The sequence below is a fragment of the Hermetia illucens genome, chromosome 4, assembly GCF_905115235.1.
Source record: "Hermetia illucens chromosome 4, iHerIll2.2.curated.20191125, whole genome shotgun sequence".
NCBI lineage: Eukaryota > Metazoa > Arthropoda > Insecta > Diptera > Stratiomyidae > Hermetia > Hermetia illucens.
This window is the reverse complement of record NC_051852.1, coordinates 53737859-53798806: the sequence shown is the minus strand read 5'-3', so window position 1 is coordinate 53798806 and position 60948 is coordinate 53737859. Positions and strand designations below refer to the sequence as shown.

At 42.9% G+C, this 60948-nt stretch overlaps 3 protein-coding genes and 1 long non-coding RNA gene across 4 annotated transcripts; all 4 read right to left on the bottom strand.

Annotated features, from left to right (window-relative positions):
- Positions 1–347: 347 nt before the first annotated feature.
- LOC119655615 lies at positions 348–2175 on the bottom strand. The gene is made up of 4 exons (XR_005249931.1): positions 1842–2175; positions 1644–1781; positions 1413–1551; positions 348–1343 (listed from the first exon to the last, which is right to left on the bottom strand). It is a non-coding gene; the product is annotated as an uncharacterized LOC119655615 (long non-coding RNA).
- A 23898-nt stretch (positions 2176–26073) lies between these two features.
- Positions 26074–35498, bottom strand: LOC119655952. The gene is made up of 3 exons (XM_038062155.1): positions 35404–35498; positions 26907–27242; positions 26074–26847 (listed from the first exon to the last, which is right to left on the bottom strand). The coding sequence occupies exons 2-3, from the start codon at positions 26946–26948 to the stop codon at positions 26101–26103; spliced, it is 789 nt and encodes a 262-aa protein (XP_037918083.1). The 5' UTR covers positions 26949–27242; positions 35404–35498; the 3' UTR covers positions 26074–26100.
- A 14478-nt stretch (positions 35499–49976) lies between these two features.
- LOC119654548 lies at positions 49977–50912 on the bottom strand. The gene is made up of 4 exons (XM_038059993.1): positions 50752–50912; positions 50470–50685; positions 50280–50402; positions 49977–50222 (listed from the first exon to the last, which is right to left on the bottom strand). Exons 1-4 carry the CDS (start codon positions 50794–50796, stop codon positions 50037–50039), a joined length of 570 nt encoding a protein of 189 aa, XP_037915921.1. The 5' UTR covers positions 50797–50912; the 3' UTR covers positions 49977–50036.
- Positions 50913–59090: 8178 nt separating this feature from the next.
- LOC119655339 lies at positions 59091–60557 on the bottom strand. The gene is made up of 4 exons (XM_038061185.1): positions 60360–60557; positions 60107–60289; positions 59721–59839; positions 59091–59659 (listed from the first exon to the last, which is right to left on the bottom strand). The coding sequence occupies exons 1-4, from the start codon at positions 60420–60422 to the stop codon at positions 59161–59163; spliced, it is 864 nt and encodes a 287-aa protein (XP_037917113.1). The 5' UTR covers positions 60423–60557; the 3' UTR covers positions 59091–59160.
- Between the last annotated feature and the right edge of the window lie 391 nt (positions 60558–60948).

The window sequence follows — 60948 nt, the reverse complement described above, 5'->3', positions numbered from 1 at the left end:
AAATCCCTTTGCCCACATATTCTCCACTATATATAGATACAATTCATGCAAAAAAAAAAAAAATCGATTTCTCCAACCCGACACACGGGATGACCCCCTTAATGTAGAAAGCGGAGGCCACAGGGTCATCTGGGCCGATTATCAAATATGTAGGGTGACCATTAACGGTACCAAATCACAGTCAATCAGGGAAGTACATTTAATTATAACCAAAACGCAACATAAGGAATTATATTCAACAAAAGGCTTTATTACTATATATAAAATACACTTTACATAACCACTAGTCATTGCCAACGCGCTCTCTTTCTGACCGTCTGACTTAAAAATGGCATTTCCACATCATCTCTCTTCCTCTTAACGGTCTGCCAAACAGCTATATCCGTGTGGAAAGCTGGCATATAAGCCATCTGCCTATGCGATTTATAAACAATTTGGGTCTCATGGTGTCGCCGTCTACGTTGCACTTGGCGCGGTTTCCTATATGGGCGGCGAGTCCCATCATCCCTTTTTGGAGGCTCTCCCCTACACGCAGGTTTACATTAATTTGACCGAACAGCCATTCTAATCAAGTTCCAATCTACGGTCAAAGTGTTTGGCACCGGCCGAACTGGTTTGTGCATTGCTTTGAATTCGTCCGAATTGAGAATATTCTGTACTAAATCATTGTTGATGATGCATACCACAGGCCTTGCCGCAACAATGTGTTCCACCTTTTCTGGCTGAGGTGTATTTTTCAACAAATATACGTTCAGTTTAGACTTATCTGCGGTTATACCCATGGCGCCATTCGTCGTGTCGTTAATAATTTTATTTACATGACCGTCTTGATTGCCATTGGTGTCGCTGTCATTGATCCTTTTCTTACCGCTCTTATTTTCTCGGACAGTATTTTCGTCCTCCATTGTGCTTATCTTTTCCTTTTTATCATCAGTTCTTCTTCAGCAAGTCTTTCAAAAATTTCACAAGTTGTTGCTCCACTTGACTTGATTTTCAGGATTCAGGATTAAATTTTAGAAATATTATGGTTTAAGCACATTTGCTAACTGATAAAATAAATATCTTGTGTTTGTTCCGGTTTTTATATCCTATCCTATCTATAAAGAACAAAGTAACATACAAAGTGATCCTCTTATTTAGAACTTTAAACTCAATAAGTAAAGGACAGTGATATAGGCTTTGTGGTGACCAAAAATTGCTGTTTACGAAATACTCGCAGAGACTAGTCTTCGGGATTAAGAAACGGCCAATATAGGTGTTGGTTTCGACTGAGTGGCTCTCAACCCATGCCGCCTTCTGGCCGTCCGACTGACACGCCTCCGCTCCGTGCCTGGGGATATCTCCTAAAATATAAATACACACGACGTTAATGATGATTATGCCAAAAAATTTTTGTAATACAAATTACTCACCATAGTGAAATATCCCCCCGGGATGCTCATCTCTACTACTCCGTCGTACTTAGATAAATGGATGGCGACATAGAATGTGTCCTCTTCTGCAGGGTGTTGGTCCTCCTTGGTCCACTCCCACGGAGCACACAGACATCATCTAAAGTGAACAACAATACATTACATTAAAGATGCCAATTTACAATTTTCAATTTACAATTTATGACCGGTGAAAAACAGTAGAGTACTTACCCAAAAATGCACTCGATGCTGGTGCATGTCCGGATGTCGAACTGGTACGGTTGTCGGAGCCGTGACGCACGGAGTGGGTGCCGCTCGGTAGGGCGTCGTACATCCCTGCCCCACTCCTACCCAGCACATAGACATCATCTAGAACAAACAATACAACACATTAATGATGTCAATTTCTAAATGATGCAGAATACTTACCCTAAAATGTACTCGGTGCTAGTACAAAAAGTCGACGTCCAACCGGTACGATTATTGGAGCCGTGGTAGGTGTGGAGATGGCAGACTTGGAGAATGACGCCGAGATGTGGATCATCCTGGGTTCATGCTGAAACACTTTCACATTTTGAAAGAAATTAAATGCTTATCATTTACCTAGATGTTAATTTAAGAAACCTCAATATTACTTACAATCATTTCCCACATAACCCACCGTTGGTCTGACTAAGCATCCTCACATGATGAGGGGATGAAAGTGACGGAGAAGCAAGGAAGTGATCACATAGGGACCGCACGATGGTTACCGCAGTTTGACTAAATAAAGATGGGGATCTGGAAAGATTTACAATGAAAGCAAGTTTGACAGAGACGGGAACGAATTGAGGGATGGGGTCGGGTACTTTGGACAGGCTGCCGGGCAGATCCCCAATATGGGCTAGACACCTGGAGGATGCTAAGCGCTGTTAGCAACCAACAATCCGCACTCAGTTAAAATTACCTCCTTAAATAGAAAGTACCACTATATGGTTGATTTCAATGACACTGGTGAGAGTTACATCGACCAACCAGCCAGCTCGAGTAACTCGCCACCAATAGCACATGACACACTAACGGGAAAAAAGAAGGATTGTGGGCGGAACAGAGTTACAAGTCAACCTACAATTGTAATCGCTCACAATTGAACACACTAAAGATGAATTGCAACAGGTTGCAATCTCCATAATTATTAAAGTGCTAGAAATGGCACATTTAAACACAGAAGGGACAAAAAAGGGGCGTTTTATACAATTGAAAAGCAGAGTTACAAGTAAAACTATTAGTGCACACTGAAATGCCCACAACAAAATCTCTGAAACACAATAAGAATAAACACAGAATAAATGAATGTAACAACGGAGGATGGTTAAGATCCACCGAATGGCCAAAGTGCACCGGCAAACAATTGGTGTGCCTCTCCCAATCGCCATAACACATCGAAGAACTGATCATAGTGCATAACAGGCAGTGGAAACTATCATGGGCTGCGATAAAGCGCACAGCCAACCACTGCCGTGGAACACACCACCATAAAAAGTGCACTATGCACAACCCAAATGCACAACACCAAATCCACGAGGCAACTCATGAAGTGCAGTGCACCATCATTAACAACACAAGGCATCACATATCAGTGCACGCCCCAAGCACAAACCTCAGTGCAAAAATCTTACGCAAAAGCGCACCTAATCCATTAAAAAGTACACCAATTACTAGCAATAATGCACAAAATCCACACAAGAATGCACCAATTGCATGAAAAAATGCACAAAACCCTCACAAAAGTGAGTGAGTTATAGAAAACATCAAATACCGCCAAGTGCACCAAACAGCGAAGTGCACTAAAACCAACCAAGTGCACCTAAAACAACCAAGTGCACCAAAACTAATTAAGTGCACCAAAACTAATTAAGTGCGCCTAAAACAATTAAGTGTACCAAGCAGACGAGTGCACCAAAACCTACAAAGGGCACCAAAACAACAAAAAGTGCACCAAGAGCCAATTGCACCTAATAGCACCAAGTGCACCACTGTTCATCACACACTTATAGCGCACAAAATCCCTGTAATGCCACAACAATTCCACATTATTAACATATCCAATCACCAACAAACCCACTGATGCTACCTGAAAAACCTCCTGAAGGAAACGCATTAACAATAAATGCATCTCACTCAAAACACAAATGCGTAATTTCGCACAACAAAAAGAAACGCACTTTCCTTATCAGCTCATACTAGCACGTAATAAGCCCAATAAAACTCATGTGGAGAAAAGAATCGCCACCGGGATAACCAAGATGATAAACATCCGAACATGTTTACCATAAGGCGGTAATAGCTAACACAAAGGATACATTGCGGTGTATCCATTAGCACGGGGTCAAGCAGTGCACTGTAGGATAGACTGAAGCGGAACATAGCTCCCTGAGGCCAACTTATCTCTCTCTAATGATGAGCTGTCTCTCCTCTGAGACGGTGTGTGCCTTTTCAGGGGCCAAGCCTCTCGTCTACCAAGACCGTTAGTGAGTGGTGATAGCCACACCCTGTACGAGGTGACCCTACTATTAACAAAACGCTGCGGATCTAGACTGGGGAGTCGAAAAACACCTCCCCCAATCCAGGATGTCATGCGAACCGGGCCCATTGGATAGTTTGCCGTCGGGGGTAACTGACTGTATTCGAACGGAGCCTCACTGATACCTGGTCGCCTCAGTGAGTAAGTTAGACCTTACCGTGCTACGGGGGGCTATGGCACGGCGGACCTCTTAACCCCCATACTCGTGGGAATCAAATGAGTACAAAACAAGAAAAGAAAACGAAAACCAAAAAAGCGGGGTCCCGTACCGCACCAAAACTGGTTAATCAGGCGGAGGCACGTCACCGAATTACTGAGAGCCAGGTGACTACACCAAAGAAGGGAGAAGTTGGGACGTCAAGCAGTGGATCCAAGCTGAGCATTGGTATACTGCGTGGACTACAGTCAACGAACACCACTGCTCAAAGAGCAGGGACCAGCAAAAGCACGTCTGAGATAAATATAACAGACGTCAGGAAGGAGACAGGTCTCAGTGGTGCCGGGGTTAAATGGTACCTGCCCTATCTGAAGGAAGGCCTGAAACCAGAAGAGGCCCTTAACAAGGCTCAGCACAGACCTAAGCCATCTCTACCGGAGCCGAGAAAGTGCATGAAGGGGATGCTCCCAAAATATCCAGACCTGAACCCAAGGGAGGAGAAAACCTGGGCAGGTCAGGAGTGAAGGCAAGACCCAGGAAGCCCGCCATTAGCTGTGCTAGTGCGGTCAAGGGCATTCGCCTGGCCATACTGCCAAAAAGGTTTCCCGAGAAAATAATCACTCGGGAGGAACAGGAAATCATTGAGGAACTTGTCGTCAAGCAGATGATCAAGGGTTGGACGTCGAAACTGGTGTTCACCAGGATACGCTTTCGACCAGGCCTTATACTGGTGGACTGCGCGACGGAAGGAACCGCAGAATGGGTTAGAACCATAGTTCCTAGATTGCCAGGCTGGGAAGGGGTGGAACTGTCAACATGTGCTGGGGATGATATACCAGGAGCCCACATGGTGACAGTTTTTCTGCCAAAGGCCGCGGCAATAGAAACGGAAGACCTTATGAGACTCCTAATTGCTCAGAATGAAGATCATCATTCTCGACTATGGAGAGTCTTCAGAAGCAAGGCGGAGGGCAAGGGTAAACTCCTCACGATCGGGGGCATCTACTATCTCCCTGGAGGCAATTAAACGTCGGAGTTGTCATATCAACTACCGATTTGGCAACATACACGTGCATGTGCACAAGGAAAAGCCGAGGAAAGAGACCTCGGAGGAGGCATCGGGTGAAAAACTTACCGAGGTTCGTGAAGAAGTCGCGGAAGCTATAGAGGCGGAAAGAACTGGATTAACCAGGGAAATAGACCTGCTGCCCAGTGTAGAGCAGAAGCTGGACGACCTAGACCTAGGACTCCTAGGGCTCAGGGTGGACAGCGACGCGCAGGAAAGCGCCATGTCGGAGGAGGAGGGTGACACTCCGACAGTGGAGAAGAGCTCCAAACAATAACGGAGACAATGGCCAGCACTAAGATAGCGGGAGCTGCATCTGCAGTGATTGCAAGGGCAAATTCCAAGGAGAACATTGGAATAGTGCTGGCTCAGGAGCCCTGGGTGTACCGGGGGCAAATTCGCGGCCTGCAAGGAGGAGGCATGCTGGTAATTTGGGACTCCTCTTGTGAAAAACCAAGAGCTTGCATAATTCTCAAACGTAATTTAAAATACATATGTCTTTCAGTGTTCTTAACCGGAGACCTTGTGGCTATCCAAGTCTCATTGGAAGCCGGGAGGAGCACTCGAGAGGCAGTTGTAGCATCGGGATACTTCCCAGGAGATGAGAGCCGAGCTCCACCGGAACAAGTCGCAAAGCTGACGAAGTATTGCAAGGAGAGGGCGTTACCACTTCTTCTCGGGTGCGATGCCAACGCCCACCACGAAGACTGGGGAAGCAGCGACACTAATCGTAGAGGTGAGTACCTTCTTGAATTTATTCTTAGCAATAAGTTAGAAATATACAAAGTAGGGAACACTCCAACATTTGTGACCAGCACTAGACTGGATGTACTAGACATAACTCTAGGAAATACTCTAATGAACGGAATGATCAGGAATTGGAGGGTGTCGGAACCCTCTATGTCTGATCACAGGATAATCAGATTCTACATTGTGGGTAACCCCGAAATAGAAAGAACAATAAGGAATCCCAGGAGAACGGATTGGGAATCCTACACAACGCACTTGAGCAACAACATTGCCCACCTTCAAGGGGGCGGTGACATCAGGAGCGAACTGGAACTAGAAACAGTGGTGGAAAACCTAAACACAGTCGTGATTGACGCATATGAGGCCAGCTGTCCGGCTAAGACAGTTAAGTCATCAAGGGATGTACCATGGTGGAACAGGAACTTGACCAGAATGAGAACAGGGGCACGAAACTCTTCAACCCTGGCAAAACAAACCGGGGACTGGCTGAGGTACAAAAATGCACTGACTGCGTACGATCAAGAAAGCGAAACAGATCACAGAAGCAACCAGACCGTACAAGGCTGTAGCCAAAGACGGGGGAATATCCTCTGTCTGTTTGAAGAAGGAAGATGGGACATTTACCGAGAATGAGGAGGACAGGGTACACCTGCTTCTCAGAACTCATTTCCCCGGGTCCTACCCCTCGGTGGCGGGCGACAACAATCTGCCTGACACCCCAACAACGAATAAAAGGGGAATCAAAGAGAGCTGGAAACTAGCAAAAGAGAAGCTAGGCTAAGATGAGCAGTGGGAACTTTTAAACCAATGAAATCTCCCGGAGTAGATGGCATTTTCCCAGCACTTATCCAGAGAGGCCTAGGAATTATCTTAGAGTCTCTTCTGAGGGTGGTAAGGGGGAGCATAGCACTGGGTTACATACCAAGGACATGGAGACGGGCAAAAGTGGTCTTTATTCCGAAAGCGGGTAAAAAGGATCCTTTTCACCCTAAATCTTTCAGACCAATCTGCCTAACACCGTTCGTACTCAAAACGATGGAGAAGGTCATAGACAACTATATTAGAACTACCGTTCTAGAGCGTAATCCCCTACATCACTGTCAACACGCTTACCGGGCAGGACGATCAACTGAAACTGCTCTGTATCAGCTGACAGAGGTACTACGGGACGCCATAGAAACAAAAGAAATTGCCCTGTGCGCGTTTTTGGATATCGAAGGAGCATTCGACAACATCGCACACAGAGATACAGGATGCCCTGAGCCGCAAAGGAGTGGGAAACACCCTGGCACTCTGGATGGGTAAAATGCTAGAAAGCAGACAAATAGAGGTACAAACAGGTACAAATTCTATTATCATGAACACCACTCAAGGCTGTCCACAGGGTGGAGTACTATCGCCGCTGATGTGGAGTATGGTAGTGGATGAACTCCTGGACGTGTTAACTAATACTTCAATACAAGTCCAAGGCTACGCGGACGACATTGTTTTAATCTGTAGGGGCAAATATGAAGATACCCTATGTGATAGAATCCAAACTGGATTAAGGGTTACTAGTGCCTGGTGCAGGAAGGTGGGACTGCGGATCAACCCAACCAAAACCACCATAGTACCATTCACTAGGAGGCGTAAGTTGGATCACCTGAAAGCCATAACATTACATGATATGGAGGTGAAACGAGAAGCAAAGGTCAAATATTTGGGAGTCACGCTAGACCAAAAATTACTCTGGAAGGCACATGTTGGAAACACTTGTCGGAAAGCCACGAGGGCTCTGATGACTTGCAGATCCATAGCAGGAAAAAAATGGTGTTGCAGCCCGAAGATACTACTTTGGATATATACTGCAATAGTAAGGCCAATGATTACTTATGGAGCGGTAATCTGGGCAGAAAGAGCCCAACTCAGCACACAAGCCAGGGAATTACATAAGCTCCAAAGGCTGGCTTGCGTGTGTATCAGTGGGGCAATGAGGACATGCCCAACGGCATTCCTGGAGGTCCTTCTGGGATTAACCCCTCTCCATCTGCACATACAGATGCAGGCAAGGAGATCAATATTCAGGATGGCCGGTAGTATGAGTGAGGTGGGGAGCTGCCTAAATCGAAGGAAGATTGATATTCTTTCCAGGCGTATCCCGAATTACTGATACCAAGGGATAACAAGACAACGAGGTTTCACTTCGATAAGAAGTTTGAAACACGTTGGAGTAACAAGGCAAACTGGGAGAGCGTGGCTGCGACATACGGCGAAACCAGCAACTGATTACTTGGTACACTGACGGATCCCTCACAGTAGAGGGAGCGGGTGCCGGTGTCATTGGTCCAAGGAAAATGTACTTTGAGCCAATGGGCAGGTACACTAGAATATTCCAGGCGGAAATATACGCCATAGACAAATGTGCCTCCTTTAATCTGCAAAGGAACTATAGGGGACAGAACGTAGCTATTCTCACCGATAGCCAGGTGAACTCTAAACTGGTATGGGAATGCCTTGAGAGACTGAATACATTCGGCTCGTCCATCAAGGCCTGGATACTTTGGGTTCCAGGCCATGCTGGGTTGGAAGGCAACGAGGTAGCGGACGAACTAGCCCAGAAGGGAGTAGGGACGCCTTTACACGGGCCAGAACCCTTCTGTGGAATCGGAAACGGTTTCATGGCTATGACTCTAAAAAACGAAGAGGAACGGTTGAAGGAACTATATTGGGCGGGCCTACCAGGGATGGAGCAGTCCAGGGTGCTTATTGGGGGATACGAGCCCATGCGTACAAAGGATTACTTAAACCTCACCAAAAAGAACCTCCGATTCATAGTGGGAATACTCACTGGCCATTGTCGGCTGAACTATCACCTAGGGAAGCTAGGGATATCTACGGACACTGCCTGCAGGTTTTGTGGGGAGGAGGACGAAACCTCTATACACGTCCTGGGACAGTGTCCGGCACTTGTGCAAAGTAGGTCGAGACATCTGGGAGAACACTTAATACCAGATGCAAAGCTGAAACATCTGGAAGTGGGGAACATACTAAAGTTCCTGATGGTTATAGGCCTGCTTGAGATACTATGATCAATAAGTACACTATAACCAGTAAAAGGTACACAATAGTTCTTCAAGGACGCGGTGCGACTTTCCCTTAACAGAATAATAATCCATTATTACAAATCACGAAAGGATAAATTCACCAAAAACCAATTGAAATCACGAGGTGAACACAAGTTAATTAATTCAGTAACGTAATGCGCAACGCGACATGACCAAAGATTTCTCACAAGTGCCACTGCTAATTAAAACTCACGAAATTTCTAATCAATTAAAGGTGCATCGCGATTAACACCACCAACAATGACTTTGAGGCCCCGACAAAACAGAAGAACATTAACCAAACATGCAACTAGACAACAACACAAACTTGTTAAATCATACACTAAGAGGCGGTGTAAACCGAGATGCACATTTGGTGAAATTTGTAAGCGGCGAGAAACTCTAGGAGCGCACTAATGCACAAAATCTTCAAAATAAATCGAGTACGCGAACACAATTAAACGTAACAAAAGTGGCACTCGCACGAAATCGCTAAACTTAAAACACCAAAAACGGAATAGAACACGCGCTAGAAAAAATATATATGAAATAAATCATAGAATTAGAAACACTTACCCCTGGAAAAAATCTCAAAATGAAAATATCTATTGAACGACGTATCACTAATTGATTTAAATACAATGATTGGCCATTGCGCGACCAATCTTTTCTAGGATCTAACTTGCAATGAACAAGTTTAGCAGACCCAGCGAAAATCATACGTCGGGACGCGCACGAAAGTACCGCTAGACCTTGGATACAAAACCCGAGAAAGGAGAAAGTACCGTTAGCACCTAGAGATGCTAGCGATGAAGGAAAATTCCCAAGGCTAAGCAATCGACTCGATCGCGAGACTCGACGGCGATACACGAGTTTTGGTTACGGAAACCATAAACGAAAAAAAAGAATTATTTTTGCTTAATACTTTCTTTATTAGAAAAACTCTGATTGTTCACTTATAATAATATTAAAATCCAAGTACGTGATCTTACTCTTACGCAATTTCACTAGACTGTTCGATTTTTCATTTCATTTTATTTATTTCTAACTAGCTGACCCCGCGAACTTTGCTCCGCCTTAAAGGCTAAAACTAAACAGATTTTTGATTTTATTAAGTTAATTTTTTTATTTATCAAGTATTTCAATGATGTTTTAATAGGTTGCACTCTTTAGTTAAGCACCTTGTGATACACGACATTTTTTGTTTTATAATCAGGCGCAAGAACAAACAACGCATGAACATGCCGCGTATAATTGACCATGTGAAAAACATTGATTTTCCAGATTCAGACCACAAACTTTCAAGGATTTACCTTGTGATTTGTTAGTGGTCATGGCGAATGTAAGACGGATCAGAAATTGAAGTCTTTTAAACTCAAACGGCATATCGGTTGAGATCATCGGGATCCTCGGAATGAGAACTTCCTCACCTTCGAATTTTTCTTTGAGTATCGTCGCGTAAATCACATTGTTTGACAATTTACTCACCACCAAACGCGTACCATTGCAAAGTTTTGGCGGGTTTATGTTTCGAATCATGATTACTACGGAGCCAACCTTTAGGCGTAAATTGTGCGAAGGCAAGCTAGGCACATCCAAGGAGTTTAAAAATTCAATTGGAGTTTGTGGCTTCATCTTTATTTGTTACACAGTCAATGGATTTGAATGAATGCATTGCTCCAATGATATCATTCTGAAATATATAGTTAAGGTTATCTACATCTTTATTCTTAGCCACTAAAATTGCTCGCTAACTCAACGATTCATTATTTTTGTAGTTAGTAATGATGTTTGGGAATACTTTGTTAATAAGTTCCTCTTTCGATGTGACAAAGTTACAGAAATTCTGAGGAAATAAAGTCAAACCGCTCGATTCGTTGACAGGTACCCGACCATTACAGATAATCAGAAATTGCTCAGAGAAATCTTCAGCAGATGTATCATTAAGCAATACAACTCTCATGTTTGTTGTCAGCTGGAGTTTCTTCACATAGCGCCATAGATTCGATGATTTGAGGCAAGTGTTTATTTCGTCGACAACCGTTGATCCTAGAACTACTGGGCGTGTTTAACGGAAATCGCCAGACACTGAAATCATTGCGCCTCCAAAACATCTCGAGCCATTGCGTAGATCTTTCAATGTTGGGTTAAGTGGCTTCTAATGCACGTTTATGCGCCATTGTGCATTCGTCCCAGATGTTGTTTTTCGATGCTGATAAAACTTTGGCCATTGCGGATTTTTTTTTAAATATTACATTTTGGTTCTTCAATAGTTTGAAGATTTAACGGCAATTTTAATGCTGAATGAACGGTACGGCATCCTTCTATCAATGTGGCTGCTATTCCAGAAGAAGCAACCGCAAGCGCAATGTTGGATCTCGCACGAACAGTCGCTAAAACTACTGACATAAGGAATGTCTTGCCAGTTCCACCAGGAGCATCCAGGAAATATAAACTACCATTTCCATCATCAATTGCCTTCATTAATCTATCATAAACTTCCTTTTGTTGGGAATTCAACAGTGGTACATTCGTTTGAACTACTAAATCTAATTTCTGGTGATCATATTCACGTTCCCGTTCCAATTCTCGATTAAATGCGTCATTCATTTGGCGATTTGTCGCTGGCATTCCTAACCTGACTAATAAATTACCACACATAAGGTAACACATGTCTTCGATGAAGAGTAAAACCCGATTATCTATCTCCTCATTCATCTCAAGATCGGGATTTCTGAAACTGACACGTATTTAATGTCAAATATTTTCTGGCATATTATCCTTGTATTTATGCCACAGGTTAGATGGGTTCGATGGAAAGCATATCTAAATGATGATTGTAAATAATGTGCGTATCTGACTTGAAGATGCAGAGATAATGGGTTCAACGATTGTCGTACCCCAATGGGCAGCGTTTTCTAGTAAATTGAATTCTTCACTTGCAGCACGATATATTGGGAATATTCTACCATTAACAGTCCGTAGCCACTCAAATGACGTTGGCCCACGCACATTTACCAGTAACAACTGTAAATAGAAGCATTCATCATTCTTTAGATCAACTGTATACATACGACCAAGAGCATCCGTAGAACGCACATCCGGATAACCAGGAACCGTATAGCCTTGCTTCCGTCGTTCAAAATTCTTCGATGAAGAATTCCAAGTGTAATAACGTGGCACCTCCCAGTAAGGCAAAGTTCGTGCAAACGGATCACTTTGGCAGATCGCAAAGAAACTGGTCAATGTTGTCGATGAAGGTGTTTCAGCACGCTGAACAACATTCGAAGCCGTGAAATATACTCGTTGACCATTCTCCAGATGCACAGCCAAATGCACAACAATACGATGAACTTCGTGAATAGGGAATTCGAATATACGCCAAATCGCTTCATTGCAGTTCAATATGGAACAATCCAACTGATGTCGACAACGAAATCCATTCCAACCGTTATCATCGGGTGATCGACGACGATACAGTGGATAACCATCGTAGCCAGTGAGGTCTCCACCGTTAGTTTCCGTGGTTATCCATTGGAACACTTGCCGTCGATCATATCGAAACGCTACTCGATTCAAATCAGCACTTGATAAATCTCTTCTTGTGCGTCGAAAATTATCTACTTTTTGATCTCTGTTATTCGCTCAACGATTTTGCATTGCCAACCGAGCCGTTTCATGGGCTGCCTCGCTTTGCTCTTGTGACTGAGAAGCACGAAGTCGAGCCATACTAACGCGGCGCTCTTCACGGGCAATTCCTTGTGCTTCTTCAGTCACTTCATTCGCAATGTTTCGTATCTTTCTTGCATTACGGCTTTGTCGGGAAAGATTCAATCGTCTTGGTCGCGGTATTGTTAATAATGATTCCAAGAGAATACAAATTACTTATAATTATATATTTCTGACAAAATTTATATTATCAAATTTTCTACTTAACCATAGACAAAATTACGTTTAGCTGTCAATTGCGTTTTGTTATTCCGTGTCAGATGCGTCTTTGTTATACCACGTTTTATAGGGACTTCACGGAAACGCGGTCGAGCGGGATAAAAAGTATCCTATGTCCGTCTCCTGGTTCTAAGCTACCTCTCCACCAATTTTCAGCCTAATCGGTTCAGCCAATCTTGGGTTATAAATAGTGTAACTAACATCACTTTCTTTTATATATATATATTAGTGTCTTACATCTGATACATTTTGCTTAAAAGTAGCTTAGAATTAGCTTAGCTAGCTTAGAATTATTACAATGGGTGGCTATACATTGTTTGGCCTACCCGACCTTCTCTGTAATTAACTTTATTGTGTAAAAACAAACTGTAATTTACAACGTTCCTTGGCTTTGTATTTAATTAAAACATTACTTAACCTATTTTCAAAACTGCGTCCGCACTAATGACGCGAGAAGGTTTTGTTTTACTTACTTACATCTACCTTATTACTACTTATATTTACTTACATAAATACTTAATTCTACTATATACAATAGCACTTAGTATTCATATAGTGCTTAGTCTCTTTGCACTCCTACCAGGCAAGGTGTGTCGAAGAGGGACAGGATTATTGATTTTAGGTCAGGGTTCAGTATCCGGGACGGCCTAAGTAAAGTCGCTAGTGGGATTATTTTGCCCTACTCATGCAGTCTTCTAATTTTTGGGTTTGGATGGTTTTCAAGTTTATTGAACAACCGCTCCGTAATGTTGAGAATATATTCTCTAATGGCGTCTATATTCGCTCGCCGGTATACTATGGCGTTCCTACCGCACTTCTTAGTCTTCCAATTGTAAGACAATCCAAGGGGCTCCGTAGCATATGATAGGCCTGATGAGAGTCTTATATAGGATCAGCTTAGTTTTGGTGCTTAGACCCACTTTTTTACGAAGAAGAAAGTAGATCTTGCGCAATGCACCATTTGCTTTGCCTACGGTGAGTTTAACATGGTCGTTAAATCTTAGGAATTCTTGAAATTAATTCCTAGATATTTGATCGATTTCGACACTCTTACTATTGTATTCCCGATTTCCAGTTTCAGGCGTTTAGCCTTCTTATGGATAGATCTAGTTCCCAAGTATCTAGATTTCCTCCTGGAGATACAGACTTGTGTCTTGGTTGAGTTAATTTTAATACCCCAGCTCTGGTAGTAGTAGCAGAGGTCAACCAAGTAATCCTCTATATCGCTAACTGCTTTGTCTGGGCGAAAATTAGAGGAGTAGACGAGACGTTTATCCAGACGGAATCAAAGGCCTTTTCTAAATCCAGAGCGCAAGCTACCGTGGGTTTATTATTGACGATAAGTCTGCCGGCCACAGTATCGTGGAGGTAGCTCAGGGCGTGCTGTGTTCCGTGTTTAGCACGGAAACCGAACTGATAGTCTGGAATAATGTTGTTAAGGTTGCAGTGTTGGACCAGCCCTACGGTCCATGCTTTCTCAAAAAGCTTCCCCAGGTTAGATAGAAGTGAAACGGGTCTGAAGTTGTGAGGTTCATAGGAGACACCTCCTTTCCGAATGGCTATAATTTTGGCTCTTTTCCAGGTGGACGGGAAGTAACCATTATTAATGCAGTTATTAAAAACCGCAAGCAGGAACTTAATGGAGACTACTGGAAGATTTTTTTAAGACGAAATTCGTTATTCCATCTGGGCCTGCTGACTTTTTACCGTTAAGGTTATGGGTAATAGCAGTGAGTTGTGACAAACTCAGAAATTTGCTCGAATCAGTAGGCTTGTTGGAAAGGTTCTGAGCAGAAAAAGACGTGATTCTGTAGCAGTTCCTAGAAGTGAAATCGCTGACTGTTGAATCAACAGTCTTAGTGAGAGCCGTTCTGTTGCTCGGAGGTGTTGCGTTGAACTGCCGCTCGAAGAATTCCCCAAGTGTTTTTGCTTTCTCAGCATCACTGCAGACTCGCACTTTGTTTTGGGTTAGAACAAAGTTGCGGGCTTTGTATTTCCCGGTTAGCCTGTTGATATTTTGGAACATATTAGCTCCAGGCTTAATGTCTGCAAGTTTGCGGGTCAATTCCTTGCTACGGAATGTCGCCACCATACCACGGATTAGCGTACTGAGACAGTTAATCCTTTATATTCCGCATTTATTTTATTCCCGTGCTCGTGAAATTTGCGCTTGAGATTACGCCTCCAAATCTGCTTAACTTTCAAGTGGAACATTATCTCATGTGGAAGAGAATTGAATTCAAACTCATCGACTATTATCAGCTTAGAGTTCCTGCGTGTAGCAGTGTCAATAGCGTCAGACGCCAAGTTAATAGCCTCGTCGATTTCTTTGTCCGACAGATTGCGATTATTTGAGAGCTTTTTCAAGTTGAGTTTTGGTGCTAACTCAGCCCTGAATTTATCCTAGTCAGTGTGGGCGAAAGACCTAATTGTGGTCATTACTCTCTTTTTCAGAGAAAGAGGTGAGGACAGTTTGAGATTGGCCGCGAAATGGTCGGACATGCCTGGTAAGGTATCACATGATATTACCTGAAAGCTTTCCTTCATTTCCATAGACAGAAGGAAGTAGTCTAATATAGATTGACTACTGGGCCTTGACGGAGAGTTCGGCAAGAGCATCACGAGATTGGTAGGCGAGAAAGGGTCGTGGATCCATTTGAGCAGGGTTTCCCCATTACAGTTAATGGCCGTGTCGCCCCAGTGAGTGTGCCTCGAGTTGAAGTCGCCTCCAAAGACAAGGTAATTAGATTTCAATTGGAGATCGCTCAAGACTTTTAAGTCATGGCCCAGTTCCTCCTTTCTAGATTGGCACTTAATATAAACGGAGACAATGAGAATCCGTTTATTGCCAGTCGTCTTAATGAAAGCCGCCACGGCGGAACAGGTTAGCAGGTTGTTTATGGCGACTTCCTCGAATTCATAATTTTTTATTGATAGGGCAGAGCCGGTGTTGTTATCGTCCCGGATGGTATTATATCCGGTGAAGTTCACGTTATGCCTGCTTTTAAGATGGGTCTCCGAAACGCAATAAATGTCTGCTTTCCGAGAGTCGATCAACACCTGGGCAATGGCACGTTTGGCGTGAGATACAAGGGACGCGGAGTTAAAAGTAGCGATACTTAACTCCATAAATTAAGAATAAGTTTAATGGCAGCGAATTGCCGTTGTTCATTCGTGCTGGCTGAGGTGAGGGCTCCAACCAATTCACGGAATTTATTTATTTATTTAATGAGGACAATACACAGAAAGCAAATTTCTTATTACATATTGTCCTCAGAGGGAGGAGCAAGTAAATGGCACATTTTGCGCTTAAAGCTAGAGAGGGACATAGAGTCAAAGGAACCAAGCTGTAGGGCATTGTAGGACCGGCAAAACCTCGGGATCGGAGAGTGAAAGTAAATCTCGAGCTCGGCGAAGGGTACATCAAAAATGTCCGCATTACGTGTGTTATGAGACGAGGTGATACGGAGAGTAATATCCGAGTTGGCGGAGCAGTCCATCAGACCATTGCAGAGTTTGAAAAGAGTATACATAGCAAGGAAGATATGGCGTTGCTGTAGGGAGGGGAGATTGGGGGTGCGGAGTAGTGAAGGATAATCAACCCGTGGAAGGTTCTTTTTGTAAAAGAGGGTCCGGTTGTACAGCTTCAAGAGCGCGGCCGTCACGGATGCGGTAGGGGGACCAGACTACACAGCAATATTCAAGGATGCTTTTGACAAGGGAATTGAAGAGTGTTAAGGAGGGCTGGATTGAGGTAAAGTCGGACGAGGAACGTAGGATAAAACCAGACATTTTGGAAGCTCTATTGATGATGTCAACGAAGTGGGAATTGAAACGAACGGTCAGTAGTGAAAGGGGTTGACCACTGAGAGAATAGGAAAAGGATGATGGGGAGGGTTTCAGGGAATAGCGCATCCAGTGGCATTTGTTGACATTCAGTGTTAGCTTGTTGACCGAACACCAACGGGCTAAATTATCAAGGTTGGATTGTAAGAGAGCACAGTCCAATGGAGACGAAACAGAGGAAAACAATTTAAGGTCGTCTGCGTAAAGCAAATACAGGCAGGTGAGGATGGAGGCGAGGTCATTGATAAAAAACAGGAAGAGTAGGGGGCCAAGTGTAGAGCCTTGGGGAACACCAGAGGAAGGAGAGAAGGAACGAGAAGAGTGACCATGAAAAGAAACTTTGCAGGAACGGTATGAGAGATAGGAGGAAAGCCAAGGGATGACTGATGCACTAGGCGAATGCCGCAGTTGCAGCATTGCGGCACCTCCTTCGAGGGGCTTCGGCTTTGAGGTGCACTTAACGCACCGATGAACAATTGTACAATTTTGAGCAACGTGCCCAACATTTTGACAATTGAAACATTGAATCTGTCCCAACGGTCTTATTTTTTCTAAGGTAACCTTCTGGTGTAGAATATATTTCACCTTGAAGGCGTCGTTGAGCTCTTGAGAGTCCTCGAAGGTCCCGATTGAGACTTCATTGGGAGAGAAGGATTCCCCTTATGTAGAGCTTTGTCCTGATTTGTTGGGAAGTTGGCTACAGACCGGATTTTAAGCTGCGGATGCTCAGCTTTGAGCTCCGCCACAATTTCTACAGCTTCGGTTTCCCGATGTAATCCTCAAATAATGAGGGACTGCGTCCTCAGGGATTGAGGGGTGCTCGTTGTGGCGTTTAAGCCTTGCTCTTTGATGAGAGCGAAGATTTTGCCGTGATCCTCGATGGATTCAGCGAAAATGAGGGTCTTATCCGCCCTCAATGTTGCCAGCTACAATGTTGCTGGCTTCTAAGTCGGTCGACTCTACCGAGACAGCTCCGGCGAAAGCAGACGCACATCCCACGATGTCGTCCACTTCAATGGGCTGTCCGGCTTGCAGGTTTTCCTTCTCCTGCCGTTTTTCACGTTCTGCTCTGAGCTCTGCCCGGAGCTCCGCGATCTCCTCCTTCAGCATTTTAATTATCTCGAGCAGATTTGCTCGATTCTCGTCTCCGGGGCTCGGGCCCCCCTCTTCGTCAGAGGGGCCCCCGGTCTTCGCCCTCTTGGCGGACATTTTGTTCCCAAGCCCGTCCTGCGTGGATGTCAGAAATTCGGTTCACTAAAAGAAAACAGAAAAAAACAATCGCATGTAAATTATAATTTAATATACGGTGTCTTAATAATATTGAGATCCACTGTATATTGTTAACAGAACGATACTTCCTTTGTTTAATTGCTCTATAGAGCACTCCCTTTAACACTTCCGTCACTTTTTAATTTTCCGTTCCTAGAACGCTTGGATTGCTCGGTAATACGTCCGTTCACTAAGAGATCTCGAAGCGAACTGATGACCCTTTGCTTGCAGTTACATGTCCTTTTAAAGGGTCACAATGCAAGCAAAAAAAACACATCTTTTCCTTATTCTTACTTCCTAACAATTATGTATTTACTTAGGTCTAGTGCAATAAAACTAACTTACTTGCTAGCGAGTATTTATTTAGGCATCGTTCTTTGACGATGCCGACATGTGTTGGCGGATGGATAAGGATGACGTAACTCACGAAAGTACCGCTAGACCTTGGATACAAAACCCGATAAGGGAGAAAGTACCGTTAGCACCTAGAGATGCTAGCGATGAAGGAAAATTCCCAAGGCTAAACAATCGACTTGATCGCGAGACTCGACGGCGATACACGTACCGCGAACATAGCTAAAAGAATAAGCACAGGGGATCCCCCTCAGCTAGAAGATCTTAAACCAACAAAGGGCATAGAAAGGGCGATAATAGTATCGAAGTGATAACCACCGATACTGGGCACATACAACCGATTGAGACGATAGGCGTACAATCAAGAGTATAATTAGAAGCAAATTAAATGTTATGCTTCGTGCAAAATAGGTACACACACTACTCGACACACTTGATATTTTAGGACAGCAGTTTATCGGAACTGAACCCTTGCCCATTAAAGACTCACAGAATATACATCCCAAGCCATAAAGGGATGTCTTCAGGCTGCATAGAGATACCGGTTTGCAACTTAAAGTTCCCCCTTGACCGTCTCACTGAGAGATAGGTATTTGTTAACCTGGCTCTGGTATTCCTTATAGGTAATCCTGGCCAACCCGATGAATACAAGGATGATCACTTGGACGCGATAGCCCTTCCCTGTCTTTACATTAAGGAAAATCTAACTCTATTTGGACCATCCTCATTTCATTTAACCCTCTCATACTTCCTCTTTTGTATCTCGAATCTAACTCTATTTGGACCATCCTCATTTCATTTAACCCTCTCATACTAGAGAAGAGAGAAGAGGACTTTTGCATCTCGAATAGAGAGGGCGGAGGATACAGGGCTGCTTTTAGTGGATTATATATGTGCCTCCACACTGGACACTCTTACCGTGACCAAATGAGAGGTGTTGGCTGTTTCCGCATGAAAAGTGTTAGCAGCTTGCAGCTACACACTTGGCCAGGGCAGATAGATACAGATCAATAAGAAAAACCACACATTAGCCATACCCCTGTAGCCGATAGAATTGGCGGACCATTCCTGAAGATCTGCAGATGCTTAGTAGGATAGTGGACTATCGACCCGTCTGTGGTAGGGAAAAGATGAAACCCAATCTAACGGAGAATGTTCTGAACGAACATCAATAAGTTTGATCGCAAGCCCACATGCGAGAGAAGAAGGCCGCCCGTGGTGACAGCACTATGGAATCCGACCAGACTATCAAAAAAATGGGATGAACATATCCCAAAAGAGTTGTCCTTCTGTAGGCTTTACTTACTTTTTGTCCCTTACATACTAGAGAGCAAGACAACGTTTACCACAATGGCTCTAAGTAACAGTTCTCCTATATTTGGTATTATCTCGACTTCAAGCTCCTTGGCGAGTATATCGTTAGCGTACGCTTCAACGTCTTTAGGTTTTTTCGCGACGAAACGATTATCGTGACCCCTTTTGGCAACACAGGAGCGGATTCCAACACTGAGCCCTGTGGTACCCCTGCGGTGACAGTGTACTGCTTGGATACTGTGTTTCGTATCGCTCCAAAGTGACCTACCCGAGAGGAGGAGCTTAGTCAAATAACTGAACCACCCGTTTTAGCCAGTGAGCATTTTATCTACTGCCAGCTGAGAAGACGGTTTCCACAACTAGGAGTTCACGCCATGGAGGTACTAGAAGACTAGAAAAAAGCTGGATTTACTGGATCCTAGGAAACGAAAAGTGTTAATGTAGAAAGCGGAGGCCACAGGGTCGTCTGGGCCGATTATCAAATATGTAGGGTGACCATTAACGGTACCACATCACAGTCAACTCAGGGAAGTACATTTAATTATAACCAAAACGCAAGATAAGGAATTATATTCAACAAAAGGCTTTATTACTATATATAAAATACACTTTACATAACCACAAGTCATTGCCAACGCGCTCTCTTTGTGACCGTCTGACTTAAAAATGGCATTTCCACATCATCTCTCTTCCTCTTAACGGTCTGCCAAACAGCTATATCCGTGTGGAAAGCTGGCATATAAGCCATATGCCTATGCGATTTATAAACAATTTGGGTCTCCTGGTGTCGCCGACTACGTTGCACTTGGCGCGGTTTCCTATATGGGCGGCGAGTCTCATCATCCCTTTTTGGAGGCTCTTCCCTACACGCAGGTTTACATTCATTTGACCGAACAGCCATTCTAATCAAGTTCCAATCTACGGTCAAAGTGTTTGGCACCGGCGGAACTGGTTTGTGCATTGCTTTGAATTCGTCCGAATTGAGAATATTTTGTAGTAAATCATTGTTGATGATGCATACCACAGACCTTGCCGCAACCGTGTGTTCCACCTTTTCTGGCTGAGGTGTATTTTTTAACAAGTGTTCCTTTTGGTTTCCTCCCGATTTTAAGCAACTGAAAACATGACTCGTCATCAAAATCATTTTTCATGTGACCAGCGTCGCCTCCCTTGCACGTTCTCTCCAGGTCAACAGAGGTCTGCTGAGCTTGACTTTGCAGCGCACCGCGGGGACTGACGGTGGCACGACGAGAGATTTTGTGGGTTGAGTTGATCTTTTCACGCAGGGCGGAAGTGCGACGGACGACTGTGTTATTTCATGAGTTGATGGATTGTTTCAAGAGCGATTGTTCATACTTGGAACCTTCAACCCGGATACGAACTTATTGCATCAGGCAGCTCAACCCTTCCAGTACTTTTTAATGACAAACGCTTATAGACATGACGATGGACATAACATTATTTTTTACGAACTTGAAGATAAGTCCGGATTCGCTAACTGTTACGCCTCTGAACGGATGTTCAGAGGTAAGTTCTCTACTTTCCAGCTAGCATGGATTGCGAACTGCAAATTAGTGCAACAGAGCGAAGTTTTAGAGGAACATCTCTCAAGCAGGCTCTCTAACCAATTGCACAGCTATTCTGCTGAATCTGGAGAGGAGGTGGACATAAACTGCAGCTCAGGAAATCCACAGTTTGAGAATAAAGTTTTGGATTTAGACTTGGTTTGCTGGACATTAGTTCGAGGGTTGCTGGGAGGATCCCAAAGTCTACAGTTGCGGACACCCAAATATGGGTAACCCCGTATGTCCAAAATGTTAAGTTCCAGAGCCCAATTCCAATCATCAGGACGTTTCTACATGGGACGCACGTGACTGCGAAGGCGTTGCGACAACATCTTCCACAGTAGCTCCGAAAGTTAACGTGTTGAAGTGGTCCGACAATTCATTTGTAATGACATATTGAGCTGCGATGGTCAAAAGACCACGCTGAGTGGCCGGAAACAACAAAGTAGGGAGAGCAATCCCAAAAACTAAAAAAAGTTGTCGAAATTGATCGTGACGTTTCGCCCGCAAATATTGAAGCTCGTGTCGTGGAGATCATATTGAATTTAGGGCCAACACAGTAGCGACACGGTGGTGGTCAAAGGCGAAACGTGGGTTGGTACCCACGATGGAGCTTAAAACCTGGGAAATGGCTGCTGAAGCAACACCAACAGCTCTACTACCAAACCCCATCTCCACCTCCACGTAGTGACCGCTGGGAGTTCATTCTTCACGAAAAGCTGCAGACGGAGAAGGATGAAGGTGAGTCTCCCGCGCGTAAAAACGGGACAAATTATACCAACTGGTCCTCCAGGTTGGGGGTTGGGTAGGGCTGACAACCCTACACGGAAAACAACTTGTTACGAAGCCACAACAGGAGTCTCGGACTGGACGGATTACACAACGACGAACCCGACAACGACAACGGAATAACGATTTGCGCATTTTCTCATGGAACGTGCGCTCCCTGTACAGAGATAAAGCTGATGAGCAGCTAGCCCATACCCTGTCCCAATATAGGGCTGATATAACAGCGTTGCAAGAGATGCGATGGACAGGGACCGGTTTCCTGGAGAAGAGCCACTACACCATATATTATAGCGGTCATCCAGTAAACTATGTGCTCGGAGTAGGTTTCTTAGTCAGCCAAAAACTGAAACCTGCTGTTATCGGCTTTGAAAACATAAGCGAACGGCTATGCACTCTGCGTTTGCGAGGCAAGTTTAGAAATATAACCCTTATAAACGTTCACGTCCCTACAGGGGAGACTGCAGAGTCGGAGAAGGATACATTCTACGAGGCAGTTGAGCGGACCCTCGAAGTCTGTCTCAAGTATGATATCAAAATCATTCCAACAGTCAAATAGGGAAGAAGCCAGTATTCAAGCGATAAGCTGGCTCCCATAGCTTACATAGGGATACCCATGATAACGGATTGCGCATTATCCAGTTAGCATCAGTTAGCGGTCCACAAACATACGTGAGCCTGTCCAGATGGGACCACTTTCAACGAAATTGACCACGTGCTAATTAAACGCCGCCACCTCTCAGCCTTGATGAATGTCAGAACATATAGAAGGGCCAATATAGACTCGGATCACTATCTCGTTGGCATGGTGCTCCGAGCTCGAATTACGACACCATTTACAATCCCCTCTGAAAATCAGGTGAGAGCGAATACTGAAGCCATCCACAACACAGCCCTCCGCAACACATAGAAGAGGGAAATGGATGCCGCAATAACCGCAGTCAACAGAGGTCCTGGAGATGAAGCATCAACAAATGCTCTTCACAACCACCTGAAGGACGTTATGATTGATACGGCCACAAAGATACTTGGCCCCAGTCGCAAAAAAAGTCGGAACGGCTGGTTTGACGATGAATGTAAACTCGCAACGGAACGGAAGAATGCCGCATACCGAGTAATGTTGCATTCTCAAAGAACGCGGGCACGCGCAGAGACTTATCACGAACTCGAGCGGAGAAGCGACTTCACAGACGGAAAAAGGAAGCGTGGAAGAACCAACAAGTCTGTGAACTAGAAAAGTACAGGGAGCAACCGCACCAGGTGCGGAAGTTTTACCAACAAGTCAGCAGGATGAAATCTTATACACCTCGATGCTCATCCTGTCGAGATAGATTTCCGACACAATGGGCGTGTTGGAGCGATGGGTTGAGTACTTTGAGGAGCTACTGAACAACCAGAACATCGGCGAGTTGGAGGTCTCACCAACTGAACACGACGGACACAAATACTGTCAAGTTTAGGAGAAACAGTCCGTGCAATTCATCGGCTAAAAAATCATTAGTTGCCAGGAGCCGATGGAATTACAGCCGAATTGGTTAAATATTCAGGCGCCCAATTACGCCAAGTGATTCATCAACTTGTGCTCAAGGTATGGGACAGCGAATCAATGCGTGACGATTGGCAACGAGGCGTTATCTGCCCCATACATAAAAAGGGAGATATTACACAGTGCAGCAATTATAGAGGTATCACGTTGCAGAGTACCATCTATAAGATATTCTCCTCTATCTTGCTAGGCCGGATAGCCCCATACGCCCAGAACACCAGTGACCCATGCCAAAGAAGCTTTACTCTAGGCAAATCAGCAACAGATCAGATTTTCTTTATGCGGCATGCGATGGAAAAGCTGTTGGAATATGGACAACAGTCGCATCATCTATTCATCGACTTTAAAGCCACCTATGATAGCATAACCAGGGTAAAACTGTACACGGCCATGAGAGAATTCGGTATTCCAACGAAATTAATAAGACTGACTAAGCTGACCCTGACCAATGTACGAGGCCAGATAAAAGCAGCAGGATCACTCTCAAGAACATTCGACATCAACAACGGTCCACGACAAGGGGATGCACTATCATGCGTCCTCTTTAACCTGGTCCTCGAGAAAGTGATCCGTGATGCTGAGGTAAATGCAAGAGGTACGATTCTCTTCAAGTCCACCCAACTACTGACCTATGCTGACGATATCGACATCGTGGGAAGAACCACCCGAGATGTACAAACTGCCTTCATCCAGATCGAGCAGGCGGCGCAAGATCTTGGGCTGCACATCAATGAAGGCAAGACAAAATATATGGTGGCAACGTCAGCACCGAAGACGAATCAACCAACATCAAACCGCACTGGTCAAACACAAACACGAACAAGAATAAGGATAGGAGAATACAACTTTGAGACCGTTGACAATTTCTCCTATCTAGGGTCGAAAATCACAACCGATAACAACTACGATGATGAAATCCGCGCACGGTTGTTGTCAGCCAACAGAGCCTATTTCAGCTTACAAAGACTGTTCCGCTCGAAACGTCTCACCATAGGGTCAAAGCTCTTACTGTACAAGACTATGATCTTGCCAGTCCTCATGTATTCCTCGGAAACTTGGGTTCTTAGCAAGAAAAATTGCGAACTCTTGGCCGCGTTCGAGAGAAGAATCCTCCGAAGAATTTTTGGCCCCCTACATGAGGATGGACGATTCCGTAGCCTACACAATGACGAAATCTATGAGCGATACCATGACTGTCCGGTTGTGGATAAAATTCGGTTCAATAGGTTACGGTGGGCGGGTCACTTAATCCGTATGGATGAGGATGATCCCACCCGGAAAGTCTATAAGGGCAATATCTATGATAGAAAAAGAAGACGAAGCAGACCCTGCCTAAGATGGAGCGATGACGTAGGCCAGGACGCCAGACTGGTTTTGGGGATATCAAATTGGTGGACCTCGGCGCAAAACCGGGATGTCTGGAGTTGCTTATTAGGGCAAACCTAGCCCGGATACCGGTTGTTGCGCCGTTGATGATGATGAGTAGCGACACGGAAGCAAAGTTAAACGACCATCAGGTCAGGTCCCTGTCACCATTTCTTCTGTTACGAACATTCACAAGACAACTCCTAAATTCAATTGCAAGGTTGATCTGGTTAGATGCTCTTTGCCGGTCAGTTGAAACCCAGCTAACTTTGTGGCCTTAGGTTAAGTCTCGAACTAGAACAATGTGCCACCAATGACCAGGTGGTAAAAGTTACTGTTTTTGCTGCGGCCACAAAGATCATGCCTCCGTCACATGCCCGATTGCTCGTAAAAAGTATCCTTTTCCACTATATCGGAGATCTCCGTGGTTCTTAATTTTGGACCGGAATCGTGCAGTCAATATTCTGTCAGAAACAGGCTCCCAAGTTAAGGGAGCGCGCCTTGTGCTAGTCGACAGCAACTGCTTGATACCAAATTCACGTCTGCTACCTTTTTTTAAAAAAGGGGGAAAGCCTAAAGTAGGCATATTGCAGTAATCGTCTACTATTATTTGGCTTTCCATAGTACAAAAGCGCAGTGGTAGTCATGACAAGAGAGAGAGGAATACTCTCCAAGTGAGTCACACCACATATAGGTCCAGAATGTCCAGCTTATATCGCTGGAATTCTCCCTGGTTGGACAAAGCAAACATTCTGTTGGGTGTCATTTTCGTTGTAGAGGAGCGTGCGCACATTCCAGGAACCATGAGCTCTGTATTCGAAACGTTGTTGATGTTTTCGTAGCAATGAAATGTTCGCAAGTTCGCCCACAAATTTCCATCCCTTTTAGTAGCCTTAGGAAATACTTTGAGTATATTTTTCAACCCCAACTCACAGCGTCGATTTTAGGATATAGATACGTTCTATGAATAGACAAGGAAGGATTGTTGGAACAATTTCAACGAAATTCCCAACTTTCTTGCTTGCAAATAAATTATTTATTTTTGAAAACTAAATCTTTTTGAATAAATTATGATTTTAAAAATTATATTGACTAGGGTAATAACGCTGTTTAGAAGAGTAGTCTCCGTTAGCTTGGTTATCTCCGTATGAAATCTGTTCTTTGATATATATCTTCTCCGGGGCTGGTTTTATTATTTTCACATAGACAGGTTGCATTCTCATAGATTCTGGCTTTGGTGTAACGAAAACTTGACGGACTATTACGGATGGAGGTCGATGGAATATAACCGGGGCAGGCTTCACAATCAAAGGTGGATGTTTAACTAATACCTTGGTTGGAGGTCGGTTAACAATAATGGGCGCAGGTCTGTGAATGAGTATCTCTCCTTTCTCGTTATTAGAGTATTGCTGTTCTTGAGGATGCGGAGGAACATGCATGATACCCGTTTTGAACTCAAAATTAGCAGGTTTCAAGGTAGTTGTATCGTTGGTACATCCTGAATCTCCTTTTGACACATAGACTTGCGGCTCAGCTTCTGGGGAAATAAATGTGCGGGGCAGTGGTTGTTCGTTGTCAGTAGGGTTTTCCGAAATTTCTTTGTGGACGACGTCGTCTTGACCACTGGGTGAATAGTCTGCCTCTTTGGTTTCCTCTTCAACAGCCTTTGATATTGTTTCCGCGAATTTTTGTTGCCAACTTTCTTTCTCGGGAATGAATTTAAATTCGCGTCTGATGTATTGACCCGTATTTATTGCATATTTTCGTGACTGGTAGGAAGGGTCCTCGAAATTGGTGTCGTCGGTGGGTGTAGAAGATACGCCCTGTCATATGTTAGATACATATTAGTCGTGAACGAAGAAGGCATACGTTCTTTTCTTACCGTATATGAGGATAAATACAAGATTACAAACACAGTTATCATAATTGTTGTTACGCTTATCACAAGTTCGAATTTCAATTGCAACTAAAAACTAATTAAGATTTTTAAGTTTAAATACTTCATTTCGGAGGTATCGTATTTCCTAGAACGTGAGTTGGAATCAATATCCACAGCTGTAAGAGATTCCACCTTCTTTCTTCGGATCAAGCTTAGCCGTGTTAATAAAAACAACTATCTTTCCCATACGTGGTTCAAAACAGATAACATTCCAAATAGGCGCCGTTCGTGTGTACCAAATAGTGGCCTTCACATGAATGTGCTTACACGCCAAATGACCTGTAAATAATAGACGAAATATGACACAATAGAAAAATTGCGGCGTGCCTCGGGACATTAGGAAAATTGAATAATTTAATTTTACAAGTCACCAAATTACATTGCTGCAATAAAAATATTTTTTTAAGTGGCTAGATCAGTGTCAAGAACAATCAAGGGCATCATTCTTATTCTGCGTACAATTTTTATTACAATCTGAGATAAAATAATTTAAAAATGAATAAATGACTCTGCTGAGATTATAGAGATCATAAAAACCATGTAGATGTGAAATGTGTTTTACAGGATGTGTATCATGCATGTTTAAATGAAATTATAAAAAAGTAAACTTTATTTAAAGTCCTAGTCAAAAACTCAATCATTAACTGACAGATAGATAGACCACCACTACTCGTATTCCGTCATTTGATATACTTTGTCTGCATCAGGAGGACCAACTTCCGAATGCTGTGCAGAAGCAAACGAAATGAATTTCCTGTTAATATATAATATACCTAGGTGGAAAACCTAACCTATTCCGTTGCAAGTTCAGACACGGATAATGGTTAGGGTATATTTTAGATATTACTCTCATTACAGGCTCCCTTCGAACACCATCCTGCCGTAGTATACACCAAGCTTTTGAGCTATCAAATCGCGGCCGAAGCGCGGATTAGGGGGCCTCATTAGATTCATGTTCTTTTTGGAAAAATCCGAGGAAGGTATTCTCCTCACTTCAGTGGAAAGACCGCACTTAGTGTCAGTTAGCCAGATAGTAGAGCACAATAATTCCCATAGTGGAAGAAATAGAAGAAAAAACTACATGCGGTCTTTCCGTGTAAAGAGGTGGAAATCTTCTAAAGGCGATAAGCCAGGGTTCACGTTCCCTGAGAGTGTGTGGGAGTCGCCAAGCGACAACTGAGATTTCCCCATCCAGCAGCTTTCTTTACATATTTGAGTTTGATTTTTATTGGGAAAAGATTGGGAAAGGATCTGCTTGTAAATTAGCAACTTGTTATCGACCGTGAGTTGGGAATTCCTCTCCGACAGCCAGTATGTCTGTCTGTATCTGTCTTCTCCAAATGAGTTTAACATCGAATGTCAAACTTAGATATTTATCCTCACTCGCCTGAGGCACGCCTTGTCCGTTGATAATGATTTTAGTTGGATTCTCTTTTGTTTGTTTTTGGCTTCGTTTAATATTATTTTCCATTTCTTGAAGGGTGAGGATGATGATGAAGGATAGCAGTGCCATCCGCAAATGTCGCTATTTTGGCTTCATCACAGAAAGGTATACAAAAGAAACAATGTTGGGCCAAGACACTGCCCTGCGCCATTTTAATCAGAAAGTTGCATTCATTATTAGCAACAGCTTGATGAAACCCTTTTCTGACAATACTTTCAGTATTCTCCCTGTAATAAGTTTACAGCCAGGAGCTTTAGAGACGTTTGTTTCAATTTCTGTCCTCATCTCATTTAGTTTTACCTGACGTATAGGGTAATGGTCCACTTTTGTCACTGCGATTAACTGAAATAATAAAAACTTGTTGTTTCTTTTTCGTTGGGGTGAATATTTATTCTTGCGAATACCGATATTTCGGGAACCACTTGTTCCCTTCATCAGTGCTAACAAGTTTGGTCATCTGTAGGCATTAAGGTTGTATTTATACTAGTCTAAATTTATACTATATACTATTGGGATTAAGTATCTAGACGCGTGTGTATCTAAACGCTGGAAAGTACCTTCTAGATGCTTCACGGAGAAATCTGCCTTATCCTATCCATTTTCCTGTTTAACCGGTGGAATTTGTTGTCTGAGTCTTCTTTTGCAGCCTTCCATCATCATCATCAACGGCGCAACAACCGGTATCCGGTCTAGGCCTGCCTTAATAAGGAACTCCAGACATCCCGGTTTTGCGCCGAGGTCCACCAATTCGATATCCCTAAAAGCTGTCTGGCGTCCTGACCCACGCCATCGCTCCATCTTAGGCAGGGTTTGCCTCGTCTTCTTTTTCTACCGTAGATATTGCCCTTATAGACTTTCCGGGTGGGATCATCCTCATCCATACGGATTAAGTGACCCGCCCACCGGAACCTATTGAGCCGGATTTTATCCACAACCGGACGGTCATGGTATCGCTCATAGATTTCGTCATTGTGTAGGCTACGGAATCGTCCATCCTCATGTAGGGGGCCAAAAATTCTCCGCAGGATTCTTCTCTCGAACGCGGCCAAGAGTTCGCAATTTTTCTTGCTAAGAACCCAAATTTCCGAGGAATACATGAGGACTGGCAAGATCATAGTCTTGTACAGGAAGGGCTTTGACCCTATGGTGAGACGTTTGTAAACTGAAATAGGCTCTGTTGGCTGACAACAACCGTGCGCGGATTTCATCATCGTAGTTGTTATCGGTTGTGATTTTCGACCCTAGATAGGAGAAATTGTCAACGATCTCAAAGTTGTATTCTCCTATCCTTATTCTTGTTCGTGTTCGTGTTTGACCAGTGTGGTTTGATGTTGTTGGTTGATTCGTCTTCGGTGCTGACGTTGCCACCAAAATATATGGTCTTGCCTTCATTGATGTGCAGCCCAAGATCTCGTGCCAATGGCCGCCTGCTCGATCTGGATGAAGGCAGTTTGTACGTCTCGGGTGGTTCTTCTCATGATGTAGATATCGTCAGCATAGGCCAGTAGTTGGGTGGACTTGAAGAGGATGGTACCTCTTGCATTTACCTCGGCATCACGACGCATGATAGCGCATCCCCTTGTCGTAGACCGTTGTTGATGTCGAATGGTCTTGAGAGTGATCCTGCTGCTTTTATCTGGCCTCGAACATTGGTCACGGTCAGCCTAGTCAGTCTTATTAATTTCGTCGGGATACCGAATTCTCTCATGGCCGTGTACAGTTTTACCCTGGCTATGCTATCATAGGTGGCTTTAAAGTCGATGAACAGATGATGCAACTGTTGTCCATATTCCAACAGTTTTTCCATCGCTTGCCGCAGAGAGAAAATCTGATCTGTTGCTGATTTGCCTGGAGTGAAGCCTCTTTGGTATGGGCCAATGATGTTCTGGGCATATGGGGCTATCCGGCCTAGCAAGATAGTGGAGAATATCTTATAGATGGTACTCAGCAACGTGATACCTCTATAATTGCTACACTATGTGATATCTTCCTTTTTATGTATGAGACAGATAATGCCTCGTTGCCAATCGTCAGGCATTGATTCGCTGTCCCATACCTTGAGCACAAGTTGACGAACCACTTGGTGTAACTGGTCGCCTCCATATTTAACCAATTCGGCTGTAATTCCATCGGCTCCTGGCGACTTATGATTTTTTAGCCGATGAATTGCACGGACTGTTTCTCCTAAACTTGGTGGTGGCAGTATTTGTCCGTCGTCTTCAGTTGGCGGAACCTCCAACTCGCCGATGTTCTGGTTGTTCAGTAGCTCATCAAAGTACTCAACTCATTCCGTCGGAAATCAGATTTCCCTCTTTGTCTCGGCAGGATGAGCATCGAGGTGTATAAGGTTTCATCCTGCTGACTTGTTGGGAAAACTTGCGCGCCTGGTGCGGTTGCTCCCTGTACTTTTCTAGTTCACAGACTTGTTGGTTCTCCCAGGCTTCCTTTTCCGTCTGTGAGGTCGCTTCTCCGCTCGACGGAGTTCGTGATAAGTCTCTGCACGTGCCCGCGTTCTTTGAGAATGCAACATTACTCGATATGCGGCATTCTTCCGTTCCGTTGCTAACTTACATTCATTGTCAAACCAGCTGTTCCGACTCCTTTTGCGGATTGGGCCAAGTATGTTTGTGGTCGTATCCATGATAACGTTCTTCAGGTGATTGAAACGGTTTTCTGTCTGTCTGCCTGTCACACGCACTTTTATCAGAAACGGTTGTCCCAATTGACATCAAATTTAGTAGGAAAGTGAGAACTGTGAACGCTCACGCATACAGTGAGTTACATCATTCTATGTGAAATTTAAGGGGATCTCCAAACATGCAAAAGGGGATGTAAATTTTTTTCATCGAATATAGTCATGTGTCTCGTATTTTTCAAAGCTGGCCTCAGTTGTGACATTTAATGAAAAGGAGAGAGAACAGGTGCCGGAAGGTGGTCATTTCTTTCGCGGATTCGTTCTCCGAACCTACCTAATCGAAAAACGTGCTAGGTACAGATGGGACAACTTCCCATTCAAATATTTTTATATAAGAAACACACCAAACCTTTTACTTCGTCCAGCTCTGGATTCCCTACTTGTATGTTACGGTTTCATTGCCAAAGTTTGCGTGCTCTACATTTCTCTGCAATTAGTTTGTTGATCTGAGCTGGATAGTCAGTATTTTTTTTTATTCAGTCCATGGTGAGCAGGAGTGCTTCTCCCAGCCACCTCTTGTATTTTCATCGTTTGAAGGTCGATTTCCTCCCCATTTTGGTAAGCAGTGTTGATTTAGTCATTTGCTTGCCCAAATGTTTTCTTCGATGTACTTTATACTTGTACTTCGTGTGTCTATTAGTCAGCCTCCGAAAGGAACCCACGCATTAAAATCATCTGCTCTGATTAATCGGCTATGTTCTCTTGCATCCAAAATCATTGCGCTTAGCACTTGCTCAAGCAGCGCTGGGTGAAGCATAGCACTTGTAGGTATAAATTTTTTTCACCTTCACTCTGTTGAAGTCTTCCTTCAGGTGCTCCATTATTTCCTGGAAGGTCTCCCCAAGGTCATAGCGCAAATTAATCTTTTACGCAAATGACACCACCGTTATTTCGATATGACTCACTAATTATGATCGCGTTGGTGCTTTTTTCACGGATGGTTTGCGAGAATAGGTTCTGCACCACCTGCGATTGGTCGGTGGCCGGTGGTCCATACCCACCTGCCTTATCTATAGCTAACGATTTGAGTCATCTCCACAGTCCTTGCTGTTATGACTTTCCATTCTGCATCTTTTGCGTTGCTGCCATCTAAAGTGTCGCTTTAGTGCCACCTGCCATAAGCCGATACATAACCTAACTTATACTTATTCTCCTTGGCAAGCTGATGATGGCGGTTTGGTTTCCACCATAGGCTTTCGTTAGCGTTTTCACCGCCGTTTCTTGCAGTTCGATAAGATCGAATTGCTATTCCAAGTTTTGCGAAGCTCCTCCTTCGTGGTGATCTCATCTATATCCTTGCACACTACAGTGATCTCCGAACTGCTAGTCCTTATGTTGGCTTCCTGTCCGATTTAGCTTAAGAGTTTCTTCGCAATTACTTCCTCGGATTTCTTGAGCTCCTCATTAGTCTCATTTCTGGAACCGTTTAATGCGGCTGACATTGTCTCTCGGATTGGTGAGTTGGACATCTGCCTTCGCTTTCCTGACAATCTCAGCGTATCATTCATTCCATTGTTTGCAGATGAGGATCACCTCCGGTCCTATCTTTCTCCGATCTTTCCTCGAGGTGCCACCTTTCATCAGGCATCTATATCCGCCTTGAAAGATCCACTCTCTTTTCCCGAAACTTTAGCTACGTGAGTTTTGACGGCAGCTTCAGCCGTCCGCCTCACGTGCTGCACTTTTTTGGGAGTTGAGTTCTTTTTTCATTTCGGGGCTTCTTGGCCTGTTAATTTGTTTAACCGTTTCTATCGTGTTTTGAACTTGTGTCGCCTGACCAACTTTTTTGCACGGTGTCTTCATCCCTCTTTCATCTTGAGCTATGATCTTTTTACTAAGTGTGAAACCTGATTGGTTGCCTTCAATATTGCTTGGGCGGTTTGATGTCAGAGTTTCTTCCGTACCCTATGCTTCCGCTTCGGACTTCCCATTGGGGATAAGTGCTTTCAATCGCAGGAAATTGTGCTCATATGGACGGGAATCAACGAAGAATGGAGCTCCTTCTTCGCAGGTCTGTCATTGGAGCCGGTTCTAGGCATTTTCTTGTACATTATACAGTAGCCAAGGTTCCAACTAAAGAGGCACTGTGGTTATTGGATAGCGACGACCGAGAGCCCGATTGACCGCCCCCCCCCCCCCTCCGTAACTTTATGTCCTTTCCCCATTTCATGTTTAATTTCATTTCTGGGTATCCTGCTTATAGAAAATGTTTATCCACTGGCTGGATTTTTGTCACCAACTACTCGCTGGCTTTTTGTCACCAACTACTCGCTTGCGTGTAGGCATGCCAATACACGTACATCTTCAGATGCGTGCATGTCTATGCTCATAACACATGCGTCCAGCATTCCCTTAACCACACGAAGGCACAATGGCACTTAGGCATCACGTAATACACATCGATATCATAGGCAAATGCCTATGCATCCGTATTGTGGTGGGTTAAGGTGAGGCAAGAGGGTCTTGACTTTAAGCTAGACTCTTTGTAAAGAACTGCAAATCTAGGTATTATCAGTGTTGTGAGCACGATATCCGAGGTAGCTCTAGATACACAGCTCAATTTGCAGCACCTCTTCTTCTTCTTCCTCTTTTGCCCCGTTCAGAAGCGGAGACGTCATTTCGTTGGGCCAAGGACTTGATTTCGATGGAGTCGCGAGGCATTCAAGTCGTTATCAAGCCATCGTGGTTTCGGCCAGTCTTTTAGTTATTTCCCATCAATTTCGATGTTTGGAATAATCTTGGCAAGTGAATTCTTGTTACCTCGAATTACATGACCATACCATGGAAGAAGCCTCTCTCGCAATTCTTCCACGACCGGTGCCACCCCATATCGATCGCGGATATCCTCATTTCCGATGAGATCATGGCGTGTTATCCCACTGGTCCAGCGTAACATCTTCGTCTCCATTACCGCAAGAGACCGTTCGTTGTCTTTTACAGTCGACCAACATTCAGACCTATAAAGGGCGACAGCGCGGACGCCACTGTGGTAAATTTTCGATATTAGGCGTTTGTTGATCTCAAAAAACACCCACTTCATCCAGGTTGCAGTTCACAATTGGCTAATAACGTTGATCCGAAATATTTAAATCGTTCAGTTGTGGGCAAGTCGCTGCCACTGACAGTGATAATGCTTGTTTTATTAATCAAAAATTCTGTTTATTCAAATCCACTCTGAGAACGTGTTGCATAAGGCGATCATTATATTTTTGAATAATTTACTCGAGATCAGCTTTGTTGTGAAACGCTGGGAAAACATTTTCTGCATATATGGGGGTAGCACATGGGAAGTAACCATCACTGTCACTAAAAAGTTCTAAGTCTTCATCAACACTTCTTTGGTCTGATACTATTTCGTACGACGGTCGACTTGGTCGGCCAGTTACCCGTGGGCGAGTTCCATTTTCTGATTAGTGGCAACGGATAGGAAATACATGAAGCAAGAGCTACAACTCCATTGTTGACAACCCCATGCAGTTGAATTCATTATGCCAATATGGCCGACCTGTGGTTCGCCCCAGAAGCACATGGCGTAGACAAGTGGAAAAGGAGTGCAAGGATTTGGGAAAATCTAGGAGTTGCAGCTTATTTGAGCGAACCATGAACGATAGCGCGTAGATGTGGTTGATGTACTATTAAAAGGTGAATCGCAATCATGTACTATCTCCAACGATGTTGTTCATAGATCTCGGTTTCAAATGTAACACTACACTATCTACATACTTGGCGATGTATAAGTCCTGGAACTAAACATCGGCAAATGCTTGACCTTGGATGGGTATTGATGTATGCAAAACCCCAAAAAAGGTTCTCTTCCCCGATTTAATTCGATTTAAGGAAGTTTTACTTGTTTTGGGTGAAATGATATCACATTATTCGTTCTGGACCATGGAACAGCCTCTAACAGTTTATATGTTTCTTTCCTGTTTAGAATTAAGAAAATTTTCAGGTCTGGTGAATAAAACGGACAAGTTGTAGAACATTTTGACTACTTTAAGCATGCGATTAGTAGTAAGCTGTCTTCTCCGAAGACAGTGACTTTTTGGGGATCTGATTCCTCGACGATGGTACGATGTATGGTCCAACGCCAATCTCTGAAGCTGTCAACGCAAAATCAATTTATGAGCACCTTTTAGGACTTTCCAGTTCCTATGAACACCGATTCACTTGCAACCGCTTGCGAAGATGTTATTTATATTTTCTTAAGGGAGGCTTGGAATGATAGGGATAACTCTTATGCGCCTTAAAAACCCATAAAAAATACTGTGAAGTATTTTGTCCATTTCAAACATGAAACCTACCTTTTCTCTTACAATTTTTATGCAAGACAATGACGAAACATAATATTTTTGATAATATTTGAAATTGTATTTTGAGTTCTATTTTTCCTTCCTTAGCACTACTTCACGTTGTTTTCATTCACATCGAATCAATTTATTATATCTTTTTCCTACAGAACACTTCAGTCAGAATTAGTTCTTCGTTTCTTCCGCTTTCTTTTCGACTTTGGCAAGTAAGTCAGTACCTGCGCTTTTAACTTTCTCTCCGAATTCCTTGAACTCGTTAGCCAATTTCTGTAAATATAATGAATAAAATAATGTTTAAGTTCCATAGTAATAGCTATAGTAGGAAAATGAACACGTTTCAATATTATGATGTTGGATTGCATCTTGTCCAGCTTAAATTTTCAGAATTGGCGTAGGTAATTAGACAGAAAGGTTTTTGAGATTTTGGGACTTGAATTCTCTATGCTATGTTACCAGCGCTGTGGTAATTCCAAGCTTACTAAGTGAGTACTCAAAAAAAGGTGAATAGACAAGGCTAAGCAAAAGAAATTTCACTAAGTCATAACGAATTCATCACTTTCCGCCCCTCGCACTCCAAGCCTTTTTAATAAATCTCAAAACTAAGACCGGCTTCGAAAAGTTTTAATCGAAACCTTTCATTTGATATTCCACATGACCATATTCGGTGCAAAAGAATTTTACACCCCCCTTTTTATATGTATGGGGACCCCGGCTAAATCTCAACGTAGAAGGATATCACTCACTGCATGTCTCGGCGTTCACAGTTCCCACCTTCACACCAAATTTCGTGTTAATTAGTATAGCCGTTTCTGAGAAAAGTGCGTGTGACAGACAGACGGACAGACATTGAACCGATTTTAATAAGGTTTTGTTTGCAAAACATAAACAATGAAACTACAGATTTGTGGTCTCTAAATGGTAAAACAATATAGCGCTCGAATCTACGCGCAATATTGAGCAACCAAGTCACAGGCGGAGTGCAGATTTTGGAATCGTTACTAAACTCATGTTCCCTAAGGGATACTCTGAATTTCGATGCCAAATTCTTCGAAGTGCCTACGGCGCAGTTAGCTACAAATGAGAGTACAACGTCTTTCTAAGGAGGAAAGCTGGGAGCCCGATGGACATCACTCCCAAAGTCTTCCTTAAAACCCCATCTGCATTATTACTGCTTAAATCTTCTAGAAAATCAAAGACTAAAGTAGAAAGATACGACCAGGAGGAATTGCTTTCACAGAGGAAGGGGGTTGCGAGCTAAATCTTGTCTACCAGAATCTTCTCCTTTGGGGAAACCAACACTCAACGCAGCAGATTCTTCTGTCAGTATAAAACGAAAGATAAAGACACTAGTTAAAGCAAACGCTTTGAAACGCTTCAGACCACTGTCTATCTGTATAGATAAGGCCGGTGTGTCACAAGGCGATGATGTAAGCGATACCAATAAAGCTGATTTCTTTGGTAATTCAAAGATGGAAAGATAGGGACGTATGTGTAAATTGTAACTTTGCCTTTCGCGGATTTCTTTAAAGATGAGAAGATATCAGAGGGAAGCTTCAACACTCTGCAGGACTATCCGTTCAAAATAATTGTGTTACCTGAATCGAAACCAAGATTTGATAACAAACGTTTCCACGATGGACTTTTACATTTGAAGTACAGTATGAGTTTGGTTAGGGTGGATCTTTCAAGCAATCCCAGCGATAAATTCTGGCGGTCAGTGTAAGTTGATAGATAGAAGATAGATCCACATATAATAAGCTTTCCAAATGAACTGAACCAAAAGAGCCTAAGCCACAGTAGACGCGGAAAGATATAATTTCAACGACATTAGAAAACTAGAGAGTCTCATCAATTTCTACAGAAATTAAAGCATGCATTGGGAGAACCCCTGTACGCGGGTAAATATTACTTGTAGAACCTTCTCTAAAACCTTCAACGGGAGAACTGGTAGTAAGAAGAACTGGAATCGTGAACGGGGCTAGTTTGATGGCAATTTGTAAGATTTGTAAGCTATTAGGGGACAATAAATGAATGGTTTGCGTAAAAGACGAAGCTGGAACACTGAACGCAGGATGCTTCTCATAATAAATAAGACTACGATTATGTCAAAAACATAAAAATTGATCAAATTAACTTGCACCATGCCAAAGCCTCCTCCTTTCTACTGACACAAAATTCCAGAATCCCTTATATCATTCTGGTACAAAAGCCATGAGAAACGGTAAAGGGGGCTGGAATTTTTTTACGATCAAAAATCAGTCGCGATCTTCCTACAATACCAGGTTAATGGCAAGAGGTTATCTCTGTGTATCTAATGGATGATTTTCTGTGCCCATCGTCGACGTAATTTTTGCGTACGTCTAGTAAAATACGCAGAATCAAGTGGTTTAGAATTCTTGGTAAGTTGTACTGGGAATAGTCAACACATTTATTGGGAAAGTAATATGACTCTCCACTATCTTGCTAGGCCGGATAGCCCCATACGCCCAGAACATCATTGGCCCATACCAAAGAGGCTTCACTCCAGGCAAATCAGCAACAGATCAGATTTTCTCTCTGCGGCAGGCGATGGAAAAACTGTTGGAATATGGACAACAGTTGCACCATCTGTTCATCGACTTTAAAGCCGCCTATGATAGCATAGCCAGGGTAAAACTGTACACGGCCATGAGAGAATTCGGTATCCCGACGAAATTAATAAGACTGACTAGGCTGACCCTGACCAATGTACGAGGCCAGATAAAAGCACCAGGATCACTCTCAAGACCATTCGACATCAACAACGGTCTACGACAAGGGGATGCGCTATCATGCGTCCTCTTTAACCTGGCCCTCGAGAAGGTGATCCGGGATGCTGAGGTGAATGCAAGAGGTACGATCCTCTTCAAGTCCACCCAACTACTGGCCTATGCTGACGATATCGACATCATGGGAAGAACCACTCGAGACGTTCAAACTGCCTTCATCCAGATCGAGCAGGCGAGATCTTGGGCTGCACATCAATGAAGGCAAGACAAAATACATGGTGGCAACGTCAGCACCGAAGACGAATCAACCAACAACATCAAACCGCACTGGTCAAACACAAACACGAACAAGAATAAGGATAGGGGAATACAACTTTGAGACCGTTGACAATTTCTCCTATCTAGGGTCGAAAATCACAACCGATAACAACTACGATGATGAAATCCGCGCACGGTTGTTGTCAGCCAACAGAGCCTACTTCAGCTTACAAAGACTGTTCCGCTCGAAACGTCTCACCATAGGGTCAAAGCTCTTACTGTACAAGACTATGATCTTGCCAGTCCTCATGTATTCCTCGGAAACTTGGGTTCTTAGCAAGAAAAATTGCGAACTCTTGGCCGCGTTCGAGAGAAGAATCCTCCGAAGAATTTTTGGCCCCCTACATGAGGATGGACGATTCCGTAGCCTACACAATGACGAAATCTATGAGCGATACCATGACCGTCCGGTTGTGGATAAAATCCGGCTCAATAGGTTACGGTGGGCGGGTCACTTAATCCGTATGGATGAAGATGATCCCACCCGGAAAGTCTATAAGGGCAATATCTATGGTAGGAAAAGAAGACGAGGCAGACCCTGCCTAAGATGGAGCGATGGCGTGGGCCAGGACGCCAGACAGCTTTTAGGGATATCGAATTGGTGGACCTCGGCGCAAAACCGGGATGTCTGGAGTTCCTTATTAAGGCAGGCCTAGACCGGATACCGGTTGTTGCGCCGTTGATGATGATGATGATGAATATGACGGCGCGATTGTTGAGCGAGTAGAGCGTTAGCCTCCCAATCTCTGCTCGAATCCCAGTCATCATGGGTGTCTGTGTTCTTCTTGTGTTTGTTTCGCTGTTGTGAGCTTATCACTTGCGCACCGTTGATAATAGTGAAATTAAAGCACGGTCTGACTATGCGGATGTCCTATACTCCACCAAGTAGGAGAAACACTAAGTAAAAAATACACTTCTGGAAGGGAGAAGCGATTTGATTTCGTCTTTTCAGCTGGTCTCATGACGTTCATCGGGCCAGTGGGCCAACGCTCCAACGATCTATAATTTACAGATGTTCAGCTTGAGTAGTTGCTGGTGGGTGCTGTTGAGTCAGATCACCTTTACTTTGAATTCACTTTAACACACATACAAAGACGGAATCCAAAGAAAATGGAGTAGACGAAATTTGATGAACTTCTTTTTGTTGAAAGTAGCTTCCTGGAGTACATAATCGGAAACTTCTGACTTTTAAATTTCACAGTTAAAAATTGTTTTGGAAATCCTTGCTTTATTGCCCGAAGTAAATGCAGTAACGCAGCGGAGCCGAAAATGGGAAAGAGAAGGTCCAAAAGATCAACTAGGTGATATCTGAATCAAGTTGTAAACGCATGAGAATAAAGACTCACAGGAACTCCTACCATGAATATAAGAAAGTTTGTAATTTTAAAGTATGCGCATCTACTGCACCTGTTTGTCCTCAAATTCCGCATAATTTGGTACGTCTCAGAGAGTGCTAGAGAGGGGGGGACGACTATAAGCAAACAGGCATTCCTGAGGCAATGCCGCGAAGATAACTTAAACAAAACGTTAGCGAAAACAAGTCGGGGAACCGGAAGGACGCCTCAGGTATAAAAGGTTTTGTGCGGAAATTTGAGTGTGTAGCAGTTGCACATGTGAAATTATTTCAAATTCAACTGCGTCAGCAGCCATTTACTCAAATAATTTGCTTTGCAAAGTACCCTATCGATTATAACACCATACGTTCCACACCAGGAGTTCAACATCATTAGTTTACCAAAAACTGATCTAAAAAATAGCTCACCTAAAAGCAGCAAAGGGTGAAAGGGCTGGGGAGAAGTAGCTTCTGCATAAATGGGACTTTAAGATTTGACTCGAATGTCAATAATTCTCGTTAATTATGACGTCAGCAACTTATTTGCATGGCTTCAGATGCAGTAAATTCGCGTGAAATTGATAAGTTTGAATTGGCCCTACTAGATTTGCATGAAACTTGGCATGCGTATGCACAATATTGTCCTCTATGCCGTTGCAAAATTCAGTACTACTAGTATAAACTTAAGGGAGTTTTCAGTAAATTTCTAAAAGTTGGTAGTATACTATTAGTAAGTTTATTTAAGCAGATATCGGAATGGGACATATTTTGAGGCCTAGATTTCATATAAGCACACCATCCTGATTCTTTTCGGATTTTTGGGTTGGGTAGCTTCCGAAAATGAATTCTGTCTCACTTTAAGTCTGCACATTTTGACTCCTTACTAGCGCGCTTTACAATTCACGTCAAAACTAATATCAGATTCAGAAAGTACTAATTTTCATGAACTTTCATTTGATACCCCACATGACTATATTCCATGAAAAAAATCTTTACATCCACGTACAATTCCACGTACATTTATATCATTCACTGTATGCGTGGGATTTCCTGTCCTGTTATGTCCACCAAATTTCATTCGGATCGGTTTAGCCGTTTTGAAGAAAAGTGTGTGTGACAGACAGACAACAAATCGATTTTAATTTGTTTTACACAAAAACTTAAAAAGACATAAAGTCAATTCATGTTTAAAATCCCCTCCACTAACCATATCAACATCTTTTGCAAAAATTCGCGCAAGGAAGTTCTGTGTGAACATATATATTGCTAAAATGTTACTACAGAGTGGAATTTACCGGGAATGGAACAATTCAGACTATTTATGGGGAGATATATATCAAAGCTCCTCAAGATCCTCACAAAAAGGGGGTTCGATTGAAAGGAATGGTTACATGGAAAAGTCCACTTGTTTGTCCTATAAGGATATATTTTTTCTACAGACCATTTAGAGCTGCAAATATAGAAGAGCTAGAGGAGGGAGATACGCGATCAGACAAGCTTACAAGCTTAGCTTTTTACAACCTCAAATCACAGCTTGACTACACAGAAACTATGTTCGTGTCTGCATTTCTAAAACTTGGATAATTTTTGCTTAAGTTAAAATTTATAAACTACTCACGTCAAGATTTTCCTTTGTGAATGTCTGCTCCATTTGCTTTTGGAAGTTGCTCCATGCATCTTCGAGAGTTTTACCGATATCGCTTGTGTTTCCCTCTACAGGTGCATCTCGGCGTATTTTAGCAGCCATGGAAAGCTGCAATTTTCAAACAAATCAGAAAATTTCTATCATGAAATGCTATCAACTCCTCAGCCTTACCTGGAAAACACAGAACACAGCAACGAAAATTAAAGCAACTCGGGCCATCTTGGAATTATTTCTTCGATGCGAATAGGACGAATGTGAGGAGAGTACTAACTGCAGAGATTCAGATTCAGTAGCAACCTATTGGGCTCGGAGTTTACTTAGTTATGAGCTACGTAAGTGCCGGTTGGCCTCTTGACCACATTTTAAATTAAATTATCTAAGTGAGACCTTTGACACATCAATAATCGCTGATTAAACACTACCATGTTCACGGGTTCAGTACTGATAACGCTATCTGCGAAGACGAGTTACTTCAAAAATAAACCAAGAGGCATCTGTGTCTGTAAGGCGGACATATAATAAGGCACAATTATTTGATTAAACGAAAGCAGCTTCACTGACCTTTGCCTGGGTACTTTGTAGTTTTTTTCAATCGAGACAATCTTGCGATTTTCTGAGAATCTCAATCGATGAATAAATAAGTGTAAATTGTTGGGAAGGGGAGTAAATAGGATGCGAAAACATACATAAGTCTACATATATTCAGTATTTACCGAGCTTTTTTTAGAAGTTATCAATGAAAGTAAATTCAACATGATTGAGTACACACCGTCTATGGAAACATCTTGAGTTGTTGTTGCCTCTTATCTGTTTCAAGTGGAATGAATGTTTTGTGTAATGGAGTAGAGGTGAAGGCACATCGCGGAAAACCCTATTGCGTTATTTTTTCAAAACGATAGAATAACAGAGTAAATTGTATTTTCGAGCATTGTTTTCCTGCTAGAACTCGGACTTTGAGCTCATTTGAGTAATTTACCAAAGTAATCCTTTTAGGCAAAGCGAAACTGGAGAACAGGTTATCAAAGATTATTTAAGTTGAAATTAAAAGATTAATTAAGTTGAAGTTAAAGCTACATATGTGCATATTCATATATAACATATATGGAGCATATTTGATAAAAAATAGGTTTGTAGGCAAAGCAGACAGAAAATAAAGGTTGAATTTTAAAACTTATTTGCAGAGGGAAAGGGGACGGAGAAAGTTTCCTTTTCAACTCTGATCATGGTTATCGTCATGTTGCCCCGCAAGGCAGAAATATCGGGAGGGAGATGTGGGAGGAAGGGGATGGAGCTCCCTCTCTAAGTCTGGTAAAGATTTACGGCAGTCACCGCCCTTAAAAATATATGGCATCTTAAAGTGGGAATATTTTCACGCCATAATCGTAGAGTTTAACTTTGAGCCGCATCCCCGCAGGTGGAAAGGAGTGTAGAAAGGGAGAAGCAGGAGGGCCTCTCTTATAAACCATTAACAATAGCGGCGGATACCTCCTCCTTCCCTCCTCTTAAAAAGTTATGGTGCTTCAAATCCGGGAAATATTGTATTTTGATGTCTTCATAGCAAAGTTTGATTTGCCAACCCCAATGGCTATCATCTAAAGCCACGCAACTCGATAGCCAGCCATTGAAGAAACTGTACAATTTTGTGCAATGGCACATCATGTGATACAAAATACAGTGGGTGTAAAAATTATTAGAGCCATCTTTTGAAAAAATAAGCAATTTTAGTTTATAGAAAAGGAATAAAGACGTTAACAGTTAGTACAAATTATTTATTATTATTTATTTTGTCAAAGAATGAATAAAAAGCTAAATTATGCTTAGAATAACTGCATAACTTCGAAAAAAAAATAAAATTTTAACGTTTAGTGCAACTAAATTTTGTTGCAATCACAACTCGTACTCTTCTCCGCATATTCTAAATATATTTAATAAGTACATTTTTATTTTATCGCTACTATGTTACGCTGCATCTTATTCATTGCATTTTCCTTGAAAATGTCGCGTTTCATTGATTCCCCAAAGTTTTTGATGCTATTAAGATCCGGTGAAATTCCATGGGCTGCGCAGACGGACCTTTGCCTCTACATGGGGACTCAGGCCTCATGTGGTAATGTGGATATGCGTTGCCATCCGTAGTGTGGTGGGTTGAGGTGAGACAAAAAGACAAAAAACTGTGCGTCTGAGTATCACTGGTGCCATGAGCACGACATCTGGCGCAGCTCTGAATGCACTACACAATTTTCAGTCCCTGGATATATTGCAAAGCACTACAACGAGAGCAGCTCATAAGCTAATTCGATTAGATCTATGGGGGAAATAACGGAAGGGGGGGGGGGGGCACAGAGCATTGGAAGAGTTACTGGGAGTACTGAATCCCTACGATACATCTGTTTGGTGGAAGATGTGGAGTTACCCTGAAGCGAAGAGAGAGAACTGGAAAGTCCCAGAGAAATGTGTGGCGGGATATAGGGAAGTCTTCTCCACCGATGGCTTAAAAACAAAGCAGAGTTCTGGATTTTAAATAATAGTTGGTGTAGATATTTATTTTTGCAAATACCGATGTTTCGGGAACCACTTGTTCCCTTCATCAGTGCTAACAAGTCTGCTCATCAGTAGGTTTATTAGTTGTATTTATACTAGTCTAAATTTATACTATATACTATTCTATTATAATTATGGCTAAATTAGATTTTTAAAGGACTTATATCTAAGTCATTCTAGAATGTAATTAAATATTTATTTACAGGACTTAGATATAACTCCTTTTATTATTTCAAATAATTAATCGTTGGAAACATCCCATAATTACACTCAGAGTTCTGGAGCCGGAGTCTACCTTTGAAATAAAAACGAGAAGTGGGCTTTTCCTTTGGGACAATATGCAACGGTTTTTGAAGCCGAAGTTTACGCGATTCGAAAGAATTATTCAAGATAATACGTGCCCCTCCCGTAATGAAGAAGCGGAATCGACGGATCATTTCCTATGTGATTGCCCCCCTGTGGACGCTTCAGGCATCGGATCTTTGGTGCCGATGTTCTCCAGTTGCGACGGGTAGCATCACATCCCCTAACGGAAATCCTGCGATACATGATACATTACTGAATGCGGAATATTGCGTTAGATGGGGATGGCGAGTACAATGGCCAACACACCCTGAGTACTCAGAAGCTAAAGCTTCTCCCCCATCACACACACACACACCAATGATTTATCAGAAAAAAAAAACTTGAAAAATATTAGATATCAAAGTTAACGTTTTATTACTCATTATTAAAAAGAAATCTAGTTTTTTGTTTAATGATGGACCGAACCAATTGGACAGACACTTACTACCACTGTTTGTCATCCACGGATTTCTCTGATTTGTACTAGTATCCAATTTAGCCAGCTATTTCCAGTTATTTACCTATTTTAATCATTAATAGTCCAGTTTTCATGTTCTTTGCATCATTCGAACCGCATGTTCATCATCGCAGGATTGAGAATGTTTTTTTTTTTGCAGGACATCGATATGAAAAACCTTAATTATATTAAGACTCTGGCATCCGGGATCTATTTTGTTGTAGTCACTAAAGGAGTGCTTCTGTTGTGAACACAAATAGACGATTTTTAGCTTTTAAGGTCATACTATTTGGCGTCAACCGTCATTTTGCAACATTTTTTTTTAATTCTGTTTATAATGCCCCCAAAGAGTTCACTGTGGATGCTATGGGTTTATTTGAATATTCACCATTAATAGTCAACGTGTTTACTTCAGAAATTTTTCATGGTTAAAGATTTTTATTTTTCCATATGACAAAAAACTATAAAATAATTGTGTCACGCACAAATAATTACCAAGAAATAATGTAACAATGCGTTACAAACAACTACTATACCACCAAATGATGGTACCCATTACAAACCATTTAAAAATGTAATTTGGAAAAATATAAGAAAATTTAAGGCGGTCTTCTACCGTCATGCGTAAATTTCAGGCATATTTTTCGGAATTGATTGCAAAGCAACCACTGAAGGTAATCTAATGATTTTTTTTTGTTTAAATCAAATCCCAGGTATTATTGATAGAAATGACTAAAAACTGTAAGCTATATATAGCACTGTGTGTGCTCACTTTTTCATTTAGCTCAAACTGGACATTTGATATAACGATATGGTCCAAAATGTGAAGAACTGTCTCTTTGGAATGAAAGTCCTTTCTAATAAGACATACAAATTTAAAAACAGGGACTAACGGTTTCGTCCAGGGCAGAGACAACTCATCGGACGCTGCCTCACCTCTGCCCTGGGAGCAGTGTGACCGTAAGTGGCGACAGGTGGAAAACGCTCCTTTATATATTCGCAAAACACGACAAGGATGCGAATTATATCCAAGTAAAACCGCCAATAGTTTGAGCCTAAGCTAGGCTAAAACTAAATTATTGTTTAGGATAGTAACGGATCCTAAGTCCACAGAGATCTGACCTGGGAACATTGCTTTAAAATGGTCCAAAGAGTCCAGTCTGTTCTCTGTTGATCAAGTTTTTGAGGTGTTCCTTGACACGTTCCAGGATTATGTTAGCTGTTACCTTTGCAACAACATGAAGCACGCAAATACCCCTGCAATACGGATGCCTTTCCATGCAATCATACTTTTCTTTTAGTTATTGGAAAAATCCCAAATTCCCACCATTTACGAATGAGTGAAAATAATAATTCTACAGGTGCAGCAGAATGGTCGGAAACTCCTTGCTTTTTGCGGCAAATTTTATTTCGTTCCAACGCAAAGGTAGAATTCCCTTTCCTATGACGCACGCTGTTCTAGACTTTCTATATTTTAATCCAATTTGTCGCACTCACCAGCATTCGGAACCATCAATAGAGTTTTCAGCTCCTTACATTCGTTGATCCACTACCATAATCTTGCATTCACCCAATCCTTTTGGAACGTGGACAATAACTTTACATATGCTCATCAATATTCTTTTGCGGGTTGTCTAGAGTTTTCGTCGCCAGTATAGCAAAATACACAAAACACCTGATCGAACTTGATCCACAAGTTGATTTCCACTCTAGATTTCCCTGTATCGACCACATTAACACTGAGGCAGGTCATTGCAGAGCAGTGCGAAATTTAAAATACCGCTTCACTGGCTCTTCATTTATTCGTAGAAGGATTGGATTTGGCAGCCTTAACGGGGATGCAGAAATGTCATTGCGAAGAAACCAATAGATGTTATGCGAAAGACACAAAGCGTCACAAGGAGTCAAATCTGGGAGGAATTTTAAGCCCGCAGTCCAAAGATTGCATTTTGTTACCTATCTTATTTCTTCCATTTTTTCGGTATCAGTGCGTGGAGGCTTCAGTTAGTTATGAAAATATTGATATGATAATATTTTTTTCCCCACTCACGAAGTCATGGAACTTGGCCAATTGACCCTGAATTCAGAGAAGGGGGCAAGCAGAATCGTACCGAAGATAGATACCAACAAAACCAAGGTCCTTAGTTCGATAGGTCATTGCACTATTCTTAGCTGCGTTAATGGGCGGAGCATTGCAGGGCTCTATCATTTTGTATATCTACGCAAAGTTTTTATTGCAAACGATAATACCAAACTTGATGTCACTCGACGCATTCCAAAATTTGGAAATTGACTCAAATTTAAGCTAACCGACAAAGTTCAACGTGCTAAGCCCCCCCCCTCCAAAAATTTCCACATTATTTGCCAACGTATATTATTGATTCGCTGTCCCAGCCATTTGGTATCTTTTAGCTGCAGGTTGTTAATCTTACATTCTGCCTTCATTGCATGTATTTGACTTATTTGATGAACGAACACTCCAAAATCCAAAAGAGTAATCATGTTCGTTCCTGAAGCTATTGTCGATTAATTCGTCTGGTTCAATGATGTTTTCCTGGTTTCATAACAATACCTTTTTACAAAGGTGAATCGTTACTACATCATCCTATCCTCAACTTGTAAGATTAGGGCTATCTTGTTTTTCTACTCACCCTTTCCCGTTTACTGCAGTCCAACTGCACCCAGCTTTCACCGCGTGGTTTGGTTCACAAGATCCATTGCGTACAGCACATCGTATATGTTAGACCTGCACACCACAAAGCGGCATTACAAAGTTTCGACTTCCGACCCCCAACGGCTCCTTAATTTAGCCGAAGACCTGATAATGATAATTTTGGACTCCAGCTCTTTTAACATTGATGAACTTTAAGCTTAAGATCCTGTAGAATGGCATTCTTTTGAAAAAAAAATACATTCAAAACTTCTACTTGCTTTGCCAAACGGCAAAAGCACTATATAGAAACTATACCTCTCAATACTGAAAATGACCAAAGCTAGCTGACATCGTTCAACAACTTGTTCTCTACAACGTTGACCTACCACTCCCACTGTTTTAACTAGGCTGATAAAGTTGTCATTTTGCGTCATTAAGTGTCACAATCTTGAATCCCCCCCCGAAAGTGATGGATTCACCTACGTGGGTTGTTTACAAACAATGTATTCCTTTGACTTCAATACGTTATCAAAATTATAATAAACTCAAAATTCACGTGATGCTGTTGGTCTATAACGTAATGTTGATACTTCGTTGATATAAGCTGACCCCCCGGCCCAAAATTCCACATAATTCAGACAATTCTTACACCGCCGTGGAAATCTCGGTTGATACTTCAGTAATCATTGAGGCTTCCGAGGAAGAACATCTTTACTTTACTTCAGTTATGTTTGACCAATCCTTTCATTGAGTATTATAGTGTTGTATTATATATTATCTTTTCTGAGTCAAGGAGATATTTCCTGGCTTCCCTCTATCTGTGTTTGGTTATTTCTACTTTAGGACCAAAGGCTTAGTCTGATTGCTCCATTGTCGGAAACCAAGACCTTATACTGTTGTTTCGGTTCTTTCTTAAATTTTTTTTCTACGCAAAGGACCTACCGTTTTAGACCGACTTCCAACTCATGTATCCGAATTTCACAGTGTGCGAGTTTTTGCACCTCGGATGCAATAAAATATAAACACTGCATTTTAGGTTAAGACGTTTATAGGCTTTGGAGGCGTTTATAGTGCTTTGGCGCAATTTTCCAGTATGTATGATACCCGATATTGTCTGCATCCATAGTGCTATGTGCTCATTATAACTGACAGCTTGTCGAGTAACTTATTACATTTTAACTTTGAAATTATTGAAAGGATATTTACTTAATAGTAATAAAAAGGACGAGCCGATCACAACATTCTAACTATTATTTTATATGAGCTTAGTAAATATTCTGGTGGTTGATCACGCCCAGAGGCCAATAAACTCAACGTTTACCAAACTTAGATAGACAGCAAAACAGATGGGAGATTGGGGTCTAACTAAGCAAGGATATAAGCTTGAAACTCGGCTCAAACCATTCAAATCATGGAACAATATTTATGTTTTATGCTCGTCAATGAATCTTGAAAAACAAATCAAATTTGGAATGTTCGAGTGGTTTTGTTGAAATTAAAGACGGTTCTTCATTATTGGATATAACTTTATTTATTAAAACAAACTCCGTATTTTGGGAATAAGTTATTCTCTTCTCCAGGAACTAAGAGAGGAAAAAAGCAAAAATAAATTATCACTTTTCTCTCTTTGTGAAAACCATAAGTCTGCATCAACTTTCTGAATATGTGATGAGGCAAACTTTGATGACCCTCCAATTAATTGGACCACGCCTCTATCCATCAAATTTTTAAGAGGAAGTAGCTTAACGGATGAAGTAATAAGCCATTCACAACCACGTTATGGGATATGATCCTTACTATTTGTGAAAAAAAAGATTGCTTTGTAACTCCAGTATACTGTCGCTCATCAACGTCCATCCCTGTCACTAGATTATTCCAAGAAACTCAAATATAAACTGATCACATTCCGTGTTTGCTTAAAGACATGCCGCCATGATTAAATCTATCGAAAAGATGGTTGATAAAGTTCCTCATAACTAGCTGTGTTTAAAAGTCTATTGTTGCCCCAATAGCTGATATTCCCCTAGAATGCACAGAGCTCAGATGGCCCCGACACGCTTGAATTAGATAGTCTTTTTATGCCCCATTAAACTCTCAAATGATCCGTTGTGAACCACCTGATAAGCCTATGACTCAAAATACGAAAAAAGAAAGATGATGGTATTAAATCTGGTTGTGAACAGTCCAACGTAAGCTGGCTCAAAAACAATCTTTTTTTTATTCTGACACTATCATCAAATCCAAAACTGTCATGTGCATAAGCGTACACGTGTAGACCGATTTTTTTCATATAATCTAGAAACTTTTAACATGTTAATTAGTTTATTTTGACCAGTCATTGCTGAGTTACTGACTAGACTTCATCTAAATCGGTCTACCATCTAAATAAAGTAACAAGACAATCAGCGCGCTTGACCAGTTACAGAAAATTAGGAGAAAATTGGTATTTGTTCTTCAAACATAAACTGAAGCTGAAAATCAACAAACGGACTGCCAACATTAGCAAAAGATGTTTCAATTTTTTTTTATGTTTTATTTTTGTTTCTTAATCTTACAAATCTATAATCTATTGAATAACACATCAGAATTTAGTTCTTTTTGGCAACGGTGTCGATTTCGTGAACAACTTTCTTGGCAGCCTCAACGGTGCTATCATAGATTTGCTTCAGAACCTGTTCGGCATTAGTTGAGAGCGCCTTGCCTTCTTCCTTGAGCTTAGCGTTGAGTTCTTCAGTGTCCTTGAGAACGGTCTTCAAGTTCTCCTGGAATTTTTGCTGCAATTCAAATTGTGGTTATTATCAATACTTTTGACATAAGGGGTGACTACTCACCTGCAATTTTTCAGCATCGGCGAATAGTTCAGGATTCTTTGACTTGAGATCTGCAACAGTGGATGTAAGTTTCTCTTGGAAAGACTTGAAGACCTCGTCGGCCTTTCCTGCGTTAACCTTGGCCTAGATGGGTTCAAAGAAATATTCACTTTAAAGCTATCTAGTTCTGAATTTCGTAAGATTTCTCTACCTCATCGCCCAACTGCTTGGCATACTCCTGAATCTTTTGGGCGTAAATCCTTCCTTGATTCTGGACAGTGGCTGTCAACTCTTCGTCATTCCTAACACCGACGAGTTCCAAGAATTTGGTGTGCAATGTTCCAAGGACCTCTTCAGCCTGTTTAGTTAATTCAGTGAAGGTCGGTGGGGCTGGAGCGTCACGGCGAACATGTCGAGCGGTGGCGATCTAATCAAATTTGAGATAGCAATTAGAAGAAAACTGTCTGAAAATGGAAACCAACCCTTTACTTACTTGCAATGCGCAAACGAAAGCAATTAGAACAACGAGTTTAGCCATGGTGATTGCGAGAAATACTGCTGATGATCCTTCAGCCTTCCAGTGCGGAATCCAACTAATACGTGTAATTAATTCCCACTTGTCTTTTATACGCCTGCCATGCGATGGTGTACTTTAGACGGAATCAGAGATAAAGCAATCTAATATGTAAATTTTGTAGTTAACCCATGTGGGATGGTGACCTTGTCGTTGGAAACAGCCTTATCACGGGGAACTCAGTCCAGCTTGGTGATGCATGACCTATCGAACGTAGAGTTAGTAAAGTTGATTATCGGATCACTGGTATGTGTACCAGGATGCAAAAGTGACTACAAAAAAACTGCAAACGGGAAAATGTATCTGTTCGAAGGGCAAAGTATAAGTTAGCTGCCGTGATTATCATTTCCAACTGTTTATTCGTCTTACATAACTCACTTTTCCTTTTTACAGTTGACACATTTTCATATTTTCTTTCCATGGGTCACATAAACAAATTTTGCTTGTGCTGTGGATGCTGTCCAACATACAAAGTCTAAATCGAAACAATGGAATAAACCGTCCATCTATTTACAATATATGAACGCTTGGATTGTTGGTTTTTCAACGTGATTGGAATCATATCGATAGTAATAGTTGCCTTTTTGGGGGCATCATTTCTGAAGCATACACAATGAGTACGACATTTTCATAAGTACGGCACGCAACGAAATACAATATTATCATAAAAATATGAGGCGATAATAGTGTCCAGCTGAAGCAGCCATTCAACGTCGCTACTAATTCAGCTTTCGGAAAAACTTCTAAATAAACACATAATCTGCTGAAGACAGAGATTCACAACTATCAAGGCATAACAGAGATGAGTAATTTTGGGGCGACTAATGATGCTTTAAAAAAATATTCGACGAGGGGTGGTATGTGATAGATGACCATAGAAGGTTCCAAATCTACCAAAAACTATTGACGAAAAATAGTTGTCTTCTGAGTGCGCGCAATAAAAGTGGCGCTGGAATTGACTTCGAAAGAAACAATAATCTAATGGCTTGTTACCATCGCGGTTGGCTCTCTCATACGGAAGGGATTATTGGGTTGACTGTCCAAATCAACCAATATCAACCATTATCATAGTGTAGCTATCGTTTAAGAATCGATAAACTTTCTTGTTACGCAAACGTCGCTAACTTTGAAAAACCTATCGGTGAATATTAATGAGCACTGGGCGCCCTCATTTCTGGCGCGGACGAAATTATTGGCCATGTCCGAAAAACACGTTAGAAGACTCTCTGAAACTGAGAGCTTCGCCCATTGCTGTAGTGATGGTAGGCCCAACATCCTGAAGCTCCGTTACCGTGACGCAGTGCGACAAGTGTATCATAGCGTACGGCGTCTTTTTCAGCCTATTTAGTCTCAGCCCGTCTTAATAGATTGCGCCATTTTGCTTTATCATAGACCTGATCTGGATGGAACCAAGGGGCTCAAATCCTCACCTAGTCTTGTTTTGGTCGGCCTTTTGGTCGTTTCCCATCGATTTCGATGTCCATATCATCGAAGACGTCTCTCCAGCATTGCTTTCAGGATCAATGCAATGATATCATATCAATTGTGGATGTTAACATAGTCCACTGTTCCAACGCAACATCTTTCTCTCCATTGCCGAAAGACGCTGTCCTATTATTATTATTCTATTAAGGGAAAGTCGCACCGCGTCCTTAAAGAACTATTGTGCCCCTTTTAGTGTACCTATTGTTCATAGTATCCCACGCAGGCGTATAACCGTCAGGAACTTTAGTATGTTCCCTACTTTTAGATCTTTCAGCTTTGCATCTGGAATTAAATGTTGTCCCAAATGCCTCGACCTACTTTGCATAAGTGCCGGACACTGTCCCATGACGTGTATAGAGGTTTCGTCATACTCCTCACAAAACCTGCAGGCAGTGTCCGTAGATATCCCTAATTTCTCTAGGTGATAGTTCAGCCGACAATGACCAGTGAGAATTCCCACTATGATTCAGAGGTTTTTGGTGAGGTCCTTTGTGTACATGGGTTTGTAACCCCAATAAACACCCTGAACTGTCCCATCCCTGGTAGGCCCGCCCAGTATAGTTCCCCCAACCGTTCCTCTTCTTTCTTAGAGTCATAGCCATGAAACCGTTTCCGATTCCACAGAAGGGTTCTGGCCCGTTTAAAGGCGCCCCTGCTCGCTTCTTGGCTAGTTCGTCCGCTCCCTTTTTGCCTTCCAACCCAGCATGGCCTGGATCCCAAAGTATTCAGACTTTGCTGGACGAGCCGAGTGTATTCAGTCTCTCAAGGCATTCCCCCACCAGTTTAGAGTTCACCTGGTTGGACCTAAGTGTCTTGATCGCTGCTTGGCTATCGGTGAGAATAGCTATGTTCTGCCCCCTGTAGTTCATTGTAGATTAAAGGAGGCACATTTGTCTATGGCGTATATTTCCGCCTGGAATAGGCTAGTGTAGGCTCAAAGTACATTTTCCTTGACCCAATGACACCGGCACACGCTCCCTCTGCTATGAGGGATCCGTCAGTGTACCAAGTAATCAGTTGCTGGTTCAAGCCTTATGTCGCAGCCACGCTCTCCCAGTTTGCCTTGTTACTCCAACGTGTTTCAAACTTCTTATCGAAGTGAAACCTCGTTGTCTTGTTATCCCTTGGTAGTAATTCGGGATACGCCTGGAAAGAATATCAATCTACCTTCGATTTAGGCAGCTCCCCACCTCACTCATACTCCCGGCCATCCTGAATATTGCCCTCCTTGCCTGCATCTGTATGTGCAGATGAAGAGGGGTTAATCCCAGAACGACCTCGAGGGATGCCGCTGGGCATGTCCTCATTGCCACACTGATACACACGCAAGCCAGCCTTTGGAGCTTATGTAATTCCCTAACTTGTGTACTGAGTTCGGTTCTTTCTGCCAGATTACCACTCCATAAGTAGTCATTGGCCTTACTATTGCAGTATATATCCAAAGTAGTATCTTCGAGCTGCAACCCGATTTTTTTCCTGCTATGGATCTACAAGTTATCAGAGCCCTCGTGGCTTTCCGACAAGTGTTTCCGACATGTGTCTTCCAGAGTAATTTTTGGTCTAGCGTAATTCCCCACTCCCTTGCGGCTCAGGGCATCTTGTATCTCTGTGTGCGATGTGTTGTCGAATGATCCTTCGATATCCAAAAACGCGCACAGTGCAATTTCTTTTGTTTCTATGGCATCCCATGCCGGGTAAGCGTGTTGACGGTGATGTAGGGGACTACGCTTTAGAACGTTAGTTCTAATATAGTTGTCTATGACCTTCTCCACCGTTTTGAGTACGAACGATGTTAGGCAGATTGGTCTGAAAGATTTACGGTGAAAAGGATCCTTTTTTAACTGCCTTCGGAATAAAGACAGCTGGGAAAATGCCATCTACTCCGGGAGATTTCAGTGGTTTAAAAGTTCCCACTGCCCACCATAGCCTAGTTTCCAGTTCTCCTCTTCCCCTTTTATTCGTTGGTGGAGTGTCAGGCAGAATGTTGTCGCCTGCCACCGTGGGGTAGGACCCCGGGAAATAAGTTCTGAGAAGTAGGTGTACCCTGTCCTCCTCATTCTCGGTAAATGTCCCATCTTCCTTCTTCAAACAGACAGACGTCTTTGGCTACAGCCTTGTACAGCCTGGTTGCTTCTGTGATCTGTTTGGCTTCCTTGATCGTACGCAATCAGTGCATTTTTGTACCTCTGCCAGTCCCCGGTTTGTTTTGCCAGGGTTGAAGAGTTTTCGTGCCTCTGTTCTCATTCTGGTCAAGTTCCTGTTCCACCATGGTACATCCCTTGATGACTTAACTGTCTTAGCCGGACAGCTGGCCTCATATGCGTCAATCACGACTGTGTTTAGGTTTTCCACCACTGTTTCTAGTTCCAGTTCGCTCCTGATGTCACCGCCCCCTTAAAGGTGGGCAATGTTGTTGCTCAAGTGCGTTGTGTAGGATTCCCAATCCGTTCTCCTGGGATTCCTTATTGTTCTTTCTATTTCGGGGTTACCCACAATGTAGAATCTGATTATCCTGTGATCAGACATAGAGGGTTCATCCGAGACCCTCCAATTCCTGACCATTCCGTTCATTAGAGTATTTCCTAGAGTTATGTCTAGTACATCCAGTCTAGTGCTGGTCACAAATGTTGGAGTGTTCCCTACTTTGTATATTTCTAACTTATTGCTAAGAATAAATTCAAGAAGGTGCTCACCTCTACGATTGGTGTCACTGATTCCTCTGACTTCGTGGTGGGCGTTGGCATCGCAGCCGAGGAGAAGTGGTAACGCCCTCTTCTCACAATACTTCGTCAGTTTTGCGACTTGCTCCGATGGAGCCCGGATTTCGTCTCCTGGGAAGTATCCCGATGCCACGACTGCCTCTCGACTGCTCCTCCCGGCTTCCAATGAGGCTTGGATAGCCACAAGGTCCCCGGTTAAGAACACTGAAAGACATATGTATTTTAAATTACGTTTGAGAATTATGCAAGCTCTTGGTTTTTCACAAGAGGAATCCCAAATTACCTGCATGCTTCCTCTTTGCAGACCCTGAATCTGCCCCCGTTACATCCAGGGGTGAGCCAGCACTATTCCAATGTTCTCCTTGGAACTTGCCCTTGCAATTACTGCAGATGCAGCTTTCGCATGGTGGAGGTTTATCTGGGCTATCTTAGTGCTGGCCATTGGCTCCGTTATTGTTTGGAGCTTTTTTCCACTGTCGGAGTATCGGGCTCCTCCTCCGACATGGCGCTTTCCTGCGCATCGCTGTCCACCCTGAGCCCTAGGAGTCCTAGGTCTAGGTCGTCCAGCTTCTGCTCTTCACTGGGCAGCAAGTCTACTTCCCTGATTGATACAGTCCTTTCCGCCTCTATGGCTTTCGAAACTTCTTCGGGGACCCCAGTATGTTTTTCACCCGGTGTCTCCTCCGAGGTATCTTTCCTCGGCTTTTCCTTGTGCACATGCATGGGTATGTTGCCAAATCAGTAGTTGATATGGCAACTCCGACGTTTGATTGCCTCCAGGGATCGGTCATCTACCCCGATCATGAGGAGTTTGTCCTTTCCCTCCACCTTGCTTCTGAAGACTCTCCATAGAGACGCTGTTCATTGTCTTTTATAGTCGGCCAGCACTCAGAATCATAAAGAGAGGTGGAGCGAAAACTCCTAAGAGCGTGACTGTTATGATAAAAGCAAGGAGGCAGAGTCCAGCCAGACATGTTTTTGAATCAATAAAAGGGAGCAAATACCACCTTGTAACCACTTCGGTCACGCTACCCCCAGGGCAGAGGTGAGGCAGCGTCTGATGAGTTGCCACTGTCGTGGACGAAACCGCAAGTCTTATATCCATTTGTAATCTTAGAAGGATCTCTGGTCAGACACTCTCCAGTTTTCCACCCTAAGAATCCCCTTGTTGGTTAGTAGGTTGATATCAAAAGCCTCCTCTCAACCATCCCAGTTCTCGGAGCTGGGAAATGGAAGGCTGATGTACTGCTACTATTGCACTAGATTTGTCGTTATAATAAAATCAAAGAATGGCCCATATATTTTGTTGATTTTCGAGCTGCCCCAAGAGGTATGCCTGTCTATCAACAGGTTGGCCTCCTTTACTTTACGTACTGAGCCGAGGAAATACCACCCACTCCAGTTTGACTTCGTCTGGGCCGCTGGTACTCAGATCCGGACACAGAAAAGCATGCAAACCCTTCTTCGTAAGGATACATGCTCTAGGTTAGTCCCGTTCAGTATCTTTTGTGCTGTAGAATAAATTAAAATATTTGCTTCTGGGCCCTTTGGAAGTTCGATCGCCTCCGATCCAGGGCACATATGTTAGCCGGACCGTCGACCCCCATTTCCCCAACACCAGTCCCGTTTTGCAGAGCGGAACACTTTCACCTTTTGGTTCCTCATTCCGAGCCGCACTTTATAGTTTACTATTTCCACTACCTCCAGGCACTCTCCCTTTATACGGAGCATAAAGGGTTGGCTGTTCGCCTGGGATTCCTTCTACTTATTAACCATCCAATCGTCTATGGTAACCGTGGGATTTTGAAGGTGCAGGGATTGGACGAGCTTGTCCGTATCTATGCTGATCTTCGGCAACCAGATGCGAGCGACCGGAATCCTGGGGATCTCGTCGTAGGAGATGACTCTGAGTTTTATGCCTTATGCGTTGATCTTAACAACGTATAAATCGAGAAAATCCTAGGAGAATTGGTTCTCGCATATTATCACGTGCAACACATGGACCACCTGCGGGGAATCGAACCAGGGGATAAGTCCCGTGTGTTCGCTTTTGTTAGCCAGGAAATGCTGCATGACCATCTGCAACAGCCTGGTCTCAACACTAGCGGAGTTACCATCCGCCAGCGCTACACGTAAGTGACTCCTGGCCACGTCACTGAAGGATTTCGCAGTTTGTAGCTCCTCGGCTGGCTGTTGGGGCTTACTTGCTTTGTTCGACTTCGTTTGATAGCGATATGTTTTGCTCTTTTACCAGGCGTCTGCCTCTATGCTCATCAACAATCGTCAGGTATTTAACGACGTCCTTTTTATTACGTTCATCGACAGTACCGGCTTCTTTGTTCTTCGCAATTTTGCTCAGAATATATATGGCCTTCTGGTACTGGCTCTTGAGCAGGATTCCAGTGGACCCCGCTTCTGAGCCGGTTCCGGCAACCGAAATTGTTGTCAGCCCTTGCATTTGAGAGTTCCCTGACGTCGATGGCCACGGGTTAGAAGTATAATGGCTGGTACTCGCTAGGACCAAGCTCGAAGAGGGGGGATTCCAAGCTGGAAACCGCGGCAGACAGACTGCCGCCTCGCCCCGGGCGATCTCTGCGGTTGGTTTCCACACAATGGTGCTACGGCTGGCGGCAACTGTACTGCCATCGACTGTTATTGTCTGCTGGCTGGATACCAGCAGATCGTCTTCCGATGATGCACCTGGCACCATCTCCTCTTTTCCTATCGTCTGGCGTATGCTGTTCCACCTCGGCTTCTGTAGTGCAGATAGAGCGATCCCCGGGCTGCTGCTTCGGCTCATCCCGCTGCCAGATTCAGTTGCCCCTACCAAATGATCACTGTCAGTTGGATGAGTGTACTGGTAATACAGCCCGGCCCTTCACACTCTTGGCTCGTCCTAAGACGGTTTCCAGTGGCCATCGCAAGGAGATCGTGTAAGGATTTGCCGAATTATGAAATCTTAACCTGAAGCATAATCAGACCAGACTGCTATTGGACTGTGAGGCTCGTAAGGAACCTCTTCCACAACACGAAGAGAAATTGACCAATTTCAGTTTATGCTTAGGGTTTCTACCTGATACTCAACGGCCTTGTGAAACGAGTTGTCTAGCAGAATATCTTCCTGTCGCCATGAGACCGATATTACCTATAATACATCGGTACGCGACAACTGCTCGCATCCTTAGCTGATTTCAGAACCATTTTTTTTTTTCTAATCGGAATAACCTCCAATAGTACCCAGTAGCGACGTGTTATCTAGACGAGGTATAACTCTGCAATCACTGCAATTTTCACTCCATCTAAAAACAGTTAAAACAAAATTATGGATGGTAAAAGTACAGCAATAGGCGACTCGTGTCTCATGACCGATTTGGCTACTCTTTTCCCTGGGAACAACAAACATGCACTTTCCCAAGGAGACCATTTTTAGCCACCCATTTTACATCAAAGACCTGTCTGTATGTCATAACGGAGGATCGATATTGAAATGGCGACCCTTATTCCAGACATGGTAAACGACCAAAAGCACAGTCGAAACAACGGTGGCTTGATACGCTGGATGGAAATTTAAAAGGCTCGCGACTGCATCCAGATCTAGCAAATGACAGAGCAAAATGGCGCAACCGATCACAACGGGCGGACTCTGCCTGTGAACGCGGCAAAGGCTAAAGGAAAAGAACAAGATGCGAGATACGAGTATCATCAACAATTTGAAAATTCACAGATTGCTAGTATCTTAACACACGCAGGGAGTACTTGGAGTGAATTCTTTATCCTTAATTTACAAAGGAGCCACTATCCCAGTGAAGAATTTTGCTTTAATAGCGACCATTTTTAGCAAAAACCAGAGATTTCAAGCCATATTTCGAACATGCCAGCTTCAGACATCATTCAGTGATGTTTTCGGGTTACTTACAAACTTGAATTGTACTGTCAAAGTACGGTAGATGCTTTCCTCCGAGTCTTATTAATGTTTTGCGAGTTGAAATTCACTGACTAGTTATTTATTTACATTAACTTACATAAGGAGAACAGTCTTGAAATAATCATAAATCTAAGCTGAGAACGTGTGCAAGTCTTATCACAATTTGACTATCTTAACTACCGAACAAAACTAACTTTCTCATGGGTTTCCCTCCAAACAATCTTCAATACCGTGGCCATAACGATCATGTTCGGGTTCGTTAATAGTGATCTTCCCGGGTCTGTAACCACAAAGCGGATCCGGCTTGGCTGGGAGATCAGCACAAAGTGAATCCAGTGGCAGTGATGGAACCCTGATATTGAATGTCTTGCTGGGATACTTCTCCGGACAGTACCCAATATCTCCATAGGTGAGGTATCCTGGCGAACGTGCCTCCTGCTGTGCGGCTTCAATATCATCGTCGTCGTCTTCGTGATGTTCTGAAATGGCAGCGGCTTTAAGCTCAACGATTGCCCGATTCAAGCCCAGCAGGCGTTCTTCTGGAACGTTGGCCTTAATTTTCTTGACAACCCCATTCAATGGTTGGACGCGAAATCCGTATTGAAGTTTGTCTTCGGGAACAGGACGCCTCAAGCTTCGTGCCAGTTGATACGCCAAGCTCAAACTTACTGCGTCAGCAGGAAGAGGCTTGTATTCTCTGGTAAAAGATAGAAGGTCGGATTAATACAAAGCAGTTTATAATTATGTGGATTACTCACGGCTTGTGCTTGCTTCCATACACCAAGTTTGGGTTCACGTGTGGGCCTTGATAAGATTCGGGGGCACGCATAGTTTTCTCCTGGCAGCCCAGTTGTTGCGGTGGCTCTAGGCTAATGCTCTAAAAGAAAAATAGATTGAAATGAAGGCTGAACAAACACTTTGGGCTAACTTTCTAAAAACTATTTTATTCTCCCAAAATGTTGTACATCAACTTCACAAAATTAATTAACTTTTGACTATCCTAACCAGAGGCTACATAGCCTGTGCAGTGTGGGCACGGGCTAACGAACTTTCTTCTGTTCAACCTGGGGATCACTACGTTCCTCAAATAGTTTGCTTGTTTCTCTCTCTTAACTATCATAGCATTGACAATTTTAACACCTACACTACATAGTGGCTTCGGTGGGATGGCGGGCTGCACAATGGTATGACCGCAAGAGCAGGTATCTCCAATTGGCAAGAGCTTCGGGTCTACAGGTTTAGCTCGCGGATATGGGCGAGGTATCCTTTCCTGGCAGCCGCAGACACCCGTCGTTGACGAGGCACCACAAGAGCATCCTCCGTATGTCTGGAAATGGATAAAAGGTTACGTTGCAATGGGTTATAATTGAAAGGTGGAAATGTAAGCGTCGACATACCGAGCCAGTGAAAATTGTAAGCGCTAACGTGACTACCACTAAAATCTGTAGTCTAATGTGCATCTCGCGGTGAATCAGCTTAGCTTAGTCTGCAAATTTTAATTGTCGAGATTTACCTGTAAATCTAGCTTTTTATAAGAATTTGGGTCAAAGAATTAGTTCAGCAGTTCAGCGAAAAGTGCTTGGTCAGGGGATTTTGTTTGGAATGCATTTCGCGACTACGTAAATAATCAAATGAGTCAGTTCAGCGGAAAGCATTGAACTTCGCATAGTGCAGGTGATTGCTCGACACATATTGGAATTGTATAACTGAAATTGTAGCACAAATTGAAAACATTTGCTTGAGCTACGAGGAATAAGCCGTGGTTAAGATTCTCGTGTTCAGCATTTCGGTCATTTTGCCATTCATCAGAAATATGGAACGGTGTCATGGTATTTGGGTTCGCACTAATTTAGATTGAATTCTAGGATATGCAAAAATGCATCAACATCAATCCATTGAAATTACATATTCTGCACTGCATTCCTAAGTTTATGTTAGAGACACATTTCCTTCAGACAGAGAGAAAGAAGGCTGGTCCGGTCTTCA

What these genes read in the sequence shown, in the direction of transcription:
- LOC119655952 (XM_038062155.1), bottom strand. Translation starts at nt 26,948, where the DNA reads ATGATAACTGTGTTTGTAATCTTGTATTTATCCTCATATACG. An exon ending in TGTATTTATCCTCATATACG is followed by an intron (nt 26,848 to 26,906) that starts GTAAGAAAAGAA and finishes AACATATGACAG; the next exon opens with GGCGTATCTTCTACACCCAC.
- LOC119654548 (XM_038059993.1), bottom strand. Translation starts at nt 50,796, where the DNA reads ATGGCTAAACTCGTTGTTCTAATTGCTTTCGTTTGCGCATTGCAA. An exon ending in CTTTCGTTTGCGCATTGCAA is followed by an intron (nt 50,686 to 50,751) that starts GTAAGTAAAGGG and finishes AAATTTGATTAG; the next exon opens with ATCGCCACCGCTCGACATGT. An exon ending in CCGATGCTGAAAAATTGCAG is followed by an intron (nt 50,223 to 50,279) that starts GTGAGTAGTCAC and finishes TTTGAATTGCAG; the next exon opens with CAAAAATTCCAGGAGAACTT.
- LOC119655339 (XM_038061185.1), bottom strand. Translation starts at nt 60,422, where the DNA reads ATGCACATTAGACTACAGATTTTAGTGGTAGTCACGTTAGCGCTTACA. An exon ending in TTACAATTTTCACTGGCTCG is followed by an intron (nt 60,290 to 60,359) that starts GTATGTCGACGC and finishes ATCCATTTCCAG; the next exon opens with ACATACGGAGGATGCTCTTG. An exon ending in TATGGAAGCAAGCACAAGCC is followed by an intron (nt 59,660 to 59,720) that starts GTGAGTAATCCA and finishes ATCTTTTACCAG; the next exon opens with AGAATACAAGCCTCTTCCTG.